We start from the raw sequence: 72,089 nt of genomic DNA on the forward strand, positions 1-72,089 counted from the left end.
AATTCAAAGATAATCTGCTAATGCAATTCTATAAACTTGATATGAAGGAAAGTAAACCTTTAATCACACACTTGAACAAATACAAAAGCATTAAGCAACACTTGGCAGCCCATTAGTAAGAAGGTAGATGATGATGAGACACTAGCAGTGCTTCTGAAGAGTGTGGACAAAGATGAATATGAAAACATTGTGGCAACCTTAAAGAATGTACCTAAATTGAAGCGACATGAGATAGAAGGAGCTCTACTAGAGCAAGAGACCAAGGTCAAAGAGAAGAAAGGGGTGGACCCAACATCTAGACAGGAAAAAGCATTCTTCACCCAAGGAGGATTCTCACAAGGACGAGGACGAGGACGAGGACGAGGAAGAGGCAAGGGAGGAGGAAGGACCTTCACTTGCCACAACTATGGGAAGCCAGGACACATGGCAAGAGACTGCTACAGCAAACCCAGAGAAGAAGGAACGACATCGGCAAACTTCATGGGGAGACTCCTAAGGAAGTGGAGTCAGATCATCTTTTCTGAGAGAGAAAAAGAGAGAAACCCCACAACCCAATGTAACCTGCCCCAACAAAGTTAAACCACCTTTGAGCCACCGATGATGTAGGCCATGTGGTAGATGATGTGTGAGCACTTTAGTCAAGGTCATGGGCACTTATAGTAAGCCTTGGAGAGAGAGTGTCAAGGACTAAGAGTTAAGGACTTGAGGCACTGGTCGCGGGCTACCAAGTAAGAGGGAAACTTGGTATAGGGTCCAGGTGTGCTAGGGTTATTCACTTAAGGGGAGGTGTTGAAATATACAAGTGAATGGGTGTGTGCGAGAACAAGCCCTTAGCAAGAGGCTGTAAAAGAGAGTCTGTAAATGAGTGAGGGTAGCATGAGAAGTTCTAGGATGTGTGGAGATATTTTGGGAAAAGTGAAGAGGTGGAGAGAATCAAGTAAAAGAGGTTTAGTGAATCAAGGAGAGATCAGTGGGATTAGATGCTTGGCATCTTGTGGATGTAAACACTATAAATTGAGGCATTGGCCTAATGAGTATTTTTTGGTATTTGAGTATCCATGCCTACATTAAGCTATCAATTAATTACTCACTAATTTTATCTTAATCATCATCTAATCACTTTGCTAATGATGTTGATTCTTACATTTGATCCACCATATCTCATCACTTTGCTTGCATTTTAACAAGAGGTTGGTTAGCCGACCTTGGTTGTAGTTGGGAGCATTTGGTTGGGACTGCTTGTAAGACTAATCCTTAGGATTTGATTTAGGGTGAGATCTCATTTGGGGCCTGGCTTTGCCAGAATTCAACTCCTTCACAAGAAGTTTGGCTCTTATGAGAGCATCTTGCAATGTACTCGGCCTCATTGCTTCAATGTAGGAATCCAAAGGTTCATTCAAGCCTTGGGGCAGAAGGAGACTACCTACTACTGCTGGGAAGTAGTCATGGGTGGGGCATATTTTTGGAGAGTGATGAACTTAGAGTAGTACTCCTCCAGAGTTAAGCTGAGCTACTTGAGGCTAAAGAACTCATTCATCTTGATAGACTCATGAGATGGGGGAAGATACCGCTAATTCATATCTTGTTTGATGTCATCTTAGGTTTGGGAGTTTTCGGTAACTTATTGCGACACCATTTCTTCCAGCAGAGCTTAGCGTCCCCAGTGAGGCAAAACCATGCAAGCATGGATTGGTTCATAGCTCTAGTACCGGCACAGTTGAGAAGTAATCGTCCATTGATTCAATCCATACCTTGGCATCCTTTTCAATTTTTGAACCTTCCTCTTTAAAAGGAGAGAGGTTGCATCTTTTTGAGTAGGAGCTTCTTCTCCTACGTGTCTATGTATAGCATATTAGGGGGACGCTACAACACATCGAGAGCATAGCATCGTTTTTAGCAACGTTAGCAACGTTCTCAGAAGAAAAATATCGACGGTTTTAACAATGGTGAGCAGCGATTGCTCCGTAGCATTTTCTTGCTAATCAGCAATGCTCTTTAAAGGAGAGAGGTTGCATCTTTTTGAGTAGGATCTTCTTCTCCTAGGTGTCTATGTATAGCACATTAGGGGGACGCTACAACACATTGGGAGCATAGCATCGTTTTTAGCAACGTTTTCAGAAGAAAAATATCGAGGGTTTTAACAATGCTGAGCAGCGATTTATTGCTACTCCACAGCATTTTCTCGCTACTCAGCAATGCTCTTTACAGCAAAATATCATTGCTCAATAGCGTATATAGCAGCGAGAAAAAACTGCTATACTGTAAAATTATCCTACTTCTTTTGCCCACCGCGTAGTTTTTATCTTTTGAATACAATAAACTTGTACTCTGAGTTTTTTTTGTAGGTTTATGTCTTATCTATCACTTCTACCTCTCTTACCCTATCCTCCTCAAGCTCAAGCAAGGTATGTCTACTCTTTTCCTTTATCTCCTATGCAAACAAGCTTTCCATTAAAGCTTTCCTATGCAAACAAGCTTTCCTATGAGTATTTCCTGTCTCTTTTGTCTCTTTTAAGTTTTTTTTCTTCTTTTTCCCTTCTTATTGAAGCTTAACCATTACGAGTATTTTCCCTTCTTCTTTTTCTCTAATTAAGAGATCTCCATTAAAGCTTCATATGGTAAGAGATCTTGATTTTTCTTAATACTTTTTTTTCTTAACTTGGTTTAATTTTATAGGTTTTCAACACATACAAGCCTCATAAGAGATCTCTTTCTTGTATGTTTCTTCTTTCATGCTTTTACATGTTTATAGGGTTTGTAAGTTTTAGGGCTTTTAAGATTAGGGTTTATTATTAGTGCTTTTTTTCTTAATTTAGTCTGATTTTGTAAGTTTTCAACACATACAAGCCTCCTTTCTTATATGTTTCTTCTCTTATGCTTTTACATGTTATAGGGTTTGTAAGTTTAGGGTTTTAAGATTAGGTTTGTTATTTTTTCCATGCTCTATGGATAGCCTTTAGAGAGCTATGCTTCTCTCAAGAGATGGCCATATGCCTTAGCCTCATGCATGATGCATAAGCTCTATGCATGAGGCTTATGCATAAGATTTATGCATGAGGCTTATGAATAAGCAACATGCATGAGACTTGTGAACAAGCATGCTGGTAGCAACCTAGGCATGCCGGTAGCTTCCAATGCATGCCCGATAGCTTCCAATTCATGTCGGTAGCTTCCAATGCATGCCAGTAGCTTCCAATGCATGCCAATAACCTAGGCATGCCGGTAGCTTCCAATGGGAGTCAGTAGCAGCCTAGGCATCCCGGTAGCTTCTAATGCAAGTTGGTAGCTTCCTAGGCATGCTGGTAGCTTCCAATGCATGCCAGTAGCAACCTAGGTATGCCGGTAGCTGCCTCGGCATGTTGATAGCTTCCAATACATGCCGGTAGCTACCTAGGCATGCTGGTAAGTTCCAAGGCATGCTGATAGCTTCCAATACATGCCGGTAGCTACCTAGGCATGCTGGTAAGTTCCAAGGCATGCTGATAGCTACCTAGGCACACTGGTAGTTGCTAGTAGCTACCTAGGCATGCCGATAGCTATAGCCATATGCATGTATTAGCCATATGCATAAGCCTCATGCATTGGAGTATGCATAAGAGTTTTAAGTATTTATGTTTCTTCTTGGATATGTTTGCTGAAATACCGAGAGGCTAGGCCCGCTAAAGAGTGTGTTTGCAATAAAAAGTGGCATGTTACTGGATCATATCATCTCTAAGGATGGCATTGCGATGGATCCTAGTAAAGTGGCAGCAATTATGCAGGCGCGTGCACCACACAAACCCAGGGAAAGTAAGCCGATTTTTGGGGCAAATCAGGTGGCATGGAAGACATCTCTGATTGTTGGCCCATATTGCGGTTCCACTAAATCTGATGACCCATATTTTGAAGTCTCAGTTCCAATGGACTCCTGATTGCGACATAGCATATCATAAATTGCGGGTTATTACTATCAAAGGCTCCGGTGTTGATGCCCCCGGATTGGGAACAGGAATTTCATGTTTTTGTGGATGCCTCGGATACCGCAATAGGCAATGTTTTGATGTAAAAGAATGTGGATGGGTGGTTCCGGCCTATGTTTTACGCCAGTCGGCCGGCGGCGGCTATCCAATGCTGAAAAGAATTATTCAGTGTGACAAAATGGGAGTGTCTTGGGATAATCTATTTTGTGAAGAAATTTCGGCATTATTTGCTGGGACGTCCATTCATTTTTCATGTGGATCATTCTGCATTGCTATACCTGGTGAAGCAACAGAATCTGACAGGCATATTAGCACGATGGGTGCTGTTGTTACAGGAATTTGAGTATACTGTGGTGAATCGACCAGGCAGTCAGCATGTTATAGCTGATTATTTCTCCAGACTAGATAATGGAGAATTTCCAGTCGGGGTGGAAGATGAATTTCCTGATGCACACTTGTTTGCAGTCCAGTCAGAGGCAGAAGACATCGGTATACAGATTCCCAGGACATGGTATGATGAGATGCTGCATTTTTTGGTTTTTGGGGAGATGCCGCCTCATCTATTATGGGCATATCGGACCGCATTCAAGATAGCCATAGGATTGACACCATTCAAGTTGGCATTTGGAATGGAAGCAGTCACGCCTTTGGAGTATGTGGTTCCAAGTCTTCGGATTGCGGTCGAAGATCGTTTACTTCTAGAAGAATCTCTACAGTTTCGGTTGGCAAATTTGGAAAATCTGGAAGAAGACCAGCTGCAGAGTTTTTATTTGTTGACAGAATTACATAACCGCAAGAAAGCTCAGGTGGACCGACTGTCTAGGAAACGTATTTTTGAAAGAGGGCAAACAGTATTGGTCTTTAATACTCAGATGGGTAAGCTACCGAGAAAGTTAAAGTTTCGCTGGGCAACAGCAGGACCGTTCTAGATTTACCACAATATTGGAGGCAATGCTTTTTAGCTGATGGATATGCAAGGTCGGGTACTACTGCATACAGTTAATGGGTTCCGCCGGTTGCGGCCCTATCATGCGAAAGAATTGCAGTGTCCATTTCCCATTAATGAAGAAGTGGCGGCAAATTGGGTGGCTTTTGAGATGCCAGGTCATCGCAGTGCCCGGTTCAAGAACAATCATTAGGCATTCAATTTGGGTTTAATACACACCAATTATGGCCGAGATGGAGTAGTTATTATGCCAAAGAGGGTGTAGCTGCTATGATGTGGTGGTGCGGCATGCAAAACAAACAAGAAAAGCAATTTGAACAACATTCACTTGCTTCGATGAGTTTTTGCACTTCTCTTTCTTGCTTCCCAGACTCTACCTTCTTGTAGCCTACAGCAGCCTCCGCTATTTCGCTCACACAGGAGCTAGTTGTGGGTGATGAAGTACACATCAGAGTGGAGCACCGGTTACTGTGATTGACAGAGGAGCGGGTGCACCACACCCTGTTCCTACCTTTGGATGGCACCACCATAGTGGCCCACACTCCTTCTGGGGAGGAGATGGAGAGAGTTTTTGGAGCCAAGCAGGGGTCAGAGTACAAGCTTCTGGGTTGCTCCTCTCATAGTACCTGTGCCAGGGGTATCGTTGGTTCTTGGAGGCGATCTCCAAAAAAAAAATATAGAAATAAATCAAAAAATGGTTCATGCCGTGAACCATTTCTACACTTTTACGGCCTAAGGTTTCACGTGTCCGCACCAAAAAAAAAAAAGGAATTTAATTTTTCCGTGAAGTCCAGTTCACGGCGTGAAACCCTAAGGTTTTACGGTGTGAAAGACTTCATTCATGCTGTGAACCATTTTTGTGCTTTCAGGACCTAAGATTTCACGTGTCCGAGATAAAAAAGTTAAATTTAATTTTTTCGTGAAGTCCGATTCACGGCGTGAAACCCTAAGGTTTTACGACGTGAAAGACTTCGTTCATGCCCAAAAAAATAATTTAAAAAATCAAATTTAATTTTTCCTTGAAGTTCGATTCTCACGACGTGAAACCCTAAGGTTTCATGGCATGAAAGACTTCGTTCACACCCAAAAAAAATCAAATTTAATTTTTATGTGAAGTTCGGTTCATGTTTCACGGTGTGAACGACTTCGTTCACGCCAATAAAAATCGAATATAATTTTTTCGTGAAGTCCAATTTCACGGCGTGAAAGGGGGTCCGTCGATAAAATAAATAAATAAAAATCGAATATAATTTTTTCGTGAAGTCCAATTTCACGGCATGAAAGGGGGTCCGTGGCGGCAAAAAATTAAAAAAATTGAATATAATTTTTCCGTGAAGTCCGGTTTCACGGCGTGAAAGGGGGTTCGTCGATTAAAAAAAAAACTCTGAAAAACACCCCTGTTTGAAGGCTCATATCTCCTAAACTACATATCCGATGAAGGCACTCCAAGGCTCATCAAAAAGCTGACATCGAGCTCTTCAACTTTGGTTTCGGCCATCCGAAGTCAAAATCGATCGTTTTGGCCTCCGACTTGCAGGCTCAAAATTCAACCCAAAAATTAAGGCAAAAAATAGTCCGAAAAGCACGAAAAATCGTTTAAAAAACAGTGCGAAAATGACGTCGAACCATATTCTCCATTTATAAGTGGCGGCGGGCTGATTTCTATTGTTTCGAGTCCTTTTTCTCCCTTGCATCTTGGATGCACTTTCTCTAGTCCTTGTTTGTGCACCCATAATGTGGTGGGAGAATCGCCTCCTTTGCGTTTACAATGTTCCTTTCCCTCTCCTTAATCTAGGCTCTCTTATTTTGGAGGAAATTCATCATCTTTGTTTGAAGCCAATCCTCAGAGAACCGCTCATCACAATAGAGTTGGGGAATCTCTCATTTAGGTACCTGTGGACATAGTCAAAGTCTTGAGTGGATTGTTGTTCCCACCTCTTAAAGCAAGCCTTATACGTGGAGTTCATGAGATGTTTGAAGTTCATCGTGAGTGCCATACTAGACTTATCCATGAAGACTCCACCATCACTCTTTACGATATAGTACATGTGGCCCTCTGGATTTTGGTCTATAGAGGGAGGCGAATCGGCCCTACGCTTTTATAACTAGAAGGGTACGGATATATTGGGCCCATTTCGCTGTAAAAGAGCTGCCATTTTTAGGTTCGCTACTCAGTAGGCGAATGTACTGTATATATAAAAAAAACTGGGGCAGACTAGGGAGTCTGCATAGGACTCCCCAATCTGGCCTAGCTCTTTTTTTTCTAATGTAGACATAGTAAAACTAACACAACTTCATGTCCTACTCATCATCATAGACAAGTGTAATGTAAAACTTGACAAATATTAAAAAAAAGGACATTTGCAATTCATGGTTTTAGGAATGTCGAAATTCAATTAAAATACATGGCGGAATTACATAAGTGTATGATTCCAAAAAGCTCATGTACAAAATAAAGCGTAATGAAAATCTATGGAGCTAGGGGCTACATTGAGGGGGTCTACATCTCATGCATTGCGATTTTTATTGTTCCTTTGCAACTCCACCCCCTTCACTTCTCACATTTCCATTGCTTCTTGCTTGGACATTTGCACCACCATTTCTAGTAACATGATCCTAAAACACAATAAAACTAACACAAGTGAAAATTAGTTTTATAAAAACAAAGAGGTTTAGGGTTTAGGAATGTACTTACTTGCCATGCTTGCCAATCATATTCATCTTGCGTAGGGGGTGGTCCACTACTTCAAGATATAGACATATAAACAAATGAATATTATAATTATGTTGTTATATAAGATAACATTCTTTAATTAAAAGATAAGATATAGTTTGAGGTTAATATATCCTTAAAAATATTGTTGGGATATTGACTCCTCCTTCACGTGTAACATTGTGTCGCAAGTTATTCGCAAATGCATCAAACGCTTATAGAATTCACTAAAAACACTGAAGTCATCCAAGAATACCTGCATAAACTCCATCAAGTAATCTCCAAAAATTTCCTGCATGTCCCGCTGAAAGGTGGATGGAGCATTCCAAAGTTCAAACCACATAACAATACTACAGATGAACACTCCCTACTAGTTTGTAATAAATGCGGTTTTAGCCTGATCCTCTGGTGCCATCCACACGTGGTTATACCCACTCAACCCATCCAGAAAAGAGTAAATATCGTGGCCTGCTACATCATCCAAGATACTAGCAATGTACGGCAAAGGAAAAGGGTCTGGAATAGTGGCTGCATTCAACTTGCGGTAATCCACGCAAATATGTAATTTCTTGTTTTTCTTGGGTACTATAACAATTGGGGATGTCCATTCTACTTTATCCACCGGAGTAATAAATCCCACTCACAGCAATCTATCCAATTCTTCCTTAACCTGTTTGGCCACATGCGGATTCATTCTATATCTCTACTACCTAACAGGTACTGCTTCAGGCTTCAAGTTGATCTTATGCTAGTAAAACTTCGGGTCCAAACCCGTTGTATCTGAGTAATCCCATGCAAACACATCCTTGAATTCCCGCAATAGGTTAATATCAGATCCTTCCGAAACTCCACTGAAAGAACAACACTAATCTTCACAGGTTTGTCTTCCGATGGCTCACCCAAATTTACTGTCTGCAATTTCTCTTCCTTGGCCCTAGTCACTGTTTGCATCTGTTTCCCAAAATTCCTTTCTTGTATAGCAGTATCTCCTTTATGTCTAACTCGGCCAATTCATCAGCAACTTTCTGATTATCCCCGCCTTCTGCTTCACGTCCGGCTTCCTTCGTAGATTGATACCCATGTTGTATTTCTTCAATATCAATAACACAAAGTGACACCAGATCTTCATTAATTGCTAGAAACTCTGCTTCCTCATCATTATCCAAGCCTTCTACCATATTGATGGTTTCTTCAATGATTGGTCTGGAGCAACCGGCAACAGGGGCACCGCTCTTCCAGTGTTACTTTAACTTTCTTCTTCCCCCAGTGGAGTGTCAACACATTTGTTTCCCAATTATGCTTAACTTTTTCGACTGCCAGAGCCAAGGCTATTTGTAAGCACTACTACTACAAGCATGTTTCTGTGATTTCTAATTAGGCACTACATTTGCACATCTATATTATTTTTAAATGTATTTATGGTTAAGCAAGCTCTATAACATTAAAATGAAAGCTAGCATTTATTACCATGAAAGCCTAGAGGAGAATATGAAAAATGCCAACTTGCCTCTTATCCTTAGTAGTAAAAACAAAAAAATAGGACTAATCCAAAGTAGAGAGCCCATGGCCTGGCATGTATATAGAAGAAGGTGCTATATCACAAAAATAATGTGGGTTGGGATGGCCAAATCAATTGATTCCACTTGTCTCTTGCCATCCTTGATGCCACTCCATGTAAGAGGTTACCCATGGTTGAGCTTGATAATTTGAGTGAATACTAGACTTGGAGGCAAGAAAGTATCTATCACTAATGCAAGAAAAGAATTATCCAAAACATGAACTTGTTTGAATAAAAATGAGAGGAAGAAAAGGATGAGAGGAAGAGAAGGAGGAGGAGGAGGAGGAGAAGCAAGAAGAAGAAGAAGAAAAGGATCAACACAATCCTTAACCCAAATCATGTGAATAAGTAGTAAAAGTAGAAGGAAATGAAGGAGATGAACTTCTTCTTCTTCTACTTCATGTTATGCACGTGAAGAAGAAGAATAAGTTCGTGTTATGGCATGATGTGAAGAAGAATAAAAAGCCCTTCTCCTCCTCTCCTTTGACATATACCCAAACCCAAACCATGAGAATCATAAGAAGAAAAATAACTTCTTCTTCTTCTTCTTCTTCTTCTTCATATCCACCATGTGAAGAAGCATGTGTTTCTTCTCCTTCTTCTTGTTCTTTGAGTTATAAATAAGAAGAAGAAGAAGAAGAAGAAGCATGGCATTAGTTTCTTTTATCACAAGCAACCCCCAAGGAGTAACAACTTTAAAGCATCAATCTACCAGTTACCCCATACCACTTATAACCTCTTGCATGGCCCAACTGTTATAAGATTATGCCAGCGGCACCTAGGCGACCCTATTATAATGTCCATTCAGTTATAATAGTGGCATAGAACTATCACCAGTATAAGATAAGAATATAATGGTAAACTAAGTATTATCTAGATCCGGACTATGGCTGCTACACTTGGCATCCTTGCTGGATTGTTTAACCATCAAAAGTATAAGGATTATTGTGTGGATAAGAAACGATATAGCTAGATGGTAATTTCTTATTAAAAGGAAGAATGAGAAAAATATCCTGGCATGAGGGATACCTAGTGGAAAAGGATGCATTTATCACATCGGTTTGTACATGTAAGGGAGAGGAGATTATTGTGGATGATGCTATGAGGGCCTCTTGGTCTCATTTATGGCTAGAGATTGCGATGAATTTGAAACAAAATTAGCAAGGAGGCTAGATCTTCACTTCTTATCCAATAGAATGTTATATGTTTGGGAAGGAAATCACATGACAATGGCATGGATGTCCTTGATTGAGGAGATGTACACTAAAACAAAGTGGAGGCACATAAGGGTGGGGTGCACAATCATTGACCCTATATTATGGGTGTCTAATAGTAATATCAATTATGTGAGCTAAAAGATAAATGTACCTATTTAAAATAAATTATGAATAAAGTTAACTTGGAAAATAATGGTGCCACTATTATACAAAGGATGAACTGGCTCTAATACTTCAAGATGCTCTATAACTTGTCCATGCCTATGAGTATATAGAGAGGTGAGAGCACCTCGATTATGGGCCCAAGTGTGAGGAACACTCAAAATTGGTATTGGAGGGCTGGCGAGAACTAGAGGAATGATTCGATGAGATGAGCACTATAGCACTAATGTACTATACATAAGAAACAATCATATTGACTCTATGCCAATTTTGTAAAAATGTTATATTGACAAAGAAACAATCATATTGACTCTATGCCAATTTTGTAAAAATGGTATATTGACTCTTAGCACTGATATACTATAGTAAGAAACAATCATATCGACTCTATGCCAATTTAGTAGCATTGATCCCCATCTTCCTCTCCAGTGTATTGAAGGACTTCTTATATTTGTCACCATAGTGCTTTAATTAATTATTTATGTATCTCAGTCTACAGCTCATTTAACTTCAACTCATATTCATCCAACTTGAGCATTGCAGCAAAAAACTCTGATCAAGGCTTAACGCTATGCTTGAGCACCTTTAAATTTTCTCTTCATTTAAGGGCTTATGCTCATCTCAGCTTGCCTCCTCTCTAGCTATTGGTTCATTGGCCATTATTAATGGTAGATTTCATCATTAAGCTCTTTAGCGTGCTGCGTATGCCTTTGCATGACGATCTTGTTGCGCCTCCATGGCATGCTTGCCTTTGTCATTAGTAGTGGTTGGGCACAGACCTAGGTGAAATAAGGCAACCTCTCACCCTTCTTTGTTGGTAGCTTATCCTCTTGGTTGTTGCCTCCACCTCTACTTAATGTACCACTTCACTACCACTACTCTGTCCTGGCGGCCTGATGGATCATCAGCAATATATCGGGGCCTCATGGACCCTGATGAAGCAGATGGAGGTAGGACAATATCCTAGTCTTACCCAAGTGTGGGGATCCAATTTCTTTAGCTCCTTCTTCAGCTGGTTATAGTGGAGTGTTGTCATATCATGGACCATCCACCCCTCTAGTATAGCAAGCCTTGCCACCAATTTTAGTGATGCGAGGATAGGTCACCATTAGGAAGGAGACTCTGGTTAACATGGTTTCACTTGCCCATCTCTTACTATAAGCACTTTACCATCTCACCCACTGGAATGCGCACCTATATTTTGTAAGATGGCTCTAGAATATATAAAGTAATCTTACCATAAGCTTAATGTCAGATAAGGATATATATGTGTATGTATTTATGTGTGTGTTGACATTAATGAGCATTCAATCATTGTACTCTTGCACTTCAAGCATTGCTACAATGAGGGCCTTGTTGTCTATGTAACAATGGCTACATGCTTTATTTACTAAGGAAAAATAATAGAATGATAATGATGATCTATATATTGTAGTGGGGACCTTACAAGGAGAAGGTGACCAAAGACACTGGCTTATCCTCTTTTGCATACAAGTAGATCCCCATCAACTCCTCTTGGACATGTAAGTTGTTTTACAACAGCTTACATGGTACTTGTGTTGAGTAGAGCTCCAAAGAAGCACCACTTCTTTTTAGTCGATTCAAACTCTTTGTTTTCTCTGTAAGTATGTCACCAAGGTGACACCGCACTATAGAGAGTGCAAAACTATCATTGGGAACGTATTGCTACTTTTTTTATCCAAGTTTCAAAAGAACCATTTCTATTTAGTCGCTCCAAACTCTTTGTTTGCTTTGTTAGTGTGTCACTAAGGTTGCTCAGTCACATTCGATGGTTCATTCTCTCACTCCCACTCATTCACACATAAGCAAGCACACAGGAGGCATAAGCACAATAGGTAAGATTCTCTCTCTCTCTCTCTCTCTCTCTCTCTCTCTCTCTCTCTCTCTCTCTCTCACACACACACACACACACACACACAATTAGCCAAGGTCACACAAAAACATATTCCGTACAAAGTCAAAGTCACTCATATACATGTCCTCTAGTTTCATACTTGGCTAGACATTCATTATAAGGACTTAAAAATACTAAGGCTTTATAACTTTAGCCTTTTTACATGGACTCAAAAACATAGACACTTTGCTAGATCTTTACATCAAAATGTATCACAAAATAGATTACATTAATGTAATGATCTCAAAGTGATGATGTTAACATGCCCCTCTTATTTCTTTATTAGCAAGACATGTGCAAGTTCATGAGAAAGATGCTATAAGTAACTTAAGATGAATGCAATCTTCTTGTATATGCAATATTTTTAAATAACAGAAGAGTTAGAAGATGACGATTCAAGTCAACATATGCATACACTTTGGTATTCTTTTACAAAGGTGAGATAATTTCTTGATGATTTAAATGGTCTTAAAGTCTAATTAAATTAATAAATATCTTTAAACAATCTCAAAATATTTTATGTATCTAGGTGAATGAAGAGTTTTGGATTAAGAAGCATTAGAAAGTCAAAGGCAAAGTGATGACATTATCAACTAGCTCTTTTAAATGCTCAGCTCTTCTCTTCACACAATCCAAGTGAAAACAAAAAAAGGAAGTGCTTTCTTTGTCAATCTTACAAGTGAAGACTTTGTTTTCATAATTTTATCATTTCATTAATGTATTTGTTGTTTACGAGTGCATGTTGTATTCCACAAATTGTAGTAAAAGGTTCTAGTTTTATACAAAAATCTTACTAAGTCTTATAGAATAAAAACTTATATCAAAGTTTAATTTATTTTATTGAGCTTTTTACTATCTCATTGATTTATTTGCACTTGAAAGTGTGCCCATCATGCGATGAGACTTGAATTGGTATTATTGGTGGGTAGAATTAAGTTTTCCTGTAATGTGTGGATGGTCTTCTCGTTTGTCGAAATGCTGCCAATTTTTTTGCACTTTATGGCGAGAAAACTTTAACTTATATATGGACAAAAATCTATTTTGACTATGACACTCTTAAATAAACAAACTTTGAAGATTTAACTTCTGTTAAAATCTCCATATTATATTATCTATCTTATGTGAAAGCGAATTTTGAGGTTGGTTGTCTAATCAGAGACTTCATAGCCCTTATATTATTGGAAGATAATAGTACTCTAAGTTTTAAATAAAATTTTAATAATATGATTAGTTCTAAGTGATCAAATTTATTATAACTTCAAACTTACATTTGCTTGATTGTTCTCTAGCATTAATGCACAAGCCACCTTATGGTGAGCTCATTTTGATAAATTGGGTAGCTTAGGATCATCCCAAAAAAATTTGGATGCTCATTCTCTTGCCATTATGTTGCTAATTTTTTTTAAAAACAATTTAGTACATTTGCCGTTATAATGACAAAATTTAGTACATTTACCGTTATGTTGTAAATTTTTTTGAACAATTTAGTACATTTGCCATTATGACTTGACACTTAAGTGGCAACTTAAACCCTAAACTGTATGTTTAAGAAAGGGGATACAAAATAAGTCTTAAATGTACATTGTATAAGCTTAAATAGGGGGGTCATATTAGTCTCATAAGATCTATAAATATGGGGGTTTTTAGAAGTCTGCACACAGGCCTTTACCATGGGTGAAACCCCTAGGGGCTCTCCATACAAGTTTCTCTTAATCCATTTATTATTTAAGTATCTTTTCTTGCTTCTTGAGAGTCTTCTATTCAATCTTCAACTTGTGATTGAGTTTTGTAACATCTCTCTTATACTTTATCACCATGGCTCTTGAGGCTTGAAGAGCAACTACACCCCAAAATATTGATCTTCAAACTCTTTCCGCTTTAATAGATTGCATTAGAGGTGGCTCAATATTTGCATATAAGTGTATAATGCCCTTAAACTAATCTTCTTTACTTTCCAAAATAATTATCGGGTTGTCAGCTTTGGAAGTACTTACCCATTGTGCTTGTGGGTGGTCATTCGCACACTTTGCAAAGGAGTAACCATGGTAGATTCATGCTTTATTTCTTCTCTTATCAACCTTATCTACTCCCTTAGCTCTTGATCTAATGGGTTAGCTCAAGAATGGTTTAGACTTTTGAAAGTTGATGGGGCCTTTTGTTATAGTGACGGTTGATGGTGTGATTATTGGTCTTATAATATGCATCTTGCTAATAAGTGCTTTCTTTAGCCCTTCTTCTACTTCTTCTTCTATCATGTTGGCCTCTTCTTGATTTAGCATCATGACTTGTTTTGGGCCAAATCCAAGCTAAGGCAGGCGAAAGCAATAAGGGCTATATCAACAAAATGAGATGCATGTCCAGAGGCAGCGCGTGTCCGACTACTATCAACAAGAAATCAGAAAGGCTATATTCTCTTCAATTAATGCATCACCCATGGCATTAGAGCAATATGGGAAAGATGGGCTCTTGAATTAACAGCACAGCAGAAGACTGATTCAGAGCCAAAGCAGGCTCAACTGAGTCGGCAATAAGTAGAAGATGTAAGCATTGTGAACAACAACAATGCAGAAGCTATTATCATCAAAGAAACCTTAGTCAATGGTCAAGCCGCCTGGTCAAGCCGCCTGGTCAAGCCGCCAAGGTGGAATCAGCAGGTCGGAGTGGGCTGATTTAGTAAACCCAGCCAAGAAAGCACTGATATAACAATCTATCAAGTGGAGGCAATAAGGCATACATCCAGCCACACCATGAGAGTATAAGGCAACCTCTCAATATGATAATAAACAAGAGATGTTTAATCTCACATAGATTGATGTAAAGAAACCCTAAATTATGAATAGAGGCAAGGCAACCAAGCTGAGGACAATGTAATAGTCTAACTCCATCAGCATCCATGTAAATGAGCTATAAAGGTGTGGCAACTTGATGCTAACTCCATTAGCATCCATGTAAATAAGCTGCAAAAGTGTGGGTGACTTGAACAATGAGCTGGGAAAGAAAGTAATACATTTTAGCAAGTAAACATCATTGCATACAAGTATGTCTCCAAGACATAGCACAACTGACAGGTCAAATGTATAAGTGACCATAGATGTCACCAAAAGTATTACACAACATGTGTTCCCATTCAAATGCAATAGCCATAGAGAAAACTCTACTGATAAGTGCTATAAAGCATAATCAAGTGAGGACGGCGGATCATCACCAAGAGCAATACACAACATGTGTTCCCCTTCAAATGCAATAGCCATAGAGATAACTCTACTGATACGTGTTATAAAGCATAATTAGCCAAGGATAGATCATCACCAGGATCAATGTCAAGTATAGCACCAACTAAAAATCCCGATTCAGACTCAAAGGTACAAATCAGCATCCGATAATGACAAAGAAGGAGTAAGAAAATCATTACATGTGACTATTCAAGCATAGCATAGCCATCATGTGTGAAATTGGCTTCCTCTACATTATCAGCTGTGGTGGTGGCAGGCAAGACCTTGCTACTTTTTCTACTCACTCTTTTTCCGCTTTCGGCAATCCTCAATGACATGACCAGGTTTCGGACAATAGTTGTATCTCTTCTTTTCAGATTTCTCCCCTTCGAATTTAGGAGGATCTGAATTGGCTTGTGCTTTACCCTTAGGTTTAACACTAGAATCAACCCCAGATTTTCCTTTGCCATAGTAGACAGCAAAGCCAAGCATGTTGTTCCAATTGGAATGAGACTACTCTTCCCATAAACAAGAGAGCTACCAACTCATCAAATGTGTACAAATCTGTATTCCTCTTTGTAAAAGGAGATGAAGAGTGGTAGCAAATCCCTTATATGATTCAAGCAAACCATTAAGAACTGAAGAGACAAGAGAACTATCACGAATGACCTCATCAATATTGATCAACTTCTCTCTTAGATCCTTGACATGGGTCAAAAATGCATCCATAGATTCACCCTTAATCAGATTCTCTAAGTCAAGATTTTTCCAGAGACAAGCAACTCGAGCTTCATTACAAATATGAAACAGAGAGGCAAGTAGAAGAGGTACATGAATGGATATGAGGTATGACTTGCCGTTTGCAGGAGAGAGCAATCAAGGCATGCGCTTGTGTATCTTTGGCATCTCATTTGGGGAGTTCTTCTATAGGAAAAATAGGTTTTGGCGGAACACTTCCACTGGAATCAAACTCACTGGGTCCGACAATGGAACCGCCTGATGTGCTGACAGCCAGATGCAAGCCCAATAGGCCTTAAGTCAACACCAAATACATACACCCACAAGTTCTTTTGCGACCAGTACATGCCTCATCATATATACCCACATAGGATAGTTGGTGCCATCCAGCTTATCATCAATGGAAAACATGCCAAAAAAATCACTGATGTTTCCAAACATCTTACACATCAAAAGAATGTGCAAAATTGAAGTATTATCTTACACAAGAAGTAGCTTCAAGTGACTTAGAGCACCCCAATGCATGTGCAAACTCACCAAATCAGCATCTGCAAGTTGGAAGCTGCGGGTGGAATTGCCGGACGTAAAATCAATAGGTGCAGAATCTGTTGTAGAATCAGCAGGTTGGAAGCTGAAGTTGAATCAATAGGACAAAAGTTAACGTGTGGAATGAATAGGTCACCAAGTCGAAAGCTGACATGGAAGTAGTAGGTCGGAAGCTGACTTAGAATCAACAAGTCGGAAGCTAAAGGCAGAGTTGTCAGGTCAAAATTAGCTAACTGATGAGAACACGGAACTAGTTGTTGACAGACAGACATAGCTATTGGACGGAATCTAAATTAGCTAACGAGCGGACGCTCAATCGACTGACTGAATCACGTGACGAAAGCTGAAAGCAAAATGTCGAATGCCAAAGGTAGAAGTCTAAAATATGAATCTCGAATGTAGTAAACCCAGCCACCCAAAAGCTAAAAGCTGACTAGTGAAGGTTGACTGTTGAAGCTAGAGTCGCAGTCAAATGCCGAACCCAGAGTGCTGATATGGAAGCCGCAATCAAATGCCAAAAAACTGAATGTAGATAGCGAAGCACTGATGGCTTGTTTTGCTGAAAGCTTGAATGTTGTAGTCGAATGCTTTAATGTGGAATGCCTAAAGCAGAATGGTTGAATATGAAAAGCCAAATGTTGTGAATGTCTAACCAAGCAAAGCTGACTGATGCAACTAATGGATGATGAAGTCCAATGTCGAAAGCTGAAAGCCGAAGGTTAAATTGCTAAACTAGCCAAAACCGATAGATGCAGCTGAATGGCTAATCGAGCATAACTAAAGCTGAATGTTGAATGTGTGAATGCTAAAGCCAAATTCTAACTGAGGGGAAAGCCAAATGTTGAACTGCTGAGATGACCAAGAAAAGCTGACGGATGCAGTTAAATGGCTGACTAAGCGGAATCGATGGACTCAATGGGATGCTAAATGGCTGACCGAGCTAAATCAACGGACGTAGAAGTCCAATGCCGAAAGATGAAAGCTGGCCGTCAAAACAGGAAGCAGGCAGCAACAATAGAACTCAATAGATACTAGAATCCAATGCTAAAAGCTTTTGAAATCTTGAATTGAGTGTAGTGCTAGTGTGCAAGGTTGCCTAGAATGTACGATAGCATAAAGGAAAGCTAACCAAGGTACAGAAGGTGCAAAAGCCCTAGAACTATGAGAACTGTAAAGTGCAAGAACTTATTAATACACCGCTTTGATAGAAGGCCATGCCAATGAGAAGAGCACCAAGGCCAATGTGAGGACTAGAAGAGGCGAACGCCAACAAAGGAGAGGCATCAAGGCCAACAACAGGAAGTTGAGGCGAGAGCAAATTCAAATGCCCAACGGGTGCTGATAACCGAATGTGAATGCAACCTCTGAAACCGAGACGCTAAGCACTGCTTTGATACCAATATTGGATGAGGGTGTAGATGTTATGCACGCACACACACAAACAGTCGAATTGAGATCAAAGAGAGAGAAGGAGACCAAAAGCAATAGCTGGAAGTACTCGATTTAACCCATGTGCATGATTGTGGGTGGAATCACCACTTTTGAAGATCTTGTTCTCTTTGAAGAACTCAATGCTACTATAGAGCTCATCCATTGTTGCTAAGTAGCCACCTAAATCACCATTAGGGCCCTCAATAATCCTTAATTCCACCTTCAAATATAATTGAATAGATTTAGGACTCTCTCTCTCTCTCTCTCTCTCTCTCTCTCTCTCTCTCTCTCTCTCTCTCTCTCTCTCTCTCTCTCTCTCTCTCTCTCTCATGTAACACCTTTGTAGTCTCATAGACCCTTTAAGCATTTCGTAGATGTTAATAACATCTTTCTTTCTTTTCTTATTTTTCTCTCGTGCTGGTGTAGCGGTTTATGCATCGGGCTCCTAGTCTAGAGGTCTCGGGTTCTACTCAGTTTGTGCATGCCCACCAGTGCACACGTGTTTCACTTGAGAAAGTTTATGTAGGCAATGTTGGTTTTTCCCAGCATTCAGAGAAAATTCTCACTTTCTGTAGTACACAAAATTGTGTCATAATCTTTTCAGCAACCTTCAAAGTATTGTGAACATTTCCATCTGTCTTCCGTGACTCAAATATATGCGCCTAGATCAGAGAAAAAACATAAGCATATAAAGAAGGAATAATGCAAAACAACTCAAAGAATCTAATAACTTTTGAGTGCATGAGGTTACTTTATGTAAGTGATATCAAGGAGATTCACCTTCAATACTCCTTGTGATATCTGCATATCAGTGGTTACATTTTCAATTTAGAGTGTTCAAGTTAAGTTAGGAATAAAGTCACCCTTTGAGCCTTAGGTCAAGTTGCTACTCCTTTTAATTTGCGTATTGTCAAGAGTTGACTTCAAACTGAGATATTGTAAAGAGAAGTTCAATGTGGTAGTCAACCTGTTAGTTGAATGGTAATACGGTAAAGGAATTGAGTTTTACTCAATCTCATAATTACTGTTAGATGTGAGCTTAATATTCTCTACATTGAGGCTTGGAAAGCCCTTAAAAAGAGGGGCCTCATAAGAGAAGCATTGGGGATGGACTGAAGGTGCATTGAGGATCAATGTGAATGAAGATGCTTTTGAAAGAGGAAATAAAGTTGCATGAAGGACCATTGGAAGGCACTGAGGAAGGACTCAAATGGAAGATGTGTATCATATATCCACTCTACAAAGATAAGAGTATGTATATACTATACCAAGAGGTCAAGACCTCAAACCCCAACTTCTTTATGAGTATCATAATAATCGTAGCACTGGATACCCCAAAATATAGAAGACATGTGCTCTTGCCTGCGAAGAGGCAAAATTTTTGGGTAATTATGAATAAGGACGCCCAAGATTATGTGTGAAAGTGCAAAAAATGTCAAGTGACGAAGGGAGAAGGTCTTAAGGTATGCGGTATGCTAAATTTGTTGAAGATCCCAAGTGGCAGATGGGAGAGTATTTTCATAGATTTTGTTATAGGACTACGAAAGAGTAGATAGAGGACATGTGGGTGATAGTTGATCAACTGACAAAAGTGACTCATTTTGTTCGAACAAAAAAGTTATCTTGTGTATTCATTGAGTGTCTCTTTAGAATTTATGGGGTACCATTGGCATGGTTACTGACCAAGATAGTAGATTTGATAGTCACCTTTCAAGGATTGGCTTTTAGGGGTTGGATATGAGGTTGCACATGAGCATGGCTAAGTATGCTCAGATGGCTCATTACATGGAGAGGGTCAGTTAGATCATCGAGAATGTCTCATACATATCTTACTAAGAGGCAAACCATGCATATGAGCACAGCTAACTATCCTTAGAGGGTCGTTACATTGAGAGGGTCAGATAGATCATCGAGAATATGTGTCATGCGTATGTTACTAAGAGGCAAACCAATTGGGAAGAGTATATATTCTCCTAGGTGAAACGCATACGGTTTACACCTGGAGGAGTGATTGGCCATATGGCAAGCATTGGGCAAGGGGGTGTGTGGCCTAGCATGTGAGAAGAAGCCACGAATTAAGGAAATTCTAATTGGAGCGTCTAGGAGAGTGTCGTCCATGAAGAAATAGCTGCATTATGGTTGGGTGGAGAAATGAGAAGATGACCTCTGCTGATTAGGATTCCTTTGGATTAAACATGTCTTCTGCTAATCGCTTTATTACTGAAATTAGGGTTTATTAGTCAGTCTGCATACCTGTGAGCAGAAGATGCTTTTGATATATGTACTGCCTAGAGTAGGCCACCAGATTGGAGAAGTTATGGCAACAAGTAAAGAAACGTGGAGATGGGCTAACTGAGCTGGTTTATGGATTGATGGAGTTGGTGAGCTCTTGAGAACCAAAAACATGATTTTGCTTCAGTTCAAATGATGTAGTTGAGGGGATCAAAATGAGGAGTTGCCATGTCAACAAGGGGGGCCTTGAGATTGTGGTAAGAGGCCTGCCCTCGTTCTTCAGCCAGGGGTAATTAATGTTGGTAGAGATGCAGAGAAAGCGAGCTATCATGATGCTTATAAGATCATGTACAGTTAAAAGCTTAAAAACGAGTTACCCTCCATGCTAGGATCCTCTACATAACTCTTCATGTGTTTTCGCCGTTCTCCCCCTAGCCCATTGAGTCCAACAAGTAGCATCATGCAAGACCTTATCCCTCACATCCTTGGTTGTGCATCATATTTTATCGTTCATTAATAGCTTTAGGCGTACTTGCACTCTCATTGTCTATATCTCCTAAACACCTTAGGGATTCTGACATAATAGGAGATGTATCAATTTTGGGGGCATAAAAAATAAACTACCAGCAATCATGGGCACTCTAAGTTCCAATGGAACTTGGTAAGTCCACTAAGGTTAAAAGGCAATGGTACTACCCCTGCTTCAATCATGGAAAAGGGTTGCAAACAACCCTTGTAATAATTATTGCATATAAAAGTAAATAAAGCATGGACGTGAAGCTTGTGTTGAATATGACATTATGCAGATTTGTGGCTGTAGCCCATCTTCTTCTAAATTCTTCATTATTGTTTTGCTACTAGATGTGGTTCTCAAAAACTCCTGATACACTAAACGATCCATGCTAATGAGAGCATTGGTTGACAATTGGGAGCCTTAACTTGAGGGTGTTGAGAGTGAATGTCATTGCACACACTCTTAAGGTGTGATATTAGGCAAGAAGTTGCTAATTAGGGTAGCTCTGGGTGTAGTTCCACACTCGAAAGTAGGCCCTTGTACCTTCTTTAATTGACCTTCTTAAAGCCTCTTTGCTAAGAAGCTGCATTTTTCTTTATCTTTTAACCCATGCACTCCCCGGTCTGGAAGTTACGCATGACTTTGCAGTTGTTTGTGGGTGATAGAGAACTAACCTTAATTTACAATAAAATCTCATAGAAAATGTACTTTTACCAAAACCAATTTTTGGTGCAAATGTTTTAGAACTGTAGAGCTCATTAAGGTCGTCGATTTGGACCCTTCAATGACGATTTTGATATTTTGGGTGCAAAATAGGGCCTTTGAAAGTTTAAAGGCAACCTCTAATGGTACGTGGAAAACGTAGCTACTTGTACACGTTTCGTTGTTGTACACATATCAATGTCGTATATGTATCACTATAGTTATATTTATGCAGCAATGAATCATCAATACAAACATGGAACTCGAGTCACGGTACATACCACTATGTTGTATTTACACGACAATGAATTATCAATACGTACATGGAAGTCCAGTGTTTGTACTCAATATGTTTGTGGCAAAAGGAATTGGCACGCCTGTGGCACTATATCAATATGTTCGTTCCACCACGTTAGTTCATATGTGTGTATACCATTGCATTGGTACGTGATGGTATGGTAGTACTACGTTCCAATATAATGACACATTCAAGGCACTTAGGCATCCTGACAATGACCTATTATTGGTACGCACACAACATACATGGCAATAGATCATTGGCTCGTGTGTACCAGTGTATTGGTACGTTGGTTAAATCAGAGTCAATGAGCCCGGTCACATGGGAACAACGAACCAGTCTTAAGTAGGCAGTAGGTCGCATGCTGCACCGACATCTTGCTTTTCAAGGCAAGCTCCTGCCTTTGTGATGAAGGTGAAATGGGTGCTTGTGAAGAGAGCAGGAACCCTGCTTTAAGCAAATAGCCAGTCAAAACGTTACAAATTTAATGGGTTGCGGGCTTTCTCGAGAAGCAGGTTGCAGGTTGTGTTTTTTTTCAGGATGTTATTTATTTATTTATTCAAAGAAAGGCACTGTCCATGCCACCACCAACACTTCGGGCCGCCTTACTTTTTGCCCTGCCCACCCTGCCCGACTGAGTAACTGGTTCGCAGTCCCATGTCAATCTCCCTGCCCTTTCTGTCTTTTGAACTTTTGTGAAGTTGGCCAAGCAAGTGTGTAACCCTTGCTAACTTGGTGCCCTTCTGAGAAGCCACACTAAGCGATGTGGCCACATGGCACGCTGCTGTGTGAAATCCAACCACCATTTGGAGATCTAGCAAGCGAAAGACCTTGGGCGTGGAGGCAGGCAGGATGCGCCGCAAACGCTCCTTTTCTCTGTCGTCGAGGGGTTCTGAGGAGGTGGAAACCCTAAGCGACGACGATGCCAACGCTGACCTCAGCATGTCCATACTCGCCAAGGTCGGCCATCGCCGGTCTCACTCCGGGCCTCTCCTCGACGGCCTCATCCTGGTCTCGGACGACGACGTGGGCGATGATCCGCACGGCCACCCGCACCCGAAGAGCAGAGATGCAGTGCCCTCATCGCCCACAAAGGCCTCTCCTTCAGACGACCGCATAATTGCAGTGGGGAAATCTCATGGCTTCAAACAAACCCAATTCGGCAAGAAGAAGAAGCAGAAGAAGAAGGAAAGGAAAAAAAAGGTAAGACTTGTTATTGCTTTTTTGCTGTGGACTATTAATTTGGTTTTTTGACTGTGCAATAGTTGTAGTTTACTCATTCAATTGGAGACAGGATGCCTGTTTTGATCACATGGGACTAGCCATGTGTCATGATTGAGGGTGTCTATTTTGATCACATGGCACTTGTCTTCCAGTCATGGTTTATTTGAAGGCACACAGAAAGATCTGTGCCCCAGAAGTATGTAAGGCTGAATGCTGATATAGCTAAAAGGAAAAGTGGGCAGGTTATAAACAAGGCAGAAACCGCAACTGGTGCCACAAGGCACTTAACAGAGACAACTCCATGGGAGACCATTGCATGTGTAATTATGGAAAGTCCTTTACCGTAAGGCTACCTTTGCACTTCTAGTTTGAGAGAGAACAGGATGACTTTACACTATTGGAAGCCGCTGCTCTGAGTGCCCCCACTTCTGAAAAGACGGAATGCAGAATCGAGGGCAAGGGGCTCCTTTTTTATAGTGTGAGTTATATTGGAGGACAAACTATTTGCAAGCTGAGTAGCACTTCTGACCTACAAAGGGATCCCTAAGTCCCTTTAGGCTCAATTTCAGAGTTTCAACCATACATTTATTTGTTGGACAAGTCCCAGGACCTTTTAGCCCTTTTCCACGATGTTTAATTGTGTAAACTGCTGCTGTTTTCTCCTGCTGCATAAATTTCTTTGCTTCAACTGCAGTGCTTGGCCTCCATGAACTTTGTGGGCTCTTATTCCAGGTTTTCCTTTTTCGTCTTTGCCTTCTGTTGCAGCATGGTTATTGGGAGACCCTTCACGCAGAGTTGAGATTGCATGATGCATTACTGCATAGTGCCACTAGTGTTTGCATTTGCAGCTGTATTAAAAAAAACTTGCGAGTATGAAGTAAAGAGTTGAGCAACCCAATTAGGCAAATGGCACATAAGATCTCCTCACAAGGAAGCGAGCAAGCAAAGCTTTAGTGCTGATATATAATTGCAAACTCCTTGCTGAATGCTAGCGAGTCTGCATGTGTGGGATATTAAGAGTATGATTGTATAGTCTCAAGGACTTCAAAAACCTTAGACAAGATTTTGGAGGCCAAGGAAGATCAAAAGTAATCAAGAATTTCATGATTAAATTTAATCACCAAAGACTAGCTTACATACTGATTAATGGTGCACTAATCAATGTACCTACATTGCTAATCAACATCTTAAAATGAGCAAAGAGTTCACATTTGTATAGCTCTCAAAAGACCATTTAAACCCACTCTCTCTCCATGATTCACTCCCTTGATTTTCTCCATCAAATCTCCTAATTCTCTCCATTAGTTAGAAGGGAAGAGAGAGAGAGAGTTGAGTTTCAGTATATTCATATAGTACAAAAAGGTGTACAGCTAGGCAAGCCTTTGGCTGCCCCTCAGAAGGTGGAAAACACCTAATCTAAGCCTAGACTAATGACTCAATCCATGAAGGACTGATTACCCAACAAGGAGCCATGCGATTGCTATAAATAGCACTTGAAAACATTTGTGGACTGGCCAACCTGTTGTCGGCCAAATCCTTGGACACATAAATATTCCCATATAGCCGACACCTTGTGATAAGCTCCTCCTATGTTACTGGTCCCACCACAAAGTCTTCCATGCCCATGCTCGCTGCACATGCTCTTGAATCTGTTACCAAACTGTTCTTTATCTCTTGCCCTTCAAGGATCGGCCCTGGGAATGAGCATGCACATGACAAAAGATCACTGGTATGTGCAACGAATTTTGTGTTCTACTCCAATGGCACTAAGATTGGCTTACAACTTGTCATCCCATAGCCTTGCATCTCCGGAGGTTTGACAGAAACTCAGTACGAAGGGCTTTGTGTGAATATATGCTCTTATGTGTGTGTGTGTGTGTGTGTGTGTGTGTGCGCGCGCGCGCGCGCGCGTGTGAGAGCATATCTTGTAACAGAGTTCTACACCCACTATTGGGCACTGATGACGTTAGTGGGGATGTCGTAGTATTTAGTCCATACTATGCATAATGGAGTTGATAGTTATATAGTCTTGTGGGTTGACTACCATTAGTATATATATCAACTACTTATTTGCTGAACTAATTCTTTCTATTTGCTACTTCCCTTAGTGCTAGGCTTCATTATGGCCGAGTCTGCCTTGCATCTCCGGAGGTTTGACAAAAACTCAGTACGAAGACCTTTGTGTGAATATATGCTCTTATGTGTGTGTGTGTGTATGTGTGTGGAGTGTGTGTGTGAGAGCATATCTTGATACAGAGTTCTACACCCACTATTGGGCATTGATGACATTAGTGGGGATGTCGTAGTATCTAGTCCATGCTATGCATAATGGAGTTGATAGTTATATAGTCTTGTGGGTTGACTACCATGAGTATATAACATGCACGTTTCTAAAAGGTGAATTTGGGCATGTTCTTGGATTCATCTAGGTATATAATTCAGCCGTATTAGCGGATTGTGAATTTTTCGACCGAGGTGCGGCCAATTGATATTGTGCTTAGTCTTTCTATCTTTGGTGGTGCATTTGCCCCATCAACTACTTATTTGTTGTACCAATTCTTTCTATTTGCTACTTCCCTTAGTGCTAGGCTTCATTATGGCTGAGTCTGCCTTGCATCTCCGTGTGAGTGAGAGACGGTGTGGAGCACGCGAAGAAACAGAAGAAAAACGTGTGGAGACCTGGAGCAAAACGATGGAGCTCAAAATATGAAGATAAGTTTGTTACAAAACTTAGGGCATATAATAACCCTAACTGGTGCCCGTTTCACATAACGGTAAGTTGGGCGCCTTATTGGGCGCGGGGAAAAAACCTCACTTAAAGTGAGTAAAAAGTGCCCGGCCGGTCCTAATACATTGGCCACTGCCCATAATAATGTCAGGACATTATTTCTAACACCCCCCTGCAGTGCCAATGTGGGTACAAGGCATGATGTCAATCACCAAAAGGAAGTAAGCCTAAAGCTTTGCGGAAAGCTTCAAACTTTTCTCGAGGTAAAGCTTTGGTGAAAATGTCTGCGACATTGTCATGTGTTGGACAATAGATCATGTTGATCTCCCCTGCATGAAGTCTTTCTCTGACATAATGATAATGTATCTCTATGTGTTTCGTTCGTGCATGAAACACAGGATTCCGTGCTACTGCAATAGCACTCTGACTGTCAGTGAGAATCGGAGTAGGCTCCTCCAATAAAGGATGAAGATCTGCCAAGAGTCTGCGTAGCCAAACACATTCCACTGTCGTTGTGAAAGCTGCTCTGTACTCAGCCTCACAAGACGAGGTAGCTACTGTAGATTGTTTCTTGCTCAACCATGAAATGCATGAGTGTCCCAAAAAGAAACAATTACCACTGGTAGACTGCCTTGTGTCGAAGTCACCAGCCCAATCTGAATCACTGTATGCATGTAAATGCAAGTCACCCCCCCTGGGAAACATCAAGCCATAAGACTTGGTGCCTTGCAAGTAACGAAACACACGCTTTACAGCTTGCCAATGAAGCATCCGTGGGCTGTGCATATATCTGCTCACCTGGGATACTGCATACTGAATATCCGGTCTGGTGTTGCACAAGTAAATCAGGCACCCAACAGCCTGACAATAGAGAATAGCATCAAAAGATTCACTGCCATCATGTACTGTAAGTTTCAGCCCTGGTTCCATAGGAGTGGAAATAGGCTTACAATCTTGAAATTTGAATCTTTCTAACAGTCTCTGTACATACTTCGACTGTAACATAAAGATACCCTTCTCACTTTGTATGAACTGCATGCCCAAGTAATAGTGCAACATACCCATATCTGACATCTCAAAAGCAGATTTGAGTTCGGACTTAAAATCTGAAATTTTATCCGCATCAGTACCTGTGAGCAACATATCATCTACATAAAGAATGATTATCAAAATATCCCCCCCATCTCTCTTGATGTAGAGGGTGCTTTCAGTTGGACTGTTGGTGAACCCCTGGCTAGTCAAAAATGCATCAATCTTTGCATACCAGGCACGCGGTGCTTGTTTTAAGCCATACAAAGCTTTCCTCAACTTGCACACCTTGTGTTCTTGACCAGACATAGCAAAACCAAGAGGTTGAATCACATAAACCTCTTCCTCAAGATCACCATTCAAAAAGGCTGTTTTTATGTCCAACTGATGTACAAACCAGCCATAATGTGCAGCCATAGCAACAACAACACGGATGGTGGTCATCCGAGAAGTGGGGGCAAAAGTTTCTTCATAATCTATGCCCTTTTTCTGAGCATAGCCCTTAGCAACCAGCCTTGCTTTGTACCTGTCAATGGTACCATCTGGTTTGCGTTTAACCTTATAAACCCACTTTGTACCAATTGCCTTCTTGCCAGGAGGCAAATCCACCAAATCCCATGTATGATTCTTATCAATAGAATCCAATTCAGCTTGCATGGCTTGCATCCAATGCTGATTTTCACTTGCATCTTCAAAACTCTCAGGTTCCTCTTCATCCATAATAGAACTCACCCAAGCTGACTCTGAAAAGTGAGAGCTTTCAGCCTCACGTGTACTCCTACGTGTCCTACCTGGTAATGGAGCTTCAAGTCTACTCTCTTGAAGAGTCTGTATAGCCCAACGAGGAATGGTTCTAGCTTCTTGCAAAGCTGTCCTCTCTTGTACAACAATATCCTCTTCTGCTTGCTGTATGTCAGGCTCAGCCTGGGGCTGATTTAAAGCATCAAACACACGAGGTGGTGGCTGCAAATTCTGAAATTCAGCCGGTATATCAGCTGTGGTTCCTATGCCAATGGGTATCAACCCTTCAAATACATCAAAAGACTCCTGAGGTTGCTGAAATTTAAATTCAGCAATGGGTTGTGCTGAATTCTCTGCAAAAACAACATCTCTGCTCACAAAAATCCTCCGTGTGACATGATTATAGAGACGGTACCCTTTACTTTGACTGCTGTAGCCAACAAATATGCACTTTATGGCTTTATCATCAAGCTTCCCACGAAGCTCCTGTGGTACATGTGCATAAGCCAAGCAACCAAACACACGAAAATAATCAACACTAGGTTTCCGATCAAACCAAGCTTCATAGGGTGTAACAGATCTGAGTGCCTTTGTAGGGCACCTGTTCAACACATGAGTGGCACACATAAGAGCTTCCACCCAAAACTTATGTGGCAATCCCTTTGCTTTCAGCATACACCTGGCCATCTCCATGAGTGACCTATTCTTTCGTTCGGCGACACCATTCTGTTGAGGTGTATATGGTGTAGTACACTGGTGTACTATGCCCTTCTCAAAACAAAAAGCATCAAATGCTTTAGATAAGTATTCCCCCCCTCTGTCAGTTCTGAGAGTCTGCACTTTTTGTCCTGTTGCATTTTCAACCATGTTGACATAATGTCGGAAATGCATAAAGACATCAGATTTGTTCTTCAAAGCATACACCCAGGCATATCTGGAAAAGTCATCAATAAAAGTAACAAAATACCAATGACCTCCCAAGGATTGTGTCCTCATTGGACCACATACATCACTGTGAATGAGCTGCAATTTGCGGACAGCTCTAACAACTCTATCCTTTTTGAAAGCCTGACGATGCATCTTTCCCAAAATACATCCCTCACACACATGTCTGGGAGGAGTCTCTAAATTAGGTAGGGCATCTACCATTTTCAGCTTCTGAAGTGCCATGAGACTGCCATAATTTACATGCCCAAACCTGGCATGCCACAACTCTGCATCCTGCATAGCAGATGTAGAGGTAGAAACAACACATGCACTATGCCTCTCATAAGGATCAAGACGGTACAAACCGCGACATAAGGTCCCTGTAGCAACCAAAGCAAAGTCACTTTCCCTATCACGGACCATACATTTAGTATCCTCAAAGGAAACAACCAGCCCTCTCTTTGCAAAAGAAGACACTGAGAGAAGATTCTTCTTTATCCCAGGCACATACAATACATCCTGAAGGAGAAATTCTGAGAAGCATTATTTGCACACGTAACCTTTCTGCCACATGAAGAAGGTACCATCTTGCCAAACAAATCCTTTCTGGACGTGATGTGCCTTGAGGCACCACTGTCAAAGAACCATACATCACCACTCTCACTCACACTGAGTGAATGAACCTCATTTGAGGGATCATAGCTGCAAGTAAAGAAGCACCAATCCTCTTCCACAAGGTTGACTGTGGCATCATCTTTCTTGTTATCCACATCTGAAGAGTCTTCAACTGAATTACCAGACTCTTTCTTCTTTTCCTTGGCTATCCTCTTATGACATTCATGAATATAGTGACCTGGCTTCTTGCAGTAATGGCACTTACCCTTCTTTTTAGGTTTCTGTGCATCATCCTTCTCTTTACTAGATGGCTGTCCTGATTCTGACTTAGGCTTATATGCACCAGATTTTCCTTTACCCTTGTTCTTGGCAAAGAATGCTTGCTCACCACCTCTTTGCATGACATTTTTCCGAGTCTGCTCTTCCTGCAGCAAAAGTCCAACCAAATCCTGAAAGGATAGAGGGACTGGATTACCCCTCATGGACAAGTGAAGAGATGTATGAAAACCCAAATAAGAGCTCGGTAAAGAGTTAAGTGTAGTGGTGACCATCTCAGCATCAGAAATGATTTCATCAATATTCAAGAGCTGTTCCCTCAAATCCTGAATCTTCGTAAGATGATCCTGCATAGAATCACCCTCATCCATGCACAAGTGTGATAGTTCCCGCTTCAAAAAGGCAACTCTAGCCTCATTGCGAGCCTGATACATGTGCTCCAAAGTATCCCATGCAGCCTGAGATGTCCTGCATGAACGGATATGCGGAATAATGGACCTCTTAACTGAAAGTGCAATCAAAGAGAGTGCCTGAGCATCCCTGGAATCCCACCTAGTTTGTTCCTGTGTAGGTGCCTGAGGAGCTGGTAGTACAACCTGCTGCCTGCCATGTTGTGGAGGGGTAGCGGGGGCCACATGCATAGGCCTTGCCTCAGCTCCACTTACATAATTCCACAAATTCTTTGCAACTAGCAGATTCCTGAGCATAAAGCTCCACAGGGAATAGTTGGTTCCATCCAATTTATCTTCCTGGGCTAAAAACCCAAACACATCAGCAGTGTTCTGTGCCATGAGAGCAAACTGTAACCCGCAAAAGAGACTGACTACACAAGAGTCCACAAATATTGCTCGAGACTGTCTGTTTCACACAGATAGACAGCACAGCAACAAAAGCCCCAAATTTCTGATGGCTCAAATTTCTCTGATTCCCACAAAAAACCTGTGGGAGCTGTCACAGATTGTGCAGCAACATAAAAACAGCAAAAGCCCCAAATTTCGGACTTGATTTGCTGACAAAATTCACAGTTAAGCTCCAAAATACAGCAGGTAGACTCACCCGAGTTGCTGCTGCAGATTGCTGAGTACGAACTGATGCAGAAGACGGTACAATGCTGTACGGAAGGCTGTACGGACAGCAAACAGCAACCAGCAGGTGCTGTACAGAACTGTACGGACAGAAAACAGCAGATAGAGCTGTACGACAGCTGTACGGCTGCTGTACGATCAGAAAACAGCAGCAAAACTGGTCGTACAGACCTGTACGAACAGAAAAACAGCAACCAGCAGCCACACGTGCTGCACAGATGCTGTACGGCCTGTAGAAAAACGACCAGCACTGCTTTTTGCACCAGAACAGTGCCCGAGACACACAGAAAGCAGTCGCCCAGGTCTGTAGAAGGAGGGCGACCTGTTTTTCAGCACCAGAAGCAGGCGACCAGCACAATAGAGAGTGTTTCTTCGCGACGAAAGTGCTTCACCAGCAGTAGGGAAGGCGGGAGCAGGAACAACCACCTGCTTTGATACCAATTGTGAGTGAGAGACGGTGTGGAGCACGCGAAGAAACAGAAGAAAAACGTGTGGAGACCTGGAGCAAAACGATGGAGCTCAAAATATGAAGATAAGTTTGTTACAAAACTTAGGGCATATAATAACCCTAACTGGTGCCCGTTTCACATAACGGTAAGTTGGGCGCCTTATTGGGCGCGGGGAAAAAACCTCACTTAAAGTGAGTAAAAAGTGCCCGGCCGGTCCTAATACATTGGCCACTGCCCATAATAATGTCAGGACATTATTTCTAACACTCCGGAGGTTTGACAGAAACTCAATACGAAGGCCTTTGTGTGAATATATGCTCTTATGTGTGTGTGGAGTGCGTGTGTGAGAGCATATCTTGATACAGAGTTCTACACCCACTATTGGGCACTGATGACATTAGTGGGGATGTCGTAGTATCTAGTCCATACTATGCATAATGGAGTTGATAGTTATATAGTCTTGTGGGTTGACTACCATGAGTATATAACATGCACGTTCCTAAAAGATGAATTTGGCCATGTTCCTAGATTCATCTAGGTATATTATGTCCAAAGCATACTACCTCTGTAATAGCCAAATCTAATCATGTGATCTAATCACTTGTATTGCAGCTCACCCAAATCCTTCATCTTAAACTTCTTCTTGAGGAGAATCTTCACCTCATGAACATCAACATCATTGTCCTTTGTGACAATCTTTGGGTATTGTGGATTGCCGTGCATCTCTTCAATTTGGTTGCCTTACATGGGTGCCCATTGTGGGGATACCCTTAGTTGTGTGAAGTGTTTTATAGTGTCAAATCCCCACGGATCTCCTCGTGATCGATCTTGGTTCGAGACTCAAATCTTGCAAACAAACGAACAAACAAACAACAAGGGGGTGCAGGCCTAACTCACCTCCTATCATGTGCATCACAGACGCCATGAACATTCTCAGGGCTAGATCCAGAAGAGGCAAACAGATAAAGATTATGAACCAGTAGAAGATGGACATGGAGCAGGACTTGGAGCAAAACATAGAGCACTCTTGGCAGTGTAGATTGAAGCAAGGCTTGGAGAAGAACCAAAGGGGTGCTATCGGCTGCTCCCAGAACCAGTCGGCTGAGTCAGAGGACATGGGCAGCATCAGGCGCATCAAGGACAAGTAGATCCTCCAGTCGGGCAGCGTTTGCTAGTATGCATGGACATGGAACTGGCCGACCAGCAGTCGGCCAGCACAAAAAGGGGTCCAAGACCCATATAAAAAGGCCCCCTTGCTCCTTGTTTTATTCATTCTCTCCCACTAGGGGATTGGATCATTAGAGATCCCATAGGGGATAGATTTTAGGGTTAACAACCTTTTTATGAAGGCAGCCCATGGCTGCAAAGATATGTACCTTTTTGTACCATAGTATATACTGAATTTCCAACACTTCTTGCTCTCTCTCTCTACTCTCTCTCTACTTGCGTTTTTGCATCAGATGGTGCGTTTTTGCATCAGAAGGTTTCCAAGAGTGTTTAGGGCTGAAAGAAGACTACCCAGAGCTTCCGCGCGTTACATTGGTATCAGAGCATCAGGCCCAGCCCGACTAAACGCTGATTCAGTCCAAATGATGGTGTACAGGTCCAAGGTACAGGAAAGTACACGGATTCGAAGCCCAAGGCGGGAACACAGATTGGGAAGAACTCCCAGGAGGTTTGTTGGTGGTTTTCCACAGTGCCAGATGGGGATGGCAGTTTCGTGAGCCAGATAGGTTCTAAGGGAACGGTCCCAAGGGAGGTTGATCCTCCAAGGGTGATGTGAGAGTGCCAGACTCAGTTCCAGGAACGAAGACCAAGACGGTGTTCAGAGTCAGGGCAGGAATGGATTGTGGACTAGAGGAAGACCAGATGCATAGATCTTCATCAGAGACAGAGTGGTTTGGAGAACAGATCGGATTTTCAGGGAAAAAGGTTTGCCAGGGATGGACGATGACAGAGGGACTTCGGGACAGGATTGGGATGATGACAGTCATCCAAGAGCAGGTTGGATTCCCGTCATCAAGTTTAGCAGAGGGGGATGTCATGTGCATCACAGACGCCATGAACATTCTCAGGGCTAGATCCAGAAGAGGCAAACAGATAAAGATTATGAACCAGTAGAAGATGGACATGGAGCAGGACTTGGAGCAAAACATAGAGCACTCTTGGCAGTGTAGATTGAAGCAAGGCTCGGAGAAGAACCAAAGGGATGCTGTCGGCTGCTCCCAGAACCAGTCGGCTGAGTCAGAGGACATGGGCTGCATCAGGCGCATCAAGGACAAGTAGATCCTCCAGTCGGGCAGCGTTTGCTAGTATGTGTGGACATGGAACAGGCCGAGTCGGCCAGCACAAAAAGGGGTCCAAGACCCATATAAAAAGGCCCCCTTGCTCCTTGTTTTATTCATTCTCTCCCACTAGGGGATTGGATCATTAGAGGTCCCATAGGGGACAGAGGGTTAACAACCTTTTTATGAAGGCAGCCCATGGTTGCAAAGATATGTACCTTTTTGTACCATAGTATATACTGAATTTCCAACACTTCTTACTCTCTCTCTCTACTCTCTCTCTACCTGCGTTTTTGCATCAGATGGTGCGTTTTTGCATCAAAAGGTTTCCAAGAGTGTTTAGGGCTGAAAGAAGACTACCCAGAGCTTCCGCGCGTTACACCTCCCAACCATGACAGCCGTGGGCAAGCCCACAGTCTTGGCTGTCTCCACCGAGCCACGAGCTGAGCTAACTAGGATGACGTTCCGACCAATCTCCTCCTCGCGACGTCCCATAACGCCACGAAGCTGCCCTCGCGGGCCTCGAGATTGCTGCCGGCCTCGGCTGCGTAAAGCAGGTGCATGTCTGCACTAGATCCAAGCTCCAAGACCATAGAGCTCTCACAAACTCGCGAGACTCTCTATGTCTCAATAACTAACCCCTGCCACCTATTTATAGGCTCCTGGCCGGTCATCGGGCGTCCACACTTGGACGCCCGCCCGTCCATACTTGGGTGCCCGCCCGTTAGTATATCCCTAACTCAGCTCGTGAATCAGCCTGCCTAGTTCCAAGCTTCCCCAAGCTTCGAAACTAGTCTTGCGTGCATGTAGCACACGGTAGATACACACTGTGCACATGACATACTCCCCTTCCTCTAAGAGCTCACTCCTGAGCTCACTAAAAAGCGAGGGTAATCTCTGTGAAGAGTAGTCAATGTCTCCCATGTAGCGTCCTCCTCAACACGATCCTTCCACTTGATCTTGTATTCCGTGATAAGCGTATTACGCAATCTTCTTTCACGAAATCCAAGAATCTTTTCAAGTTCGTGCGGAACAAATGTCATGTCCTCGACATCTATAATTTCTTGAGGATTAACTAACTGATCTGCTCCACCCAGTACTTCCTTTAGTCTACTGACATGAAATACCGGATGAACTTTCACATCAGAAGGCAAATCCAATTTATATGCAACTGAACCAATCCGTCGTGTAACACGAAATGGTCCACAGTATCTAGGGGATAATTTCGGAGATCTACTTGTCCGTAAAGTCTCGGAATCTTTTGGAACTCGCAAATACACCATCGTTCCTTCAGAGAACCCTCTGGGTGAACGATGTCTATTAGAATAAAACCTGTCTCGGTCTTGAGCACTTCTAATAGATTCCTTTGCAACTTGTAACATTTCCTGCATATCTTGCAAAAAATTACGTGGTGCATCATGCTGAAGTCCTGAGAATCCTATTGTAACAGGTGATCTAGGTTGAAAACCATACATAAGCATGAAAGGACTAAACCCTGTACTCGTATGCTTAGTACTGTTATATGCAAATTCTAACATAGGAAGATAATCCTCCCATGAACTCTGTCTTTTGGATACATATGCTCAAAGCATATCCTCCAAAATCTGATTCACTCTTTCAGTCCGGCCATCAGATTGAGGATGATCAGAGGAACTCAAATTCAAAGTTGTTTCCAACTTCTCAAAAACAAGTTTCCAAAAATCACTCGTAAACTTAGAGTCCTTATCACTGACTATGTCTTGCGGTAACCCGTACAGTCTAAACAATTGCTCGATAAACTGCCGTGCTAATTGCGTAGCTGCCTTGATGTGTTCTTGGCAATCCGGTAATAAAATCCATGGAAATACTTTCCCATTTATTACCTGGGATTTGCAAAGGATGCAACAACCCAGCCTGTCTAAAGCGTTCAGCTTTATTTGCCTGACAAATTTGACACTTGAGAACATAATCTTCTACATGCCCTGTCATGACCCTGTGTTTTTCTCTGGACAAGATGCAGATGTGCACGGGGACATGGTGGACAGTGTGAATGGCATCAGGTGGGAGTGAAGATGGAAGCCCATGTGTGGATAACCCCATGTGTGAAAGGGGGCAAAGGAATTTTAACTTAAAAGGTTTTAAAAAACCTTTAAAGTAATTTTTAATGCCATTTAGGAAGAAAACGTGGCCCATAAGCTATTTTTGGGGCCACGTGTGCTTTTTGGGAAAGAGGAGGGGCTGGCAGGCAAGGAGGCGCCTAACTCTTGTGGAGGGCTGTGTTTTTTCGCTGAGAAGGGCTGGTCGCCTGTAGACCCATGTGCTGGCTTTTTCGTTGGAAAGCGGGCTGCTTATCTGGATATACAGGGGCCTATCACTCTTGAGGAAACGTGTGCTTTTCTGGGGAGAGGTGGACTGCATGCTGGCTGCGCATGGATGGGCCTGTGCAGGTAGTGTACGGCTGCTGTCTGCAGGTACAGCCCACGTGGCAGGTCTGACTGCTGCAGGTGCAGATTCAGGCGATGCAGGTACAGGTGGCGCAGTCAGGTACAGCTACAGGAAGTCTGGGCTACTGGTCATATCATGCTTTTTGGAAGGACTGCAGGCGGGCTATGCTACAGAAGCTACAGGCGCAAGTGAATAGCTCATTAGGCATGCTTTTTGGAGACTAAAGGGCTGGCTGCTGTGCTGTGCTTCAGAACAGAGACACAAGCCTCCTTTCTCTCTCTCTCTCTCTCTCCCTCTGCTGAAAAGTAGACAGGGGCTGTTTTCTTTGGACACAAAGGTGAACAGGGGCTGGATTTCCATGAACATAGACATCATGTCGATGGCGTTCATCTGATGGAATTTTCAGTTTCTCTTTGCTTTTGGTTCGGGACTGTTTTGGGACAGTTTACGGGCTGTTTTTGCTTGGCTGCAAATTCAGCTATGTGCTTGGGTTTTTGACTGCAAGTACAAGGTCATTTGGTTATGTTTCTTGGCATGGGAGTGATGCAAGCTCGCATGGCTGCGTGCTCATGGAGCAGATTGTTTTCTTCCTGCTAGAAAGGAACAGTGGGACCTACAGTTATGGGCATCTCTATGTTGCCAGATGTTTCATGAGGGAACAGGTAACTAGATGTATGCCGTTGTTGGCGAGGAAACATGTTTTTGGGTTTCTCCAGGAGATAGGTCACATGCAGGCAGAAGGTACAGGAATGGACACATGTTTGGTACAGCCTTGCTACTGATAGGACAAGGGACAGGGAATCCATGACAGAGATGGATAGTACCCTTGGAAGGTAGAGAGGGTTTGTACAGGTGTGTCAACTGTATAGTATGCTGTGCTGTGATGCGAGTTCTCTTCTGAGAGACAGTTTGGGAGTTTGTGTTGTGATGCAGAAGCACTGGATGTGTCAGGGTGTGATGCTGTTCATAGTGTGAGAGGCTATGGATGGTTGTGGCAGCCTTGATCATGGGAGAAAGCTTCTGTATGCAGACTCAATGTGAGAAGAGTCTTTCGATATGAACAATGGCTGGACTTGTTTGTGGATGCCGTGTGGACAAGAAGCCAGATGCAGGTTCTTTGCAGGCTTCAGGAGTTCTACTGGGACGGCTGAATTACCAGCCTTATATTGTAATCAAAGATCTTATATTCAATTAAAGAAATACCGCAAGGGGCGCCACTGCGATTTGGGGCCAATCGGTGTCCGTGTACTATTTGCAGGAGCACTCTAGCTCCCCCTGTTTGTTTTCCTTTTCTAGGTTCTCAATGGTGTTGAAGTGTTTTATGTGCGAGTGTTTGTTTCACCGCCCTTTGCTTTCTGAAGGCCGGTTTACAAGGTTCCGTTTGCCGGGACACATCGTCGACTTTCTCAAGGAGGCGAGTCCGTGGTTGCTTTGGTCGGGACAATCGCCAACTTTCCTAAGGGGGCGAGCTCGTGGTTGTCTCATGAGAGTCACATCAGAAGCTTCAACATGAGGAAAGTGAAAAGGAAGTGCAGGACACCGTATAGGATTTTGTGTCTTTGCCTATATGAGGTGAAGAGCAAGAGCTGAAGATGAAGCTCAGGAGAAAAGATACCAAGGACAAGAAGTAGTCGGCCAGGAACAAGAAGCAGCTGAAGTGTTATGGTGCAGGAGATGCGTTGAAGGCTATGGCTTTCGACAGTTTGTCACCGGTGGTATTTTCATAAAGGCTTCATGGGTTCGGAAGACAGTTTCCTTCTATGTTTAGCAGTGGTGATCTACTATGCTTCATCGAGGACTTGTGCTTACCACTTGGGTGGAGTGCAAGCAGGTTTTGGGTGCCTGAGGATGTATCAGATGAGGCTCAGATGGAAGTGGGGAACTTGACGAGGTTCTTATTCTTGAGCATATACTGGCACATAAGGAAAGAAAGGTACAGGGTAAGGTTTCCCGTCGCTATCCTGTGAAGTTCAAGAGCTGTTCACTGATGGATACGAAGTGGATGGAGGAGGTTCACTGATGGATGCGAAGTGGATGGAGGAGGGTGACTTAGCAGATTCACCTCAGGATTTGCAGCTTTATCTTGATGCCTTTGAGTTAGAGCCGACTCTTATTGTGGCTCATTCAGGTTCAGCAGAGCATGGGTCTGGAGCATTACCTGATGCTCAAGAGGGGGGTAGCACCTCCGCTCCCTTGTTGTTACAGACAGGCTCATTTGTTATCTAGGAGTCGCTTGGTGACATCTTTGTATTCACCCGAAGGTACTGAGGCTGACAGTACATCTGCTTATGGGACTTCTATGATATTGTGTACTAGTCACAAGAGATGGTGGTTGAGTATGGTTCACAGTCGCGCGCACCTTGAACTATAACTGCAACTATGGATAACTCTATGGAGGACATAAGTCTTGCGAGCAGTCCTAGAGCTAGTTTGGTTCATGGAAATATGGATCGAACTCTATTTGTGCATGTATGCATACACTTTCTGAGGTAGAGGTATTTTTGTATTCTGGTGCCATTGGATCCTGGTACCATTGAGAATACATTGGGAAATACTCTGCATTGTGTCATGTGCTGCATGTATGTTGGCATGATACATCAAGTGCTTTATTATGTCATGGATGCACCACTGGGTGTAACTCCTGCGGGATGGCCATGAGACATATGTGGGAAAGTACTTGGTAGATGTAGTGTTTGGATGCATTGAGTGCTTTCATATGCTCATGTCTTACCATCAGTCGTGGGTCCTGCGGGATGCCCATGGGCGTAAGGCTTGCGAGCAGCCCTTAGACTGTTATTTTGGAGTAGGTAGAGCATTTTGAGGAGCATATTGTTTGCGAATGCATATGTGTGTCATGCATATGTGTGCCATATGTAGAATGATGCATGGTTTTGTTTTTGGCTAACACAGTTAACGTGTTTCCATTTGGTTTTAGACTTTTGCAGTAGGTTCTGAAGGAACAAGCAAGAGGACAGTGTGGCTTATTGTGCAGGATGATTGTTCTATCATCCAGATGCATTGGAAGGCCATTGTTTCTGCCATATGGGGTATCTTTGCTCATGAGATGCTTTACTGTGCCATTGAGTGCAATCGAGGACGCTTGCCATTTTTCAAGAGGGGGGTATGTCATGACCCTGTGTTTTTCTCTGGACAAGATGCAGATGTGCACGGGGACATGGTGGACAGTGTGAATGGCATCAGGTGGGAGTGAAGATGGAAGCCCATGTGTGGATAACCCCATGTGTGAAAGGGGGCAAAGGAATTTTAACTTAAAAGGTTTTAAAAAACCTTTAAAGTAATTTTTAATGCCATTTAGGAAGAAAACGTGGCCCATAAGCTATTTTTGGGGCCACGTGTGCTTTTTGGGAAAGAGGAGGGGCTGGCAGGCAAGGAGGCGCCTAACTCTTGTGGAGGGCTGTGTTTTTTCGCTGAGAAGGGCTGGTCGCCTGTAGACCCATGTGCTGGCTTTTTCGTTGGAAAGCGGGCTGCTTATCTGGATATACAGGGGCCTATCACTCTTGAGGAAACGTGTGCTTTTCTGGGGAGAGGTGGACTGCATGCTGGCTGCGCATGGATGGGCCTGTGCAGGTAGTGTACGGCTGCTGTCTGCAGGTACAGCCCACGTGGCAGGTCTGACTGCTGCAGGTGCAGATTCAGGCGATGCAGGTACAGGTGGCGCAGTCAGGTACAGCTACAGGAAGTCTGGGCTACTGGTCATATCATGCTTTTTGGAAGGACTGCAGGCGGGCTATGCTACAGAAGCTACAGGCGCAAGTGAATAGCTCATTAGGCATGCTTTTTGGAGACTAAAGGGCTGGCTGCTGTGCTGTGCTTCAGAACAGAGACACAAGCCTCCTTTCTCTCTCTCTCTCTCTCTCCCTCTGCTGAAAAGTAGACAGGGGCTGTTTTCTTTGGACACAAAGGTGAACAGGGGCTGGATTTCCATGAACATAGACATCATGTCGATGGCGTTCATCTGATGGAATTTTCAGTTTCTCTTTGCTTTTGGTTCGGGACTGTTTTGGGACAGTTTACGGGCTGTTTTTGCTTGGCTGCAAATTCAGCTATGTGCTTGGGTTTTTGACTGCAAGTACAAGGTCATTTGGTTATGTTTCTTGGCATGGGAGTGATGCAAGCTCGCATGGCTGCGTGCTCATGGAGCAGATTGTTTTCTTCCTGCTAGAAAGGAACAGTGGGACCTACAGTTATGGGCATCTCTATGTTGCCAGATGTTTCATGAGGGAACAGGTAACTAGATGTATGCCGTTGTTGGCGAGGAAACATGTTTTTGGGTTTCTCCAGGAGATAGGTCACATGCAGGCAGAAGGTACAGGAATGGACACATGTTTGGTACAGCCTTGCTACTGATAGGACAAGGGACAGGGAATCCATGACAGAGATGGATAGTACCCTTGGAAGGTAGAGAGGGTTTGTACAGGTGTGTCAACTGTATAGTATGCTGTGCTGTGATGCGAGTTCTCATCTGAGAGACAGTTTGGGAGTTTGTGTTGTGATGCAGAAGCACTGGATGTGTCAGGGTGTGATGCTGTTCATAGTGTGAGAGGCTATGGATGGTTGTGGCAGCCTTGATCATGGGAGAAAGCTTCTGTATGCAGACTCAATGTGAGAAGAGTCTTTCGATATGAACAATGGCTGGACTTGTTTGTGGATGCCGTGTGGACAAGAAGCCAGATGCAGGTTCTTTGCAGGCTTCAGGAGTTCTACTGGGACGGCTGAATTACCAGCCTTATATTGTAATCAAAGATCTTATATTCAATTAAAGAAATACCGCAAGGGGCGCCACTGCGATTTGGGGCCAATCGGTGTCCGTGTACTATTTGCAGGAGCACTCTAGCTCCCCCTGTTTGTTTTCCTTTTCTAGGTTCTCAATGGTGTTGAAGTGTTTTATGTGCGAGTGTTTGTTTCACCGCCCTTTGCTTTCTGAAGGCCGGTTTACAAGGTTCCGTTTGCCGGGACACATCGTCGACTTTCTCAAGGAGGCGAGTCCGTGGTTGCTTTGGTCGGGACAATCGCCAACTTTCCTAAGGGGGCGAGCTCGTGGTTGTCTCATGAGAGTCACATCAGAAGCTTCAACATGAGGAAAGTGAAAAGGAAGTGCAGGACACCGTATAGGATTTTGTGTCTTTGCCTATATGAGGTGAAGAGCAAGAGCTGAAGATGAAGCTCAGGAGAAAAGATACCAAGGACAAGAAGTAGTCGGCCAGGAACAAGAAGCAGCTGAAGTGTTATGGTGCAGGAGATGCGTTGAAGGCTATGGCTTTCGACAGTTTGTCACCGGTGGTATTTTCATAAAGGCTTCATGGGTTCGGAAGACAGTTTCCTTCTATGTTTAGCAGTGGTGATCTACTATGCTTCATCGAGGACTTGTGCTTACCACTTGGGTGGAGTGCAAGCAGGTTTTGGGTGCCTGAGGATGTATCAGATGAGGCTCAGATGGAAGTGGGGAACTTGACGAGGTTCTTATTCTTGAGCATATACTGGCACATAAGGAAAGAAAGGTACAGGGTAAGGTTTCCCGTCGCTATCCTGTGAAGTTCAAGAGCTGTTCACTGATGGATACGAAGTGGATGGAGGAGGTTCACTGATGGATGCGAAGTGGATGGAGGAGGGTGACTTAGCAGATTCACCTCAGGATTTGCAGCTTTATCTTGATGCCTTTGAGTTAGAGCCGACTCTTATTGTGGCTCATTCAGGTTCAGCAGAGCATGGGTCTGGAGCATTACCTGATGCTCAAGAGGGGGGTAGCACCTCCGCTCCCTTGTTGTTACAGACAGGCTCATTTGTTATCTAGGAGTCGCTTGGTGACATCTTTGTATTCACCCGAAGGTACTGAGGCTGACAGTACATCTGCTTATGGGACTTCTATGATATTGTGTACTAGTCACAAGAGATGGTGGTTGAGTATGGTTCACAGTCGCGCGCACCTTGAACTATAACTGCAACTATGGATAACTCTATGGAGGACATAAGTCTTGCGAGCAGTCCTAGAGCTAGTTTGGTTCATGGAAATATGGATCGAACTCTATTTGTGCATGTATGCATACACTTTCTGAGGTAGAGGTATTTTTGTATTCTGGTGCCATTGGATCCTGGTACCATTGAGAATACATTGGGAAATACTCTGCATTGTGTCATGTGCTGCATGTATGTTGGCATGATACATCAAGTGCTTTATTATGTCATGGATGCACCACTGGGTGTAACTCCTGCGGGATGGCCATGAGACATATGTGGGAAAGTACTTGGTAGATGTAGTGTTTGGATGCATTGAGTGCTTTCATATGCTCATGTCTTACCATCAGTCGTGGGTCCTGCGGGATGCCCATGGGCGTAAGGCTTGCGAGCAGCCCTTAGACTGTTATTTTGGAGTAGGTAGAGCATTTTGAGGAGCATATTGTTTGCGAATGCATATGTGTGTCATGCATATGTGTGCCATATGTAGAATGATGCATGGTTTTGTTTTTGGCTAACACAGTTAACGTGTTTCCATTTGGTTTTAGACTTTTGCAGTAGGTTCTGAAGGAACAAGCAAGAGGACAGTGTGGCTTATTGTGCAGGATGATTGTTCTATCATCCAGATGCATTGGAAGGCCATTGTTTCTGCCATATGGGGTATCTTTGCTCATGAGATGCTTTACTGTGCCATTGAGTGCAATCGAGGACGCTTGCCATTTTTCAAGAGGGGGGTATGTCATGACCCTGTGTTTTTCTCTGGACAAGATGCAGATGTGCACGGGGACATGGTGGACAGTGTGAATGGCATCAGGTGGGAGTGAAGATGGAAGCCCATGTGTGGATAACCCCATGTGTGAAAGGGGGCAAAGGAATTTTAACTTAAAAGGTTTTAAAAAACCTTTAAAGTAATTTTTAATGCCATTTAGGAAGAAAACGTGGCCCATAAGCTATTTTTGGGGCCACGTGTGCTTTTTGGGAAAGAGGAGGGGCTGGCAGGCAAGGAGGCGCCTAACTCTTGTGGAGGGCTGTGTTTTTTCGCTGAGAAGGGCTGGTCGCCTGTAGACCCATGTGCTGGCTTTTTCGTTGGAAAGCGGGCTGCTTATCTGGATATACAGGGGCCTATCACTCTTGAGGAAACGTGTGCTTTTCTGGGGAGAGGTGGACTGCATGCTGGCTGCGCATGGATGGGCCTGTGCAGGTAGTGTACGGCTGCTGTCTGCAGGTACAGCCCACGTGGCAGGTCTGACTGCTGCAGGTGCAGATTCAGGCGATGCAGGTACAGGTGGCGCAGTCAGGTACAGCTACAGGAAGTCTGGGCTACTGGTCATATCATGCTTTTTGGAAGGACTGCAGGCGGGCTATGCTACAGAAGCTACAGGCGCAAGTGAATAGCTCATTAGGCATGCTTTTTGGAGACTAAAGGGCTGGCTGCTGTGCTGTGCTTCAGAACAGAGACACAAGCCTCCTTTCTCTCTCTCTCTCTCTCTCCCTCTGCTGAAAAGTAGACAGGGGCTGTTTTCTTTGGACACAAAGGTGAACAGGGGCTGGATTTCCATGAACATAGACATCATGTCGATGGCGTTCATCTGATGGAATTTTCAGTTTCTCTTTGCTTTTGGTTCGGGACTGTTTTGGGACAGTTTACGGGCTGTTTTTGCTTGGCTGCAAATTCAGCTATGTGCTTGGGTTTTTGACTGCAAGTACAAGGTCATTTGGTTATGTTTCTTGGCATGGGAGTGATGCAAGCTCGCATGGCTGCGTGCTCATGGAGCAGATTGTTTTCTTCCTGCTAGAAAGGAACAGTGGGACCTACAGTTATGGGCATCTCTATGTTGCCAGATGTTTCATGAGGGAACAGGTAACTAGATGTATGCCGTTGTTGGCGAGGAAACATGTTTTTGGGTTTCTCCAGGAGATAGGTCACATGCAGGCAGAAGGTACAGGAATGGACACATGTTTGGTACAGCCTTGCTACTGATAGGACAAGGGACAGGGAATCCATGACAGAGATGGATAGTACCCTTGGAAGGTAGAGAGGGTTTGTACAGGTGTGTCAACTGTATAGTATGCTGTGCTGTGATGCGAGTTCTCTTCTGAGAGACAGTTTGGGAGTTTGTGTTGTGATGCAGAAGCACTGGATGTGTCAGGGTGTGATGCTGTTCATAGTGTGAGAGGCTATGGATGGTTGTGGCAGCCTTGATCATGGGAGAAAGCTTCTGTATGCAGACTCAATGTGAGAAGAGTCTTTCGATATGAACAATGGCTGGACTTGTTTGTGGATGCCGTGTGGACAAGAAGCCAGATGCAGGTTCTTTGCAGGCTTCAGGAGTTCTACTGGGACGGCTGAATTACCAGCCTTATATTGTAATCAAAGCTCTTATATTCAATTAAAGAAATACCGCAAGGGGCGCCACTGCGATTTGGGGCCAATCGGTGTCCGTGTACTATTTGCAGGAGCACTCTAGCTCCCCCTGTTTGTTTTCCTTTTCTAGGTTCTCAATGGTGTTGAAGTGTTTTATGTGCGAGTGTTTGTTTCACCGCCCTTTGCTTTCTGAAGGCCGGTTTACATGCCCTTTCATCTTTGGCCAATAAAAAGTGTGTTTCACTAACGATAGTGTCCTGTGTACCCCATGTTGGGTGTTGGACTCACACACTCACACACACAAACCTGCACATTAGGGTTAGGTGCAGGGTAGAGAAGCTCACACACACAGAAATGAGAGAGAGAGAGGGAGAGCCAAAAGTGTGGTATCCACAAAATGCAAGTCAACCCTTGCATGTGTGCCACATGAATTTGCTCAACAAAGACACCCCAAAAGATATGTCTGGCCTCGTGTTACACAAGTAAATGAGGCATCCGACTGCCTGGTTGTAAATGTCGGCCTCAGAAGGCTCTCCAATATCATGCATAGTAAGCCGTACACCTGGTTCTACCGGAGTAGAAATGGGCTTACATTCATCCATGTGAAACCTTTTTAGCAAACTTTTTATGTACTTAGTTTGCTGCATAACAATGCCATCATCTGTATGCATAAACTGTATGCCGAGATAGTAATGTAAAGGCCCCAAATCTGACATATCAAATTCAGCTTTCAAATCAGCTTTGAAATCTGAAATTTGTGCTTTGCTTGTACCTGTAATGAGCATGTCATCTACATACAAGATGACTATGAGAATATCGGAATCGGTTTTCTTCACATACAATGTGCTTTCAGCTAGACTATTCTCATAACCTTGGCTGGTTAGATGAGCATGTATCTTATCATACCAAGCTCTTGGAGCTTGCTTTAACCCATACAATGCTTTGTGCAACCTGCATACTTTATGTTTCTCACCAGGAACTACAAAACCAATGGGCTGATTTACATATACTTCCTCCTGTAAATCCCCATTTAAGAATGCAGTTTTGATGTCCAATTGATGCACTTTCCATCCTTTATGTGCAGCCAATGCAATTACAGATCTTATTGTGGTTATTCTCGAAGTAGGAGCAAAAGTCTCTTCATAATCTATTCCCTTTTTTTTGGGAGTAGCCTTTAGCCACAAGTCTTGCTTTGTACCTGTCAATAGTACCATCATATTTTCTTTTGACTTTGTACACCCACGTTGTTCCAATTACATGCTTGCCCTTAGGCAATTCCACAAGATCCCATGTATTGTTCTTCATGACAGAAGAAATTTCAGCTTGCATAGCTTGCAACCAATGCTCATTCTCATGTGCTTCTTCATAAGAAGAAGGTTCTTCTGAATCAAAGAGACCACCCATTGCGAATGCAGACTCCCCACTATGTACATTCAAAGCATGGCTGGAACTAGCCCTTGTTCTACCTGTGAGTGGAGCTGCAAGTTTGCTTTCTTGCAAAGTTTTCAGCAACCATCTTGGCACTGACTTGTGCTCTTCCCTGACAAGATCTTCCACTTCTTCCATAGAAGGGGGCTGAATGGCTGGCTGTTCCACATGTTCTACATGAGGATTTTCTTGTGTAGGGGCTGGTTGATCTGAATCCCCCCTAATTGCAATGGGTAAAAGTCCATCAAACATTTCCTGTATGCTTGCATCATTGCTTTTATACAAGCTGTACATGGGCTGTTCTGAATTTTCAGCAAATACCACATCTCTACTGACAAAAATCCTTCGTGTAGTTGGATTATAAAGACGGTATCCTTTGCTCTCATTGCTGTAGCCCACAAAAATGCATTTGATTGCTTTGTCATCTAGCTTTGTTCGGAGTTGTTCTGGCACATGTGCATATGCCAAACACCTAAATGTACGCATATAATCCACTGTTGGCTTCGGCTATACCAAGCCTCAAATGGTGTTATGGTTTTCAAAGCTTTTGTTGGACACCTGTTCAACACATGAGTTGCACACATTATAGCTTCCATCCAAAATTTATGAGGCAACTTTTGTGCTTTCCCCATGCATCTTGCCATCTCCATGAGAGATTTATTTTTCCTTTCAGCTACACCATTCTGCTGCGGTGTATAAGGCACAGTACATTGGTGTTTGATGTCCTTTTGAAGCATATAATCCTTGAATGCATTTGACATGTATTCTCCACCTCTATCTGAGCGGAGTGTTTGGACTTTACATCCACACATATTTTCAGCCATTGCTACAAAGTGTCGAAAGCATGTAAACACATCTGCTTTCGCTTTCAAAGGGTAAGCCCAAGCAAACCTGGAGTAGTCATCAATGAATGTGACAAAGTAAAGATGCCCCCCTATGGATGGTGTCCGCATCGGACCACATACATCACTATGTATGAGCTGTAATTTACTTTCAGCTCTAACAGCTCCATCTCTGGGGAATTGTTTTCGTTGCATCTTTCCCAAAATACACCCCTCACATACATGTCTTGGTGGAGACTCAAGAGGCGGCATATTATCAACCATATGATGCTTGTGCAAAAGCATCAAACTCTGAAAATTTACATGCCCAAAACGAGCATGCCATAGCTCTGCATCATGCATAGCAGGAGTGTGGGCAGCCACTGTATTTGCATCATAAGTGCGCTTGTCATAGCTGTCCAGCTTATACAAGCCTTTGTATCGTGTTCCAGAAGTGACTATTTCATAACCCTTTGATGGGTCTTTTACCAAACACTTCCCACCTTCAAATTCAACCTTTAAACCTTGGTCGTTTATGGCTGAGACGGAGAGCAGATTTTTCTTTATTCCTTGAACATACAATACATTTTTCATACATGTATGACATTACCAATTCCCTTTACTGGATATGTGGTATGATCTGCACATGATACAGTGCGGCCTTTTGAAACATAAACTAAGTGGTGAAATACATCTTTGGATGAAGTGATGTGGCTCGAAGCACCACTATCAAAATACCATTATGCATTCTGTCTGTCAGATGCAATGCAAGACATATCAGTGTCTGAAGCACTTGGTGTGTCACTAGTGCATGTGACCAAAAAAGTGTACTCTTCCTGGATTACATTAGCTGATTGCTGTGCTTTGTCATCAGAAGAGTCTGCTACTACTGCATTGCCTGCTTCTTTCCTTTTCTCTTTTGCAATCCGCATCCTACATTCACTGATGTAGTGTCCAGGCTTATGACAGGAGTGACATTTGTCCTTCTTTTTGGGCTTGTTTGCATCCCCTTTGTCAGACTTTTCACCACTAGAAGAGGGCTGGCCATGACCAGCCTTGCTAGACTGTTGTTCCCCATGCCTAAAGCTCTTTGTTGGTTGTAAATGCCTTTTCTCCACCACGGTTGCTTGATAAGTTTGCTCTTGTTTGCTCTTCCTGCAAGAGTAAACCCACGAGCTCTTCAAAAGTGACGGAATCAGCACCTCCTCTCATTGAGAGGTTGAGAGAGGTGTGAAAGCCCAAGTAGGAAGGCGGTAAAGAATGAAGAGTGTTGGTGACCATCTGTCTGTCTGGGATAACCTCATCAATGTTGAGCAATTGTTCTTGCAAATCTTTCACTTTGGTGAGATGATCTGCCATGGAGTCACCCTCATCCATAGAAAGAAGATCCAATTGCCTCTTCAAGTAGGCAACTCTTGCCTCGTTGCATACCTGATACATTGCTTCCAATGTGTCCCATGCAAGCTTCGATGTCTTGCATGAACGAATTTGCGGAATAATAGTCCTTTTCACTGAAAGGGCTATCAATGACATGGCCTGTGCATCTCTAGAGTCCCATCTCTTCTGCTCTTGTGTGGGAGCAGGATCTACATCAAGAGCTCTTTGAGCACCTCCCCTTTGAGGCGTGGCTAGCTGTATGGTAAGTGGGCGTGTGTCATCACCACACACGATGCCCCAAAGCCCTTTGGCTACCAGCAAATTACGGATCATGAAACTCCATAGGGAGTAGTTAGATCCATCCAGCTTGTCCTCCTAGGTGAGCACACCAAATACATCTGTAGTATTCTGTGCCATGTCAACAAAGTATAACTGCAAGCTAACCAAGCACCACTGTGCACTGCCACGCAACCACATGTCTTGTGCAAATGTATGCCTGCAAATCAAAGCAAGTGTAAACCTGCACCAAATTGTCCAATTACACACAATGTGTATACATACGCGACAAATAGCAGCTGTAATGCCCAATTACATGCTCCAATCAGAAAATCCCCAATTTTTATGCACTCCAATCGCTTCAATGTGCATCTAATTGGCCAATTTCCGCAAAAGCCCCAAATTTTTGCAAGTGAAAGAGGTTCAATTTGCTGATTTTGACCTCAATTTTGAAAACCCCCAAATTTCTACAAATGAAAGAGGTTCAATTTGCTGATTTTGACCTCAATTTCGAAAACCCCCAATTTTTCAAAATCAAAATCTTGCATCAACTCCGCCCAACGAGCTTTCCTTCCTCTCAAATCATCCGCATCACACACATACTTGATTGACTGATGATCAGTCAATACCACAAACTTGGAGCCATATAAATAATGTCTCCAAACCTTGAGAGCATGAATCACAGCATAAAGCTCCTTGTCAAGGGTTGGCCAACGAGATTGAGTGTCGTCTAGTTTTTTACTTTCAAAAGCAACCGGTCTACCATCTTGAAATAGAGCAGCCTCGATAGCTTAGTCACTGGCATCAGTTTCAAGAACATAAGGCTGACTAGGATCAGGTAATGCTAAGATAGGTGCTTCCTTGACTTTATCTTTCAAAAGTCTGAAGGCCATATCCAAATCGTTATTCCAAGTGATAGGCTGATTTGACTTACGTCCATGACCTTTCAATAAGTCGGTCATCGGTAGTGTGAGCTAAGAGTACTCCCGCACAGATTTCCGAAGAAAAACTACAAAACCGAGAAAAGAACGAAGTTGTTTCAGTGTTCGCGGTATAGGCCAGTCCAAAACCTTCTGAACTCGGTCATAGTCAATGCTCAATCCATCTCGAGTGATCTTGTGTCCCAAGTAAATGATTTCTGTCATAAAGAACTCACATTTACTTAACTTAGCATATAGTCGATTCTGTCTTAAAATAGATAAGACAATCGTAAGGTGTCTGATATGATCCTCAAGAGTACGACTATATATCAAAATATCATCGAGGAACACCACCACAAATTTTCCCAAATGTTCACGAAAAAGATCGTTCATCATTTGCTGGAAAGTGGCTGGAGCATTGGTTAACCCAAAAGGTAATACGAGAAACTCGTAATGGCCATACCTAGTCCGAAAGGCGGTTCTTTCGACATGCCTTTCATGAATACGTATCTGGTGATAGCCAATACGTAAATCTATCTTCGTGAAATATTTCGCTCCTGCTAACCGGTCAATCATGTCATTTGATCTAGGGAGAGGATAACGGTTCTTAATGGTCAGCTTGTTCAATCTCTTGTAATCTATACACATTCTCCGGGTATTGTCCTTCTTTCTCCTAAGCAACACAGGTGCACCCCAAGGTGATTTACTTGGACGGATCTGGCCCATCCTCAAATAATCTTCGAGTTGTTTAGCCAACTCATCTTCCTCAGCTTGGCTCATCCTATAAGGTGGAATACTGACAGGATGAGCACCAGGGATCAAGTCAATACGATGATCTACTGCCCGTTCAAGTGGTAAACCCAATGCCAGTTCCTTAGGAAATACATCTCGAAACGAATCAAGTTTCTTCTTTAATTCTTTGCTTTCAAACACACTTAATTCATTTACATCCATGAAAGGGATGAGAAAAGAAGAAAGTGGAATCAATACACAATGGAAAGCGGTATACAAAGAAGAATCCATTATATTTCCAAAATCAATTGTATTTACAAGAGGTCCCTGAGAGGGATAAATACAATCACCTAAAATACTATACGTGGTGTCCTTATGCTAAAAAGAAAAAATATGACTAGACCAATCTATCTGGACTTCAAGAGTCTTAAACCACTCAATCCCTAATAACAAGTCTACATTTTCCAGATGCATTACATAGCATCCCAGAGTATCTTTGTAGTCCTGAATCTGGATTGGAAGCATCTCCAATGTGTCCTTTTTCTTCGCAGATAAAACAATGTCCTTTCTTCTTGAGCTTTAAAGCCCTAAGGAGTCGTTGCTTCTTCGCTGGTGTCGAACTGGAACTCTTCGAAGGTTGGTCCGAAGACTTTCCTTCTGTCGTGTTAGCCATAGGTGCGGAGAACTTTCTTTTATGCTTGTTCCCCTGCTCGGTAACGGGTTTCGACTTGGAAGAGACCATTGTATCATCATAGATACGAGCTGAATGAATGGTCTCGTCCAAAGTTTTACATTTGTTATTTTTAACCTGTAATCGGTACGAGTTTGGTAAACCAGCTACAAAAAACCCCAAAAGAGTAGTGGGATCCATCTTTGTAGCTTTCATCTGCAAGTCACGAAACTTCTGGAGGTAGACCTCATAAGTGAGGTGCGGCGAGGTCATGGTCAAAGCTGAAAACCGGGCAACAACATCATAATCATCCTCTTTTTTGAGGAATTCTTTCTTGAAGACGTCTTCGAATTGTGCCCAAGTCGTTGGCTTAGGGTTGAGTTCCTTCCACCAAAGCAAAGCTTTGCCGGACAGGAAACCTGCTGCTAACTGTATCTTCTTTCCGTCATCATATGGATGAAACTGAAAGTGAACTTGCCACTTATGTAGCCACATGTCCACTATCTCCTTGGTGCGCTGCTTTTGCTCGCCTCCGAACGGTTCCGGAGTAATGTTGGGGCCTAAAGCTGAAGCCAAGGTATCCATACCCGAGAAAGTAGAGAGGGTAGTGGTCAATAGAGCAATGGAGTTCTGCAAAGCTTGCATCTGGGCTGCGATTTGTGCCTGACGTTCCGTCGAAGAAGCTTCGAGAACTACTTTGAACTCTTGGAAATCTGATTTTGACACAAAATCGTCAAAAAGATCGGCATCGGTACCTTCCGTAGCCGGCAAGCCTGCGCGTTCCACAAGGGGCTCCAACTCTGATTCTTGGGTCGACATCGTGAAGAGGGTACGTGGAGAGAAAATTCGATCTTTGCACAACAAAAGTGTGAGTGAACTTGAGAGCTTGAGAGCTTGAAAACTTGAGAGATGTGTGGCAAGAAGCCCACTTAAGGGGTTTATAAAGATAGCCCCAAAAGCTAGGCTTAGCTTTTGCTTTGCTTTTGTGTTTATATATATATATATATATATATATATATATATATATAAATATATATATAGATATATATGGATATATATATTCTAGGTTCTTAAAAAAATAAAACACCTTTGAAACCTTGGAGGAGTTTTTAAACCTTTTAAAAAAAAAATTTAACTAAAAAAAAAAACGAAAGCCCCCAAAAAAACGTAGGCTTTCCTTGTTTTTTTTTCTCCTCCTGGATTAGCCCGCCGGTTGAAGCTGCCGTCGATTGAAGTTGCCGTCGCCAGCTTTCCTGTCGACGGATGCTGTCGTCAGTTGTGTCTGGAGTACCTTCGTGCCAGCCTACGCTTGTGCCAGCCTGTGTAGGCGTGGCCACAAAGCCACGTAGGCCTGGGCGCCTGCATCGTTGGGCCTGGGCGCCTGCTTGGCCTGGCCTGGCCTGGGCGCTGCCTGGGTTGGCTGCGCAAGCCTGGCCGCCTAGCTACGCAGGCACATGCGCCCGCCTGCCAGCCTCTGATAGCCAACCAACGTCTCCCGCCAGCGCACAAACCTGCCAGCATATCCACCTTCTCACACGTGCTCTCTCGCTCATTCGTTCAACGAAAAGCAAACTTGCTTTTTTCTTGTTTTCTCTCTCTACGTTCATGCGACTGCAGAAACGAGTCTCTCCTCTTCTTTGCAAAGCAAACGACCCTACGTAGACTACCACCTCCCATCAACATGGGTTTCTTTGATGGAGAAAAAGCACATACTATTCTGAAAACAGCAGTATGCACAGAAAAAACAGCAAGCTTTTTAACACATACCTTTCTTCGACCTCATCTTCTCTACCTACCGACTTGCTCGTTCACGAGGTATGCTCTGATACCACTGTCAAATCCCCACGGATCTCCTCGTGGTCGATCTTGGTTTGAGACTCGAATCCTGCAAACAAACGAACAAACAAACAACAAGGGGGTGCAGGCCTGACTCACCTCCCAACCAAAGTTGTTTCTCGTACGCGTATGAACAGGTTCGTACGGTATGATACCGTACGAATTCGTACGATATCGTACGGTACGAGGTTTGTTTGTTTGCTTTGTTTTGTTTTTTTTTTTCCAAAAAATTTTTTCCTTGGAAAAAAAAATTCCAAATGCTTAAAAAAAATATAGAAACCCTGCTTTACGAAGATCCCAAATGCTCGCAATACTTCGCAACTTTCGTGTCCACTCAGTATTCCATATGGGGTTATTGAGAGACCTAAAAAATCTGGCGAGGTAGACTGGTAGTGTACACTTGATTGGTAGGATGAGAGAATCTTGCTACATCACTTGGGGATCCCTGGTATAGGTAGGCTAGACAATTAGATTCTCAAGTTATGTACGAGGGAGAAGATTTGGACATGGCCATTTTGATCTAGAGAGGAGTCCCTAAACTTATCACCCTAGATGCACTCCTCGTATCTGTGCAAGGACGGTCCCTTAGTCATAAACGCTACATTGGGAGACCTTTGGTATTGCATTACCCATCCAGGTTCTTTTTTGGAGACAATCGGGAGATCCAACCAGGAGAGACACATATCCATGTTCTGGTTCCTCAAGCATTGTAGACTCCTCCCCTCCCAACCTTCCCTCACATTCAAGCTTGAAGCTCCATAGGTTGTAAGTGCAAAAAATAAAAACCGTATTTTATCGTACGGTATCCGAAAATTTCATATCGTACCAAAAATTTCCGTACGGTATCGTATTTTCGTACCGTGACAACCATGCTCCCTACCATGACAGCTGTGGGCAAGCCCACAGTCTTGCCTGTCCCCACCGAGCCACGAGCTGAGCTAACTAGGATGACGTACCGACCAATCTCCTCCTCGCGACGTCCCATACCGCCACGAAGCTGCCCTCGCGGGCCTCGAGATTGCTGCCGGCCTTGGCTGCGTAAAGCAGGTGCACGTCTGCACTAGATCCGGGCTCCAAGACCATAGAGCTCTCACAAACTCGCGAGACTCTCTATGTCTCAATAACTAACCTTGGCCACCCTTTTATAGGCTCTTGTCCCCACCGAGCCACGAGCTGAGCTAACATTTATGAGCATTTATTGTCAGCATTCATTGCAATAGCATCTAGGTCTGATATGCCTTTGCATATGTTGGTTTATGTGGGTAGCACCCTTATAACTGTTGTTCACACTCACATTCGAGATTCAAAAGGTTCAAGAATAATATTCTTTGCTTGTAGCTCACACTATGCATGGAAAGGCTTGCTAAGTAGGGACATATATTTGTGCCCATGATGCTATGTTGCATTTTTCGCCAAGCAGACATGCTTATAGTAGGTGGTGTGCAAGTAAAGGCAGCAAATGCATGCCTTGCTTTTGTAAATGATAAATGTGAGAATAAGTACAGGCATTTTGTGAACTTTCTCTCTGTTATTTGTTATTTGTGTAAGTATGGTTGCATCATTTCTGCAGGTGACAGAAGCCAATGTGAGTCAACTTGGAGATGCAAATGTGGGTCAGTCTAAGAATGCTGAAGGAGATGTACTTTTTAAACTTATTGCAGATGATGGGGAAGACAATCTTGAGATGCGGAAGCTTTTGGTGAGAATTGTTGATTGGGCTTGCTTTCAATTTTCTGCAGACAATGGTATATATAAGCAGTAGCTGGTGCATTTGTGAATTTCTCGCATTCAGTACTTCTAGTTTAGGTGATAACAAATCAAAGTTTTTTAAATAATATATATGCTGACTCAGGGCTAGTTAAGTCAGTCATCTTTTTGTTCCCTTTTTTGGTTATCCAGAGAGGCCCTCGATATTTTGATCTTCCAGAGCAGGAAACCAAAACCTGTTTCCGTTGTGGCAATGCTGGGCATTCTGCTGTGGATTGCACAGAGGAGGCACGGAAAAAGGCATGCTATGTGTGTGGCTGTCTTGACCATGAAGCAAAGGAGTGCCCACAGGTTTGTGCAGCACATTTGATTCACCTTCAATACTCCTTGTAATATCTGCATATCAGTGGTTACATTTTCAATTTAGAGACCTCTCTCTTTGTTCAAGTTAAGTTAGGAATAAAGTCACCCTTTGAGCCTTAGGTCAAGTTGCTACTCCTTTTAATTTGCGTATTGTCAAGAGTTGACTTCAAACTGAGATATTGTAAAGAGAAGTTCAATGTGGTAGTCAACCTGTTAGTTGAATGGTAATATGGTAAAGGAATTGAGTTTTACTCAATCTCATAATTACTGTTAGATGTGAGCATAATATTCTCTACATTGAGGCTTGGAAAGCCCTTAAAAAGAGGGGCCTCATAAGAGAAGCATTGGGGATGGACTGAAGGTGCATTGAGGATGAATCTGAATGAAGATGCTTTTGAAAGAGGAAATAAAGTTGCATGAAGGACCATTGGAAGGCGCTGAGGAAGGACTCAAATGGAAGATGTGTATCATATATCCACTCTACAAAGATAAGAGTATGTATATACTATACCAAGAGGTCAAGACCTCAAACCCCAACTTCTTTATGAGTATCATAATAATCGTAGCACTGGATACCCCAAAATATAGAAGACATGCGCTCTTGCGAAGAGGCAAAATTTTTGGGTAAATTATGAATAAGGACGCCCAAGATTATGTGTGAAAGTGTAAAAAATGTCAAGTGACGAAGGGAGAAGGTCTTAAGGTATGCGGTATGCTAAATTTGTTGAAGATCCCAGGTGGCAGATGCGAGAGTATTTTCATAGATTTTGTTATAGGACTACGAAAGAGTAGAGAGAGGACATGTGGGTGATAGTTGATCAACTGACAAAAGTGACTCATTTTGTTCGAACAAAAAAGTTATCTTGTGTATTCATTGAGTGTCTCTTTAGAATTTATGGGGTACCATCGGCATGGTTACTGACCAAGATAGTAGATTTGACAGTCACCTTTCAAGGATTGGCTTTTAGGGGTTGGATATGAGGTTGCACATGAGCATGGCTAAGTATGCTCAGATGGCTCATTACATGGAGAGGGTCAGTTAGATCATCGAGAATACGTCTCATGCATATCTTACTAAGAGGCAAACCATGCATATGAGCACAGCTAACTATCCTTAGAGGGTCGTTACATTGAGAGGGTCAGATAGATCATCGAGAATATGTGTCATGCATATGTTACCAAGAGGCAAACCAATTGGGAAGAGTATATATTCTCCTAGGTGAAACGCATACGGTTTACACCTGGAGGAGTGATTGGCCATATGGCAATCATTGGGCAAGGGGGTGTGTGGCCTAGCATGTGAGAAGAAGCCACGAATTAAGGAAATTCCAATTGGAGTGTCTAGGAGAGTGTCGTCCATGAAGAAATAGCTGCATTATGGTTGGGTGGAGAAATGAGAAGACGACCTCTGCTGATTAGGATTCCTTTGGATTAAACATGTCTTCTGCTAATCGCTTTATTACTGAAATTAGGGTTTATTAGTCAGTCTGCATACCTGTGAGCAGAAGATGCTTTTGATATATGTACTGCCTAGAGTGGGCCACCAGATTGGAGAAGCTGTGGCAACAAGTAAAGAAACGAGGAGATGGGCTAATTGAGCTGGTTTATGGATTGATGGAGTTGGTGAGCTCTTGAGAACCGAAAACATGATTTTGCTTCAGTTCAAATGATGTAGTTGAGGGGATCAAAATGAGGAGTTGCCATGTCAACAAGGGGGGCCTTGAGATTGTGGTAAGAGGCCTGCCCTCATTCTTCAGCCAGGGGTAATCAATGTTGGTGGATGCCGGCAGATCAATATACTAGATCTACCATGTTGTTCAAGTACTTTGATGGCATGCATGTGAGCATGCTTAATTAGGCAACGTTTGTCTGTACTGTCTCTGTGGAAGTTTTGCATGGTGTAAACAATTGATGAATGCTTCTTTTTTCAGGGCTCTTGCTTTATATGCAAAGGGATTGGTCATTTTGCTAGATCATGCCCCAACAAGGGCAATGACATGGACAGAGGTCGGGAAAGAAATAAAATCTGCCTACGTTGTGGTCATGTAGGGCATGAGATGTCTGCATGTAACAGAGAGTATCATCCAGAAGATCTTGAGGTATTGCATACATTCCACAACCAGGGTGTGTACTTCTATTCATAGAAAAATAGACATCTTCTGTCGATTGAATCGGTAACTGTAACTAAAGCATATTGGTTTAGATCTTATCTATTTGCTTTGACTCCTACAGGTCATTCAGTGCTATGTATGCAAAGAGTATGGTCATCTATGCTGTGTTGATGTGGCTTTGACTTCAGAAAGGCAAGACTCGTGCTACAATTGTGGTGAACTTGGTCACACTGGAGTGGTATGGGGGAATAAGACTCCATTTATCTTAATTCTGTTGCAAACTTGGCAGCAAGACGCTTAAGGAACTCATGAGCTGAGTGGTGACATGGAGTAGACTTATCATTACAGGCAAGTGTTCTGGTTGGGTGTATGTGTAGGGTTGTGCAAAGAGCAGAGCAGATATTGAAGGTGATAAAAGGCCCCCAAAGGTCTGCTACAGATGTGGAGAAGAAGGCCACTATGCGCGGGGTTGCAGCAAGCATGACGAGGTTTGCTTTTCTATCAGGTGTGGCATGCAGTCCTTCAGCTTATCGAGCATTCATGTAGAAAATTCTTTGGTTCTTGTTGCAGGACAACTTGTGGGCTGATCCCCGAACACCCATTATGGGAAACCAACAATTTGAGAGCGAGTTTCAAGGCTTCCGATCTGTCCCAGCTGTAGTAGGAGCACAATCTCGCTGGCCAGATATGCCCTTCGATGAGAGGCGTGTAAGCACGCCACCTTTACCAAGGTGGCCAGAACGTTGGAATATGAATGAGACCGAAAGATGGCGTGGAGATGGGATGTATCATGAGCAGTACAGGTCTTTGGGAAATAGGTCTCAAGATTACAGAGAGGATCAGGCTAGCACTCACTACCTTTGGAGAAGGCAGAGGCGGGCAGTCAATAAACAAGGTAAGCATTCGGGGTTCCATGATCATGGCAAATCAGGAAGCTCGGGCAGTGGCATGAAGAATTGGAGGAAAAAGCACTATGGTCATTAGCCTAAAAAGCGTTATGGTCATTAGCTTCGTTTAGCCATGGGATCCGGGTGCTTCAGTTGTATTACTTTCATTGTCCAGCCTCAAAATGTCAGTGACAACCACTCTGGTTACCGCGGTATTATGACACACTGTATCACATGAAATGGCCTTCACCCATGGATACATCCGGTGCCCAAGGTTCTCTTTGATTGGTGATCAAAATGCTTGAAATCTTGGTGGGCTTAATAGATGCCTGGGTGTTATGATGCCCTGGAAAGTCTGGGCTTGGCATCCAATGAGGGTTGACTTTTGTATGTTGACATTTTCTGGCCGGGTTATAGTAGCAAGTTTTGGATGCCTTTTGCAAGCTCTCCTATCTGCATATTATATTGCTCGGTCATGTGATCCTAAAGTTTTTTGTTATAAAGTGCTCGGCAGCAGAGGCATGCAATTTTAGTAATAGCCAATATTTTTCCCACAACTGGCAGATTAAAACGATCAATCAACTGTGGTTTCATTTATGGCATCTGATGAAAACTTCAGCTCATGCTTCCAGTGAACTTGGGTCATCAATCCCATCATGAACTTGGGTCATTAATCCCATTAGTGTGAATTCTAAGAGTGTGGTCTTTACTTAAAGAGTAGTATATTGCCAACAAATGTTTCTACCAGTGGCTTAGATGAACTTTGGCGACGGCATCTATTTGTCCATAGTGATATGTAACATTGGCCTTGTACACACGCTAGTGCTGGTAAATATGAATACAGAAAGTTATCGCACCGTGAGTAATAGAATGTAGACATTAGGCACCTCTCTCAAATAAACTTTGTTGTGATCTGTCTAAAATTTTGCCATCTCGTGTTTTGGTCTGTACACTTTTGCCAAGGTTAAACAAGGCCCATCTAATAAGTTTGTAGAAAGTCTATAGGTGATCAACAAACGTTTTTTTAGTGTTTTGATCTTTGAAAGTAATGGAGGTCATATTACCTTGTGATCACCGTTGTGATCTTGTGCTGGTTTGGGCTTTGTCAATGAGAAGGTATGATAGTCGGTGGATGTCACTTACATATATTTGCATTTAGTGTTTTGATCTTTGAAAGTAATGGAGGTCATATTACCTTGTGATCACCGTTGTGATCTTGTGCTGGTTTGGGCTTTGTCAATGAGAAGGTATGATAGTCGGTGGATGTCACTTACATATATTTGCATAAACTCCACACCAAAAAATGAAACAAATTATTTGCATAAATGCAACTCAATGTCCGTGTGCGCGCACGCATAGGATGGATAGGATATGGAAAGCTTGACAATTTGGACTCAATTGTTTTTAAAAAGATCTTTCAAATGAATCCTAGCTCATGATGAAAGTCCAGACAACATTTGCATGAGTCCATTTTTAGGGTCTTATTATTATATCCACTCTTAGACATACCAGACAACGTTTGCATGAGTCCATTTTTAGGGTCTTATTATTATATCCACTCTTAGACATACCAGACAATGTTTGCATGAGTCCATTTTTTGGGTCTTATTATTATATCCACTCTTAGACATACCAGACAATGTTTGCAGGAGTCCATTTTTAGGGTCTTATTATTGTATCCACTCTAGACATACCTCCTTTGCATGTCATTTAAGATTTTCATGTAGCATCAGAGAAAAAGTTGATATTTAGGTTTAATCCCAAGAATTGGTACTCTGGAGATGATATGGTGCTATAAGATATTTTACATCAACAAATAGGGATACCTTGCTATTTGAATACAAGACTGACTTGATTGAGTCTTCACAATATCCAAATTTTGACATCCATGCTTGAACCCGGGCTGTGGCTCAAGTGATGATAATGGTAGTAGGGACTCTAGGTTGCATATACAAAATGATGAGTAAGAATGATTAATCAGTGAACCCTCTTTATTAACATTGAAACGTTAACCACTTTAAATGACAAGGCCCGTTGCCTCACCAACCACCTTTCCACAAGGCTAAACTCTTGTTTGACATTGAAACAATCCCCAATTTTAATGTAAAATCCCTTCATCTAATCTCTCCACAAGGCTACCCTTGTAATAATGACATATCCCGCAAGAAATCTCTTGTAGGCTCGAGTTCACAAAATGGGTGGTTCAAGACAATCTATAACAGGTGGTATGATGAGTTCAAGACAATCCATATGCCCATATGGCATCCCTGAATGCATCGAATGAAAAAAGCATACACCATAAGAAGCGCTTATTTCTACAACCCATAGTTTTCTAAGAATATAGTAATTATAAGTGTAACATGAAGAATTTCCGGATAAGCTTTCTATAGTGCAAATTAAAATATCCCCTTAAATATAACTCGAATATTGGGGGAATGCCAAAGTGAACCCTTAACAGCATACCAATCCAGCCCATACACGATTTCTCCACTATCTAGCACCCTACCATATCTCTATTGTCCACCACAGTTGTCACTAAAGCTATTCATAGTTGAAAAATGGAAGCTGCGGACCACAAACAGCTTCAATTGAAACTTCTTTTCTCTTTGGTACATATCAATAGATTATGAGACTGAATGGACCCACACACACTACAATCACTCGAGATCTATGGAGCAAAAAAGGCTTGAATGATCGGATTGAGAGAGGACTTAGAGCTGTTGATCAAAGGCCAGGATCACAAAACATACTTTTACAGAGTCCACTATTGTTAGGTGCACTCATACACTCTCCAACTACTCTTTGGACTCTAAATGGATGACTCGAGTCATCTGGGAGTACCTTTGTTTTTTCATCCTTTTTTATGTAGACAATGTATTAATCTCAATCAAGGGACTCTGAACGAACATACACTCTCCCAATACTCTTTAAACTACACATGGATGTGGATGATTTAACTATTTTATTACTCCTTGGGGTAGCAAAATTCTTGTAGCGACAAGACATCAAGGTCCTTGCATGGCATAAAAGTACATATACGTGTGCATGATTCTATAAGAAAATGCACATATAAGATTCAAATATTCGCTTTCCTATAGCTTTGAAACACAAAGCAAGCATGAAAATGTCATTAGCTCATGAGACACATTTTCTCTCATTACTTATCTCCAAATTCCTTCATAGTATGTGTATAACTTCTTCTAACTTAGGTACACCCATAGTGGGCGTATAACTTCTTCTAACTTGTACACTCTACAGCTTCCACCTAGCATAGAATATACAGCTCCAGCATCCCACATTATGAGACTCTAGGCTTTTCAGTCTTCAAAACCCACCTCTGCTCCTTGGTTTACTGCCATTGACACCGTCTTGTCAGTTCAATTCTTCTATATGCACTTCACAACAGATGGAAACTTAAAATTTCTTTAAATATGTTTCATGAAGAACAGGATACAAACCCCTCGTGCATACATGCACAAGCACAAAACGCCTTGCCTTGGGTATTTTATTTAAGGAAACATGAATGTTTGAAAGCACCTTTTTCTTGGGTATTTTTATCTAAGGTAACAAAGATAAACATTCCTCTGGATTCATACAATTTTCAAGACGACCACCTGTGGATTCTTACTCAACTTCACGAGAGAATCCATGCCCTCAGCATTCATTTTGAACTCAACTTGTTTTACAAATGCCCACTATAAATGAAAAGAACTGACTGAGAATCTACACAGACTGCCTGCCTTGATTTTAAAATATAAATATGACCTTTGCCTCTTGCAACTTCACTTCTTGACAAACTTGCACAAAGAACCTTTCCTAATATGGTACAAAATAAACTTCTTGTTACAAAATCAAGAAGCCACAGATCCTAGAGTATTCAGATCTCACCAATAGAATCTATTATTATGTACATAACTAGGCCAAAGCTGTACCCCTCCTGTACAACACCTCGCCCAGCTCCTTATAAAGTTTTGCTTGTTGCTCCAGCGTTAATGTTTGCAGAATCTGTCATTCCAAGCCGCAGTTTTGAATGTTACAGAACCAGGCTGTTATGCATGTGCACAAGCAGTTACAACTAGGAAACAAGCTCTTACACTACGAGGTTTAGGTTTGCATGAAGTAAGCATCATACAATCTCCTCTAAACTAGCCACAGACAGTATGCGAGAGATGATGGTCTTATTATTCATCAGTCTGACAAACATGCACACCACCGTGTTGCCCAAGCATTCGCAACAGTGATCACACCCATCAGATGCACGAATATGTATACCTACCCTTTCAATTGGCGGAGCCTTACCTGGTCCAATATATCAGCTACAGTCGTGTTGAGGGGAGCAATGAATGACTGGTAATATATGTACGAAAAGACAGCCATTACCATCTGTCAGAACAATCAAAACACATTCAATGCAGAGGGGATGTCAACAAGGGTACAGAGCTGCCAATCAGCTGAAATCTGCTATGGTCAAGCAACGCATTAACTAAACTACAACGTAATAATTCCCAAAATATAAAAAGAAACTGATCTGAAAAGATTTTTACTAAGTATGTGCTTGTCTTGTCTAATCATCCTTTGCTATGTGAAAAAAGAAAAACATTTTTGGTGTCCAACTTTCAAAAAGAACTTCCTATAGCTTGACTCACACTACTCATACTGCCTACAAGCAATGGAGAACGTTTACCTGACAGTCCATGCGGTCTGTAATTCCTCCATGTCCAGGGATGCTATCTCCAAAGTCCTACAGTAAAAAGGTGGTTGACTTTGTAAGCTTCCGTGTAAAACTCCGAACAGACCTTATGAGAGAGAGATGTATAAATAGGGCAGCCCTACACACCTTGATTTTAAATGCACGCTTAAAACCACTGGCAAAAAATCCTCCAAATGGAGCAATGATAGATGCAAACAGCCCATATGCTAATGCATGTTTTTGCACTGGTAAAATGCTCAATTCTTGCAATGGAAACTGCAAAACACAGATTAATTAGAAGTTTGTTCAATTTACAAATACAAACCCAGCAGAGCACTTCCCAGTAAGACAACAACCAAAGAGCATTTAGCAAACAGAAAGAAGACCAAAGGTTTAACTTGTTTGTGATTCAGGCTAGAACTGAACTGTCTTATGATTTGTCAGCTACTCAATTGCAGAAACTGTACTCTGTAAGCAGTTGCTAAGCTAGCTATCTTCAAGAACTCCTACACAACTGTGGAGTGGTTTACATGAGTGATCTAGAAATAAAAATTTCGCCTCGTGCCCGCTCGCTGAAGCTCCCCGCCTCACCCTGCTCTGCGCACCCTCGCCCCCCCCCCCCTCCTCGCTCCTGTTTTTCCTTCCGCCCCCCGCTTGCTTCCCTCTGCTCGCCGCTGCGCCCCCCCTCTCCTTCCTCGCTGCTGCGCCGCCCCCCCCTCCTTCCTCGCCGCTGCGCCCCCCTCTTCGCCATTTCGCCACCCCCCCCCCGCTGCCGCCTGTTCGTCATCCCCCCCCCCCGCTGCCGCCTGGTCGCCCCCCCGCCTGCTCTCGCCGCCTCCATTCAGCAGCGCCCCGCCTCCCTCCTTCTCGCGTTGTCGCCGCCCCCCCCCCCCTCTGGGCCTCTCCTCTTTTCGCCGCCCCCCCTTCCCTCCTTTGTCGTGCTGCTCTTCACCCCTTGGGGGTTTTTGTTTTTTTCTCCTCTTCGTCTTCCGTCCTTCCGCCTCTTGGTGTGCAGCCCGCTTCTTGCAGGTTTTCCGCTTTCGCCTCGCCTTCGCTTGAGCTTCAGACTCTGATGGAGACTCCTCCCGCCTCGTCTCAGAGGGACTCTTCCGCAGCCCCCTCGCCCGCCACCGAGGTCCTCCCCATCAGGCTTTCTCTTTCGCCGGAAGAGGAAGCGAGCCTCACCGCAGAGGTGGAACGCCTTCAGGCTCACTCCACCATCTGCCGTATAGTCGGCACTCGCCCCAGCAGAGGGGAGATCAGGGATCTACTTCAGGCTCGCCTTCTTGCAGATGTGGGCAAGATCCTTGATGTACAGCTCTTGGGCCGGGGACATTATCAGATCGAGTTCGAGGCCGCCCAGAGCGTTGCCAAGGTCCTTGCCATGAGTCCTCTGGATATCAGGGGTGCTCGGGCTTTCTTCAGGCCTTGGCAGCATGGATTTGACCCAGCTGCGGCGGAGCAGGGAGAGCGCCTCTTCCATATTACAGTTTGTTTCCCTGGTCTCCGCCGGGAGTATCTTCCGCTCCTCTCCAGGCTCGGAGCACTGGTGGGCTCGGTTCTTGAGACGGGCCCCTCAGCAGCTTCAGTGGTGGCCAGAGCAGCTGGGCTACCTTCGGTCAGAGTGTTAGTATCTGACATCTCCTCCCTTCCTAAGGTCATTCAGCTACCTAGGATAGGGGGGGGGGTGGATAGATCAGAGAGTGGAGTTCTCGGGGCTCCCGAACCAGTGCTTCATTTGCAGGCAGGTCGGTCATTTGGCCAAGGCCTGCCCTCGCAGGAGACCTCGGCCCTCACCACAGCAGCAGGCCACGGATGGCCCGCCCACAGATTCGGCTCGGCAGGCTGCCTCAGGGACACCTGCTCAGGCCACAGAGACCTCGGAGTGGCAGCCTGGACAGGGGCGCCGTCGAGGGAGACAGCCACAGCAGCACGCCCAGGTACCGCTGCAGCAGCAGCCATAGTCTCAGCCTCACTGGGTTCCCGTGAGGAACAGATTTGCTCCCCTTCAGGAGGAGACCCCTGCAGCGACCGAGGACCAGGAGATGCCAGCTCCCCCTCCTTCACCTCCCCCACACCCATCCCCTCCCACCGCCTCGCTTCCACCATCGCCTCCTCCCGCCCCCGCTCCGGTCTCGGCAGCGGCTCCCTCTCCTCCTCCCTCGCCTCCCCCTCCTCCCCCTCCGCCCGCCTCGCCTTCCCGGGAGGTCCTGGCAGCTCCCTGGCGCTCACCTGCAGTCCGGAGGGCGCTGAGCACTGACCTCGCTCGAGCATCACAGAGGAGACCTATGCCGATTAGGGCCTCACGGATTTCATCTATTCGTAGTCGGCTGAGTCGCCTCGGCATTCGACAGCGCCGCTCGGCGGCGTTTGATTATACCTTCACACGGCTTTTTGGAGCAGAGGGCCCCCATGAGCCAGCACCCATCCGAGTGCATGTAGTGATACCTCCGGCCCGCGGGGAGGAGGCACTAGACTCAGCAGTGGCCTTCTCGTTCCCTCTATGTGGACCTTGTGACCGGGAGTGGACTCTAGAGCTCGCTCTCAGCACGTTGAAGACTCAGGCAGTTGAGTTTTCTCATCACATGAGCGATTTGGAGGTTACAGATGTGCTAGGCCGACTTTGGGAGTTGGCTCATTTTGTCTTGGATCCCGGGGGTGTGGATACATCCGGGATTCGGCATTTGGTCGTGCGCATAGTTGCAGATTTGGCGCGCGACCCAGGATATGTGAGCATTCACGAGGTTACTATGTCAGAGCAGGAGGCAGTCGCCATGGGTCACAGCCACTGGCGCCTGATCCGGGATTCTTGCAGTACACCGGGTGGGCAGACTCGCAGCCGTTCGGATGGGGACTACTCTCCATCCAAGCCGCTTGCGAAGGCCCGCCGTACGGCTGAGACAGCATCCACCTCAGTAGGACATCCATGAGGATCATCTCATGGAATGTACAGGGCCTTGGCGGAGCACACTTTATACGCTATCGAGGCTGCTTGAGGCAGGAGCTACAGAGATGTCTGGTTGGTGGCAGCATTGACATTCTGATGATGCAGGAGCACCACTTGGGTGAGAGCAGGATCCGGAGATATGGTTCGGTGATGCCTGGTAGATGGGACACTTTCTGGTCTGCAGGGTTTGGTCCGTTGGGTGGACAGGGAGGAGTATGCATGGTTATTGCAGATGCATGGCGGCAGGCCATTGTGGACCGAGGGATCATTGTGCCTGGTAGAGCACAGTATGTCATTCTGAGGATGCATGATGAGCTATTGGGTGTGCTCAACATCTATGCGCCCAATCATGCTAGTGCCAGAGCAGAGTTCTGGACTCAGGTTACAGATGCATTGCCAGAGGCCGCACATTGGTGTGTTGGGGGAGACTTCAACATGCTTGAGGACCCGGCAGATAGGGTGGGAGGCAGTCATGTTACAGTGCACGGCACGGAGCTTGCAGCTTGGGACCGGTTTTGTATGACACTGAGGATCACTGATGCATGGCAGCATGGGGCTTTCTCCCGGTCTCAGGACAGTCTTAGTTTCTCTCGGTCGGATCGCCGGCAGGGAGGGACTAATCTATCTCGGATTGATCGCTTTTATGTGGGCGATTGGTTGGGGGAGCGAGGGGGCTCCGTCGGCATTCTTGCTGGCACCTCATTTTCAGATCATGCGCCAGTTATACTGACTTTGGAGGAGGGGACACGGGAGCCCAGCTTGCAGTTGAGGATCCCAGAGAGGGTACTTGCAGACCCCAGTCTCGCTGAGGACATTGAGAGGATCTGGCATGATAGTCAGTGCTCTGACCAGGATGCAGCGGGCCAGTGTGCCCAGGGACTCATTGATCTTAGCTCTTTTCTACACGCTGCAGCTTTGACACGACTGGGAGAGATTCGCGAGCGGGAGCAACGGCTGAGACGCAGCCTTGCTTCGCTACAGCGCCTTCAGGAGCAGCAGCCTGCATGTGAGTGGGTGGCGTCCCAGCTGAGCCAGGCACGCCAGGAGGTTAGAGAGGCAGAGGAGCAGAGACATGAGTTTTACTATCGTCGTCAGGCCTCTCAGTGGACGCAGCTTGGTGATAGAGTGACTGGGGAGTTTTTTGAGATCACTGGACCCCGTCATGCGCGAGCAGGGGTTCGCCAGCTTGCTAGACCGGATGGATCGATAGCTACTGAGCTCGGGGAGATCAGAGCCATTGCCACTGCTTTTTATCGTGACTTGCTTTCAGCGGAGCCAGCCACTGAGGATCGAGATGTATGCAGACAGACTGTGTGGGCCCATGTGCAGAGGAGGGTCACAGACCATATGCGCACAGTTCTAGGTGCGCCTCTGTCAGAGATTGAGCTTGCCGAGGCCTTGAGGGTCCTGCCGCGACATAGTTGCCCAGGGGAGGACGGACTGACGCCGGCCTTTTTTATGCGCTATTGGGACCTTTTGGGGCCAGGCCTCCGCAGAGGCTTTCAGCATGTTTTGGACACTGGGGTGATGCCGCAGAGCTTTTCAGAGGGCTTGATCTATCTTATCCCCAAGGGGGAGGGAGTATCGGATGACATTCGGCATTGGAGGCCTATTACGATCCTCAATACTGTATACAAGGTCTTGGCAAAGGCCTTGAGTTTGAGGATCCAGCCCTTCCTGGGGGAGTTGATTCATGCTACTCAGACAGGATTTGTCAAGGAGCGCAGCATCCTTGACAACATCTTTACTTTCTGGGAGGCGACGGCCCGAGCTAGGTTTCTTGGCGAGGACTTGGTCGTGATGCTTCTCGATTTTGAGAAGGCATACAATAGAGTTGATTGGGGATTCTTAGAGGGCACTATGCTACGCCTGGGCTTTGAGCCAGGATGGATCAGAGGGGTGGCAGCTTTGTATTCCACAGCTCGCAGCCAGGTGCTGATTGCAGGAGGTCGGGGGCCGAGTTTTGAGCTGACCAGATCAGTCCGTCAGGGGTGTCCTCTCGCCCCTTTCCTTTTTCTCTTCTTTGCGGAGGCTATGAGTATGTATTTGACGGCAGAGGAGGTTGGTTTGAGAGGACTTCAGCTCCCAGTCCGGGGGGAGGATTTGCTTGATGCTGAGTTTGCAGACGACACGGGCTTATTTTTGCATGGCCAAGAGGCCAATCTTATTCGGGCAAAGCAGTCGCTCCAGGTTTTTAGTGCAGCTTCGGGAGCATTGATCAATTGGCGCAAGACAGTGGCCTTTTGGATCAGTAGTGCTCCCACTCCGGCATGGAGTCCGGACCCCGGTTTTAGATGGATTCCTCCCGGCACAGCAGTGCGGTATTTGGGATGCCAGATTGGCCTCGATTTGTCACCTGAGCAGCAGATTGCCCCGCTTCTTCTGAGCATTCGGAAGAAGCTATTGTATTGGAGTACAGCTCGACTATCCTTGGCTGGGAGGGTGGTGGTGGCAAATCAGGTGCTGTTAGCGACTATGTGGTACATTACGTCTTGCTGGATTTTTTCGAGCTCTTGCATCAGCCAGGTACAGAGGCTGATCAGGAACTTTCTGTGGTCTGGGCGGGACGGTCAGCCAGCTCGGGCAAAGGTTGCATGGGCAGTTATTACACTCCCGCTGGCTCAGGGCGGTTTGGGCATTATAGATCCAGTCGATCAGAGTAGAGCCTTATTGGGGAAGCTTATTGTTCGGGGGTTGCTTCCAGGCGCTGAGCCTTGGAAAGAGCTCCTCTTGCAGCGATTGCAGGCCCGGGCGCCTCCTGCAGGGGGTACTTGGGCACCAGAGATTCGCTGGATATTCATAGAGATGAGGAGGACAGGCCTCAGTAGAGGATGGGAGGACAGATTTGCTTTGAGTATCCTGAGAGCTTGGGAGCTGCTGAGACCGGGGCTCTCTCAGCGGCCTCCGTCTTGTGTTGAGGAGCGGGCCAGGCAGCCGCTCATCTGGAGCCCAGCGGTTCGTACAGAGCAGGGTCATATGCTGGGTTCTCGGCCTCGTCTAGCCTGGGGACCTTTAGCGGCAGGCCCAGCTCGTAGTTTTGGAGACTGGCAGGCTTTCTGCAGTCTACCAGAGGAGACCCAGGTGGAGAGGCTGAGTCACTTCAGAGGGGGGTTGATTATGAGGGATGATATTCAGGAGGCACTTTCAGAGGAGTGGTTCACACCTCTCGAGCCAGTGGCCCCACGGTGGATGGGTGCCTTCACACAGTTGGAGATCCTGATTGCTGTCAGAGCTAGCACTGAGGATGGCAGATGCCTCTATTATGAGATTCAGGATGAGGGCCGACTCCAGAGAGTGGAGGTGGAGTCGCCTTTGGTTGCAGAGTGCACCTTTCAGAGGATTCGGGTAGTGGCTGCCGCTTCTCGGAAGTGGCATATTGACCCCGACCCTGCTGACGTGCTCCCGGATTGGCGTATATGGGCATATGCAGCGCGCCCCTTGGCCCGGCTACAGTGGGACCCCGGAGAGTACGAGTGGCATGATCCTTATGCATCCCTTGAGGCCACAGAGATCACATTTTTCCAGTATACTGTTCGGCTGGGACGGCATATTTTGACGGCGAGGAGGACGGTTTCTCCAGCAGCAGCGGGGCATTGGCGATTGCAGGGACTATCACAGGAGTTCTTGGAGGATTTCTGGGCTCGACTCTGGGCTAGTCGACAGGCCCGCAGGATCTCGGCTTTTCAGTGGCTGGTCGCCCACAGGGGCTCAGCAGTTGGCACTTGGCTTGTTTATAGCGGTCTTCCGGCGGCCTGCGTCCGATGCGGCCACCCTATGGAGACACAGAGACATTGCCTTTGGGACTGCCCTCAAGCACAGCAGATTTGGCTGCGGATGCTGCGTATTCTAGCCCCCCTCTCTCCAGAGGGTATGTTTACGTGGGGTGCCGCTGCTTGGTCGACTTCGTCAGGGCCTGCTATGGGCTATGAGATGGAGCAGGGCAGTCAGGCCATCAGATTTATTAGGGGCCAGCCTCGCCTGGTTCCGGCACCGGATTTCTCGTCCGACAGCTGGACACAGGAGAGGGATTTACGATGGGAGCTCCTCAGCAGCCTCACCATCTGGTTCACCTGGAGGGCCCGGTGCTTCACGGCCTTTGAGGGGAGATTAGAGCCACCAGCAGAGACTGTTCGGGGGATTTGGCAGGAGTTGATCCACACCCTGCGAGGACAGTACGACCGCATCCGGGGAGACTCGGATGAGGCGATTTTACGGCGCCAGGCCTTTCATACCACTTGGCGCTGCGGCCCGTTCTACACCCTACACACGGGATCCCCCCGTTGGCACTACAGGCCACCTGTTTGGCTCTTCCCCCCCCCCCATTGTATGATTTAGCCGCTCAGTCCTTTAGACTGATGCTTGTATTTTGCAGCACCTAGGGAGAGTCTCCCGGGCTGCCATGATGTATTCACTGCTCTTCTCTCTGTTAGGAGCAGGAGAGATCTCTTTTGTAGCCCTACGGGTGTTTTTTTTACATAACTAATGAAAGGATCTTTTCTCGGGAAAAAAAAAAAAAAAAAATTCGCCTCGTAAACATTCCATGAATTCAGCAACATTATAAAACCCTACAAGTTGTGCAAAGGATCAAGGACACGGACTGAGACATGCAAACTAACAGCATTGAGGTTTATGCTTCAGAAGGGTTCGCTATCACAGGAGGAAATGAAGCATTTAAGTAGGAGCAAATGATTACAAGTTGTGTAAGATCATTCAAGTTGAAAAAAGACATTATACACGAAAAACAGCTTTACCACCGTAGACAACTCTCTTTTGCATGCTTCTCGTTTTTTCCATCTACCACGGAAAGTATTTTATCTTTAATATGCGTTGGCCATAAATTATGCTCGGACATTGTACTTTTTGGGTCTCAGGAGCCCATTTACATTTGTCAGACCTCTCTCTCTCTCTCTCTCTCTCTCTCTCTCTCTCTCGGACTCACGCTCGGTGATAATTTGGACCTCACCCATGAAGGTGCCCAACTTTCTAGAGTATAATGTCTTGGCTTGAACAGAGGACCAGGGTCACAATGTAAAGGGCCTGTCGATAAATCCTGCAATAACAAGCCCAATCAGCTGCTGTATGCGATAAAGCACAAGGTGCATAATTGATTACCAGCTCCATCTGAAACTGGAAGAATGCCAAGACAAACAAGCAGCCCAATAGTACCACAGAATGAACAAAAAAAACTTGCATGTTCACTCCACTTCATACATTGTTTTGTGAAATATATCATCTATAACTCTTAGCAAATTCTTTAAGGAAATGATTGGGTTGATTATGTGAATTCCCGTGCTCTCTTCATACCGTTCGAGGACATGTCAGCCACAAAGACTGCCCCATCCAGTTGGCTAGCTGCAGCACAGATCCAGGATTAGCATACAAGTTGAGATATGATAAATGAAAAACCCTTCAACCACAACATTGAAAAAGAAAAAAAAAACTCCAGCTTCAAATTTAACAACAGATGAGACCAACCAAGAAAGCAGAGATCACTGTGGCTACTGATGCTCCAATAAAACCTTCCCATGTCTTCTTGGGTGACAGTTTGATAAGAGGTGTACGACCAAAAAAGAACCCAAATATATATGCAGCAATGTCATTGATGACAATCAAGGATGCTGGCAATAAAAACCTGCAAGACAAACAAAACAAAAAACTTCATAAGCTTGGAATGTATCCAACCTTACAATTTGAGAGAATACTTGCATTTCTTTGACAATATAAGAGTAGCCACTTAAACAAAAACTTAGCAAGTTATGAATTGAATCAAACAAATTAGATGTGTGTGTGTGTGTGTGTGGGGAGAGAGAGAGAGAGAGAGAGAGAGAGAGAGAGATGGGGGGGGACTCTCAGTTAGCCAAATAATACTTACATTCTCATCATCACCAGAGCATAAGTTGATCGGTGGGTTCAGTGCTTACTAAGAAGTACATCAAAGAGTGAAAGATAAAAGTAAATATATAAGATTCCAAAAAGAGAGGAGGGGGGGGGGAGAGAGAGAGAGAGAGAGAGAGAGAGAGAGAGAGAGAGAGAGAGAAGAATGAAAGAAAGAAAGGTTTTATTATCATCTACAAAAGACCCAGTGGGTCTATGACACCAACATGTGTTACAAAAGTTCCATGTGTAAACTCTGAGAGAGAGAGAGAGAGAGAGAGAGAGAGAGAGAGAGAGAGAGAAATGAAATGTTATATTAATGTCTTCAAAAGGCCAAAGTGACCTATGAGACCAAAGTTACAACCATGTGACATCTGATACACTGTCTGTAAAAGAAAAGAGATAGCCCCACAATACATCAGTAGGGGGGAAGCTAATGCTACTAGTCAAAATGGGGTACATGAGTACATGGATACATGAATACATGAATATGGGGGAGTACAAAAGTGACAGTGAGTACAACAGTATATGGCTAGAGTCGTAATCATCCTAGGAGCTCTAGCATGGGTCTCTGCCGGATGGCCTCGATATCTACCATAGTGAGATGCCTGGTCGGACGAGCCCGATGCCTCCCAATGATGCTCTGAATCCTCCGGTGTAGGCACCGGCTCCGATGTGAGGATCCGCGAACCCTCGGGCGTCTAGATCTGCCCAACTGGATAGCTCTCTCAACTAGAGTCCCACGGGGTGCCCACTGCTGGGCTGTCGGCTGTGTGTCCTCCCGGGTAGTCCCTCTAAAGAAGTCAGTAATCTGTCTCTCTGTGGACTCCCTGCCAGTCGGGCGTCTACTCCTGATAATGGACTCTCTGAGCCTGCGGATCTCCAGGGGATAAAAACCCAAGCATCGCTGATCACAATAGTCCATGACTCTAGCCAGTGGTCCAAATCCCTCTCTGAAAAGGCAATGGCAGCGCCCTCGAATCTCATAATATGCTGTGCAACGACAGATGTAGTGCTCCTCCGTCTCTGGCTCTATCCAACAAATCTAACAAATCCTGTCCCCTGGAGGTATGCCTCTAAATCTGCCTATCTCTATCTCTAACTGATGTGAAGAGGTGCGGATCTGCCCAATGGCGCACCTCAATCCATGAGACAGATGGGTATCCATGTAGCTCGGTCTAAGTAT

General features: G+C 44.0%; 2 protein-coding genes across 5 annotated transcripts in view; one reads left to right on the forward strand and one right to left on the reverse strand.

Annotated features, from left to right (window-relative positions):
• The first annotated feature begins 22,833 nt into the window (after positions 1-22,833).
• Positions 22,834-57,835, forward strand: LOC147628293 (uncharacterized). 3 transcript variants are annotated; one of them, XM_086813384.1, is made up of 7 exons: positions 22,834-23,346; positions 53,895-54,023; positions 54,224-54,382; positions 56,326-56,493; positions 56,627-56,743; positions 56,883-56,993; positions 57,076-57,835. In XM_086813384.1, exons 1-7 carry the CDS (start codon positions 22,996-22,998, stop codon positions 57,487-57,489), a joined length of 1,449 nt encoding a protein of 482 aa, XP_086669510.1. In that variant the 5' UTR covers positions 22,834-22,995; the 3' UTR covers positions 57,490-57,835. The 3 variants fall into 3 exon arrangements, with proteins under 3 accessions (XP_086669510.1, XP_086669512.1, XP_086669511.1); XM_086813386.1 differs by having other exon boundaries at positions 56,627-56,697; XM_086813385.1 differs by lacking the exon at positions 54,224-54,382.
• A 3,081-nt stretch (positions 57,836-60,916) lies between these two features.
• LOC147628294 (phosphatidate cytidylyltransferase 1-like) overlaps positions 60,917-72,089 on the reverse strand; it is a 96,983-nt gene continuing 85,810 nt past the window's right edge. The window contains exons 5-11 of one of the 2 annotated variants that reach the window (XM_086813389.1): positions 70,505-70,661; positions 70,334-70,381; positions 69,993-70,079; positions 62,230-62,358; positions 62,077-62,133; positions 61,692-61,775; positions 60,917-61,397 (exon numbers count right to left, since the gene is read on the reverse strand). In XM_086813389.1, the coding sequence (XP_086669515.1) occupies positions 61,308-61,397; positions 61,692-61,775; positions 62,077-62,133; positions 62,230-62,358; positions 69,993-70,079; positions 70,334-70,381; positions 70,505-70,661 (652 nt within the window). In that variant the 3' untranslated portion in view covers positions 60,917-61,307. Of the gene's footprint in view, positions 61,398-61,691; positions 61,776-62,076; positions 62,134-62,229; positions 62,359-69,968; positions 70,080-70,333; positions 70,382-70,504; positions 70,662-72,089 lie in introns of both variants that reach the window. The other variant, XM_086813388.1, reaches the window with a different exon arrangement.

Source organism: Cibotium barometz, chromosome 19 (assembly GCF_041138505.1).
Source record: "Cibotium barometz isolate CiBa-2024 chromosome 19, ASM4113850v1, whole genome shotgun sequence".
Lineage (NCBI taxonomy): Eukaryota > Viridiplantae > Streptophyta > Polypodiopsida > Cyatheales > Cibotiaceae > Cibotium > Cibotium barometz.

Excerpts from the sequence above, each read along its gene's own strand:
- LOC147628293 (XM_086813384.1), top strand. The coding sequence starts at position 22,996 with ATGCGCCGCAAACGCTCCTTTTCTCTGTCGTCGAGGGGTTCTGAGGAG. Across the intron at positions 23,347-53,894 it reads AGAAGGAAAGGAAAAAAAAG|GTGACAGAAGCCAATGTGAG; the intron begins GTAAGACTTGTT and ends TCATTTCTGCAG. Across the intron at positions 56,744-56,882 it reads AACTTGGTCACACTGGAGTG|GGTTGTGCAAAGAGCAGAGC; the intron begins GTATGGGGGAAT and ends GTGTATGTGTAG.